This window comes from Sus scrofa, chromosome 5 (assembly GCF_054392235.1).
Source record: "Sus scrofa isolate SSC_HxYL_T2T_F1_AM1 chromosome 5, Sscrofa_HxYL_maternal_Yorkshire_Landrace_v2.0, whole genome shotgun sequence".
NCBI classification, from domain to species: domain Eukaryota; kingdom Metazoa; phylum Chordata; class Mammalia; order Artiodactyla; family Suidae; genus Sus; species Sus scrofa.
The window spans coordinates 20,429,030-20,496,187 of NC_139387.1; the positions used below are offsets into that span (position 1 = coordinate 20,429,030).

The following is a 67,158-nucleotide window of genomic DNA, read 5'->3' on the forward strand; positions in this document are numbered from 1 at the left end:
CTGAATCTCATTCCCATTCTCTTTCTACTGCTTCCTTTTGAGACCTGACAGGACTGGAAACTGCAATGCTGCCTGCTAACCAAGTTCATCACATCCTATGACGCCCCCAGGACTGTAGCGGGTGTGTGGTGATATTAAAAAGCAAATGTGGGAGAAAGATGTTAGCCACACACCATCATTCCTGGCTTATTTGTGTTCCCTGCATTCATGAAAATAAAGACAAAATGAAAGCAGAAGAAGGCACTAACATCAGCAGGGACAAACCACGTGTTAGGAGCTACAGTTCATTTCAACATCACAGAAAGCCCACATGGGGGTAGCCATCAGCCCCATTTTAAAGAAAAGACAACTGAGGCTTGTAAATATATTCCCAAGGTCCCCCAGGTAGCAACGGACAAGCTCAGCTCATCAAACTCAAGGACATGCTTGCCTTGGTGCAGGTCTGGCTCCTCCACCTGCGGCACCTGCAGCTTTCCTGACCACCTTCCCCTGAAGCCTCAACCTTGACCTTTCCACTTGCACACTTTGCCCAGGCCATCAAATCTCTTCTTCCATTTCTCTCTGTTCCACTCCATCTTCCAAGCCCGCTTCTACTCTTCTCTGAAAGGCCTTCCAGTTGCCCTGGCCACTCTCTTCACATTCCTACTTATAGTCAAGCTCTGAAGCATGTAAGATCTCAATTCTTGAACATTTGGCCCTGAAGGCAAATACTTGCATCTCTTCTGCTCTAACAGACAGTGGACAGGCCCACTCCTCCAGGAGGTGCTCTTTGATTAATCCCATCAGCCGCTCCATTGGTTGTCTTTCCTAAGCTCAGTTGCTTCCAGATTCAAGAGCATATTGATGTACTGATTGGCTCACTTGTGTGTGTGCATGTGCATGCAGGTGTGTGTGTGTGTGTGTGTGTGTGTTTGCTGGTCTCTCAATTGCTCTGTAAGACTTCTGAAAGTAAGACTAAATCCTCTGTCCTTCGGTGCCCTCCCAGGTCCCCTCTTTCCCCGGCCTCCCACAGGGTTTCCTGCCCCTGGGAGACCCCATCAGTGCCAGATAACAGAGAGCCCCAACACCTCCAATGCTGAGGATCCTCACATACACACCAGAACTGGTCACCGAGGTGAGGCAGCCATAGGCAGACTGTGGGGAGAGGCAGGGGCAGGTGTGGTGTTATTTTGAGAGGTTTTTGAGGGATGGGACCGAGAAAAGAGTCAAAGAGAGACATGCAATGACAAGCCACCCAGCCCTGCGGGACTCCACCAGGGACATGGGAGAAGCAAATTTCAGGACAGTGGAGAGAGCTGAAGCCTGGAAGGTGTAAAGGAGAAGCACAGACAATGGGGAGGCGGGGTGAGATGTCGAAAGCTGGCAGCTGGCAGAGGAGGGGCTGAGGCTTCTTATATAGGAGGAAGAGATGCAGAGCTAGGGGTATCCTGTTCCCAGACAGACAGCAAAGGAGGCCGCAGGGTCACTCATCAGCAATGCTGGAGCAGAGTAGAGGCCAGGAAGGAGGAAGCCAAAGATGAGCACATAAAAGAAGGGAGGTGAGAGTGCCCATTGTGGCTCAGCTGTAACAAACCCAACTAGTATCCAAGAAGACAGAGGTTTGATCCCTGGCCTCACTCAGTGGGTTAAGGATCTGGCATTGCTGTGAGCTGTGGTGTAGGTCCCAGATGCAGCTCAAATCCTATGTGGTCGTGGTGTAGACCAGCAGCTGCAACTCCAATTCGACCCCTAACCTGGGAATTTCTATATGCTACAAGTACAGCCCTAAAAGAAAGAGAGAGAGAGAGAGGGAGAGAGAAGAGGGGTGCTGGAGGTTCTTACTTAGAGGCATGGAGTCAGCCAAACTGAGTCCCACTCCTGACCAAATTTCTAGCTGTGTGACCCTAGACAGGTCACTTACCCTCTCTGAGTCTGACTTCCTCGTCTTTGAAACAGGGACTCTATCTACCTTAAGGGAAACTGAAGTGTAGTAAATGATGGAGACGGGCAGGAGGGATTCTCTTTCACCTTTGCACTTGGAAGGACCCAGAAGATGATATAACAATCAAGAAAAGCTATGGAACAGGCCCCTGTTTCACTGGAAACAGTGAAAAGACTTGGAAAGGAAGTTTAAGTTCTTGAAATGAGGCCATCATCTGAGAGGAAGCCTTAGGGAGTGGTGGGGTCCATCCATCTGTAATTGGAAGCCCATCACTACAGAAAGGAATGCTGAATGCCCCTGAGCTGAAGGCAATTTGACTAGTCTGGGAATTATTCCCACTCTGGGGTGCCTGCTCTGCAGGGTGGAAGTGATCCCCAGGGACAGACGTGGAAGGCAGGCCTCGAAATCAGAGGGCCTCCCCGCTCCCCGCTGCCCAACAAGAAGCCTTACAGGTGCTTCACTGGGATGTTGAAGACCAATAGTTCAAGCTCGGGAACCTCCCAACATCCCAAGTTCTCAGGTCAGCCTTGCAACACAGCCTTGATCAATCTGAAGACAGGCAATTTCCTGGACTGATCGGAAAGCTGATAAAACCAGGGCAGCATATTCAAAAAATAGGTGGGAGTTTACACTGAGCTTAAGGAGAAACCATCAGAGTAGCTGGCTCATAACTTGCAGAGCATCCTAGACCAAAGGGCTGGTAATTGAGGGTGAGGCAACCTTCTTGAGAGACTTCCTTACACCCAAGACCTTCCCAGCCCAGAAAGGTACACCTTGTCCAAGGTCAGACAGAGTTAGAATTGTATTGAGCCATGGTTGCTCCTCCTGTTCACCATGTCTCAAGATCAAAATCTATGGAGATGAGAAGCTAGTGGGATTAAATTTAGATTCCAAGTGTTCCCCGCCCTGCCACGGCCTCTCTGAGGGAGGGGCAGCTGGCAAACTTTCCTTGGGAGTCTCACTGCCCTGAGCGCCCAGCTCCCTCCTGGCCATCCCTCTGCTAATTAGTGGGTGGGCTCTCCCTCTAAGTATCTGCCTTGCGAGAATAGCATGGACCAGAACAGGGATGGAGTGTCCTTTCCAGGGACCACATATGGTCTCCCCAGCCCTCTCCCAGGGCCAGTGAGATCATCTGAGATTTTGTACGTAGTAAAGGGCTATGGATCTTACCACTCCCCCCACCTTTTTTTACAGGGATGAGCAGCATTTGCTCCTGATGGAATCTTTCATTGCCTCTAACAGGAATGTTATTTATACCAGGAAACCTCCTCCAGGGTCTTTTAGGGCTCAGCCACAGAATATCACATTGCAAATTCTCTAAGATCCCCCCTTCACTCACTCCTTTTCCCTTATCCTTCATTTCTCATGCTCTTGCATTGTGGAATCTCTGTTCCCATCATCCTAGGATTCGGGCACATGGTTCTCTCCTTTGGTCCCCCAGGCTTCCGTGATTAAGATGGTCAAGGCTTCTGAAGAGAAAAGGTAGGGTCATGTTTTCTATACCAGTTCCTGCCCAGAAGAAAGATGGGAAAGGTGGTCTCTGACTGACCTTGCACTTGTCTTTTTTTTTTCTTCCCCAGAGCCAGTCTGGATTCCCTCAGAGCATCATACGCACCTGCATGACCCCAGGGATAAGCAGATTCACACCCTGGAATAGTCTGGCAGTGCCAGAAAACTTGGGTTCATTTTACAATCCTGACTGGGGCCCTTGGCCACTCCATGACTTGATGTTCCCTTGGCATCTGACCTCAATTTTCCCAAATATAAAAGAGAGTACGCGGAGTTCTCATCGTGGCACATCGGAAATGAATCCAACTAGGAACCATGAGGTTGCGGGTCCAATCCCTGGCTTTGCTCAGTGGGTTAAGGATCTGGTGTTGCTGTGGCTGTGGTATAGGCCGGAGGCCACAGTTCCAATTGGACCCCTAGCCTGGGAACCTCCATATGCCACAAGCGCGACCCTAAAAAGACCAAAAAAAAGGGGGGGGAGTGCAGAGTTCCTGTTTTCTCATGCTCCATCAGATGATCTCTTAGGGCAGCAAAGACATGAAATGTTGCCATATACACAACCCCACCCATCTTTCCCTCCCTCTTTCAACCTCCTGCCAGATGATTAGCCAACCTCTGCTTAAAATGTGCCATCTCCACGCAGCCTCTCCCACATCAGGATCAATAGAAAGATGCCTCTTCTATTGAGCCAGATCTGCTGCATTCCCACCGGTCCATCTGGATCAGCGGCAAACCCCTGTTTGCTGGAGAAGCTCTTCACATCTTTGCAGTTAGCTCTCACGTCTCCCCCAAGGTCTTCTCTCCTCCAGAGCCTCCCATAACTCCTCAAGTGGCCGGGCTTCTGACTCACCACCAAGTCCTGGCCGCTGTCCTCTGAATAGGCTCCTATTCAGTAATAACCTCGGCATGGTCTGGCTACCGAAGAGCCAAAGCAGGCTCTACACACTACACTCTTGCTGGTCCCCCTGCCTGTCCCAGGGGCCACTCCGCCCTATTCCCTCTGGTGTTGAACGAATGAATATTTTAAATCGTGTTTATACCCTCTGATGTTGAGCTCTGTCTTCCTGTTCCGGTCCTCGTGCTCTTGGTCTTTGAGTTTAAGGGCAGAAATTGCATCGGTCTGCTCCCTCTCTCCTCCTCTTGCAGGTGGCCCCTCTGCCCACCGTCTGCTTTCCCAGCTGGTTCCCCCACAGGTCTGCCGCCTTTCAGAGAGAAGGCAGGGCTGTGCGTGGGAACAGAACATGTTATCAATATGAGTTGCAGTCCTGCTTGAATGAACCCCACATCCAAATTCCATCTGTATCCCTTGAGGGAATGAGAAAGTAGGTCATATCTTTTACGTGATTCCTTTACACAGACTCAGAAATATCACATGGGATGAGGCGATGGCTTAAAGTGCCCCATCCTTGAATTCCTGCATCTCTGCCGCCCTCAGGGGCATCAATTAAAACACCCCTGCCTCTGAACCCCACTGGGTGAAGGACCTCAGCCTCTTGTCTCCCTAGCTCAGTTGCTCCTGTGTGGCTGCCCCTTCTCATTCACACACATCCACCCGCTCTTATCTTTGAGTCTCTGAGCTTGAGTTCCCCTACCTGGAGGGCCCTTCCCTGATTCCTCGCCCACACCTGCCCCAGCTTGCTCCACTTCCCAGCCCTTCCAGAACCCATTGGAACCAAATTTTCCTGCCCTAGCATTTACACCTCCTGAGGCCCTGCTACTCCTTCTCAGTGGGTCTGCCTGTAGCCTTGAAATAGCCTTGTTTCTATCCGGCTGGGAGGTCCCTGGGGGCCCCCCACTCTGATTTTCTGTGACTCTGAACTTTCCCCCTGCCCATGACATATCATTTGGGTTGTGAGTGCCTTCAAATTCAGAAATGTGTTCATTTGGCATCACGCTCCCAGAGTCTGGAGAAAAATAAATTCTCCCTGAACAAATGTGTAACTGAATTTTGAATGATCAGCCACTTTAAGTATTATATTATGTGTGCAAGTATGATTATGTGTGCAAAGTTTATCTCATTTTTAAAGGTTTATTGAAGTATGGTTGACTTATAAGTTTGTAATAATTTCTGCTGTACAACAAAGTGATTGAGTTATACATGGACATAGTTCACATCCATTCTCTTTCAGATTCTTTTCCCACATAGATGATCACAGAATATTGGGTAGAGTTCCCTGTGCAATACAGCAGGTTCCCACTGGCCAATCGTTCCACATACCTCAGGGTGCCTATGCCAATCCCAAACCCTCAGTCCATTCCTCCCTCCACCACTTGTCGGCTTTGGTGACCATAAATTTTTCAAACCTGCGAGTCTGTTTCTGTTCTGCAAAATCCTTTTTTTAGATGCCACATATAAGGGATATCATATGTTGTTTGTCTTTCACTGTCTAACTTCACTTAGTAGGATTATCTCTGGGTTCATCCATGTTGCTGCAAATGGTCTTTGACTTTACGTGCAAGGTTTTTGAAGATTGAGTATTACCCGTACCATAAATAATAGTAACAGCAAACTTTACTTTCCAACTATGAATCATTTCAGAGGCCTGCAGAAAGTAAAAAAGAATAACTTATATGACCAAACAACAGTTTGAGATCACAGAAAATTTATTGCAGAGAGACACCAGAAATGTCAAGCCCTTCAAGGTACAACCTTCAACCAGGAGAGGATGCGGTCACAGTACTTTCTGGGGGACCCACCCTGAGCCTAGCAGATGTCCCAAAAGAATTGTGGACTTGGACGTTGCGCTAGGACTCAGCAAGCAAGTGGAGGTCCCTGAAGATCTTAGCAGCAAATCCACCTTCCCTCTCTCAAGGCCCACAGGGCCCCCTCGGTTGGCCAATATCTTCCCCATCCTGTCCCCTCTGAAGCATCTTATGTGAGAGGGCAAATAAAGAGTCAGAACCTCACAAGGGGCTCAGACTCACAGAGAACAGGACACAAATGGGATTTGGCAGTCTGGGAAAGAGGATGAAGCTACCTTGCAAACAACAGGCAGCTCGCAGACTGGTTCAGGGTTGAGCCCTGGCAAGAGCCAAGTCTGATTCTCAAAATCCTCAGGACCTGGGCACCTAGACAGAATAGTCCAGCATCTTGGACAAGTCGCATGGGTGCCACTACGGAGCAGAGTCCTGGAGGGGCCACACTTCCAAAGAATGGAGCTGTCAGGAGGGACAGGACAGAAAAGCAGGATTGCTGTCCATCGACTCCTCCACTCATTGCTAATTACTTTCCTCCCTGTGGACAAGGACTCCTGCTCTCTGAATATCCCTTTCCCAGGGAATAATGCTTCCTGAGATGGAGATTCAGAATCAGGACCAGAGAGAACTTACAGGTGTCCGATGTGGGCAGCAAATCCACTCCCTATCAACAGCAAAGGAGGAGGCTACAAACCAAGAGGCAGGACTCAGTCCCTGACACAGAAGGTCCCCTTACCAAGCTAGCTTGCCATCTCATCACCTGCTCTCCCCAAACCCTCTCTTTGTGGGTCCCCCTAAGAGACGGATTATTGTTCATAGGGAGGGCGTGGGAAAGGGCACAGGAGAGGGCCCTGCCTTGTGGGGTGTGTGAGCCACAAGGCGTGGCAGAATCCTTGCCCTCTACTCCAGGATTCGCCTATGGGAGGTGTTGGTTGATGTCTGGATGATTTGCACACGGGAGGAGCCGCCGCCCCCGGACTTGCTGCTGCCTTTGCTGCTCCCTCTGTAGCTCCCGCCGCTGCCGCTGCCGCTCCTGCTCCCAAAGTAACCACCTCCACTGCCCCCTCGGGAGCCCCCTCCATAGCCGCCTGAGCCCCCGGGGGAGCTGCCACCGCCATAGCCCCCGCTGCTGTAATCTCCGCTGCCGCCTCCGTAACCTCCAGAGCCTGGGCCACCTCCACCTCCGGCCCCGCTGACAGTCACCTGGCTGCTCTGCACAGCTGTGGGAGAAGGGGAAGGAGGCCCACACAGGCATCAGAAGGATTAAGCAGGGGGACCCACCTGCACCCATCCTCTGGACAGCCCCCTACATCTTTCATCACTGGCAGCATCTGACTTGCAAAAAGGTACACTGGATGACAGTATTCCTGTTTCAAAGGGATGTCAGGGCACGTTTTCATTATTGCTACACCCTAAAGAATCCCAAGGCACTGCTGGTTATTAAGCATCATAAAAATCAAGATAAAGAGCTAAAATCATAACAATTTATTTCAACCAGTTTCTCCGGGCTTTGCAGCTGTGCATGCTGACTTGGGTTTTGCATAGGACTGGACACAAAAACACCGACTTGCCAGGTCCCTGCCAGCCAATCTTCCTGGGCCCTCCCTCCCCCATCACCAACCAGCCCCTCCCCTGGGCTCTGCTACTTACAGATGCTCACATGGCTCTGCAGCTCCCCTGACATTCTGTAAAACCAAAGCCCACACATTAGACAGACACGCAAAGCCAGAGGAAAGCAGGCAGCAGCCTGGAAATGTCAAAAGCAGGTGAGGTATATGCAGGGCAGGGAGGTTAAGGGGGCCGGGGGGGGCGCTATTGGGACCAAAGAGGATTTGAAGCATTTCATGAGAACTTTTAGCACTGGCGGGGGTGGGGGGAGGTCACTGGCTGCAATGGCTAAGGTTGGGGGATAGGCATATCGTGCTTGGAGGCAGGACGGTGATGGCAATGACGCTGCCAGGTCACACACCCTCTGCTTCTGACCTGACCATGTCTGCCCACCCTAGGCTACCAATCTTCCCAGAAAATCTGGGATTGTCTTTTCTCTAGTCAGTCCCTTATACTGTAATAAAAATTAAAATTAAAATAAATAAAATGAAATAAAATAAAATGAAGTATCCATCCCACCACTCCGGGGGTGCAACCTGCCCTTCAGCCTGGAAACATAGCCCACCTGCACTCCTCGCCCTCCAGCAGCTTGCGGTAGGTGGCGATCTCCACGTCCAAGGACAGCTTGGTTCCCAGCAGCTCCTGGTAGTCGCGCAGCAGCCGGGCCATGTCCTCTTTGGCCTGCTGCAGGGCGTCCTCCATGTCCTGCAGCTTCTGCTGTGCGTCCTTCAGGGCCCGGTCTCCTCTCTCCTCCGCATCAGAAATGGCCGTGTACATCTGGTCTATCTGCTCAAAAGATGATCAAGGAGAAGAACCATGTGAAGGGTGAGTTTCAAGAGCCTCACGAGGCAGGGCATTATGGGAGGCAGCCACGCTGAGGACCCAGCTCACCTGCTTCCTGACATTGCTGATCTCTGCCTGCAGCCTCTGGATGGTGATATTGAGCTCAGAGATCTCCATCTTGCTGGTCTTCAGCTCATCTCCATGTCTTCCGGCTGTGATCTGGAGCTCCTGGTACTGAGAGTCAAGGGCAGCATCACAGCCAGCCTGCTACTCATCACAAGCTGCTCCAGAAAGAAGTGAGTCTGCCTTCCTAGACCCTGCCCAAGGCTGCTGTCCTCCAGGGAAGGTCCCAAAGTAAGCCTCCCTAGAGCTGTGACTCCACACACACTTGCATCTGTGCCAAAGTGCCCTCATCTGAGCTGTGACACCACACACACACACACACACACACACACACACACACCTATATCTCGAGACCTCTGTCAGAATCAGGACCAGATAGGACTTGCAGGTGTCTGATGTGGGCAGCCAATCCACATTCTCCATCAACATCAAAATAAGAGCCTCTCTTATTCCCACCAGCCTCTAGACCAGACCCACATCCCCAACAGACGACCCTGCTTCTTGGTATCCTTTTAACCTCCTTTCTCCCCATGGCTACGCTTTTCCCACACTGGGACCCTTTCCCCTTTTCCATCCTACATAGTCCTTCCCAACCTCTTCCAGAATCATTTCTCTAATAGTCAGAACCTCATTTCCTCAGGAGTTTTCAGCATGTTCCAACCTTTATTCACATTTCCCTCTCTATCTCTCTTTTTGTATCTATGTGGCCCCATCAATAGGAAATACTAGCCACAGGCCGTCTGTAAACCCAAGTCCTCAACCACTATAATGAAGGAAGCAAAGGGGAGGGTTGGCTCAAGTGCGTCTCTGCCTTCTGAGGTTTTCACTCTTGACCATCTACCTTCCCAGTCTGATGCCAAAAATCCATGCCATTCATAACACCTGCCTGCAGGACAGTGGGACAGAGGTCACCTGGGATTGGAGTTGGCCACAGGTAATCCACAAGGCAAATCTCAAGTGCCAGGGGTTCAGGATTTAGTGGCTGGCCTGTGACTTAACTGCAGAGTCTTCACCCTCCAGAAAGGCCCGATCTATTTATGTTAAACAGGTAACCGACCATGTGCCCCAAGACTTAGCTACCAAGACATGTACCTGATAATTGAGGGCATATCCTTACCATGGAATATCATGCTGCTGTTAAAAGGATGTAGACTATTTGATGTCACAAAAAGGCATTCATAAGTGAAAGTGAAAGAGAAAAGTACAAAACTATATTTTAAAAGATCGATGAAAAATAAGGGGGAAAAAACGTGATGGTGGTTGAGAGCATAGATTTGCAGGTGGCACACTTGAGTTTCATTAAATTCTGCTTCTGCCACTTCCCAGCCATAAGACCCAAGAGAATTTAGGTAGCCTCATACTCTATCATCTGTAAAGTAGGAGAAATGAGATATTTACCTCATAGGGTTGTTGTAAGGAGTAAATGAGATAATATATGTAAAGCACTCACTGCAGAGCCTGGTACATGTGAGTTTTCCATAAACATTAGCTACAAAGAACTGGTGGAAAATAAGCTGACATACTAATAGCGGTAGTGAGATATGAGTAATCTTCATCTGTAAATCTCAACATTTTCTATAGCAAGTGTGGCTTACTTTAGACATGAGAGAAAGGCAATACACATTCTGGGAGGTGAGTCTGGTTTAGGGTACTGTGTCTGGGCTGGGGGTGGAGGAGCTCACCTTGGTCTGGTACAGCGCCTCAGCCTCTTCCTTGCTCTTTTGTGCGATCAGCTCATACTGGGTCCGCACCGCATCGATGATGCTGTCGAGATCCAGGGAGCGGTTATTGTCCATGGACAGGATGACATTGGTGTCTGTGATGTTGGTCTGCATCTGAGACAGCTCCTGCAAGGCGTGGAGCACAGGCTGACTCCTTCCACTCGCCTCCTGGGGACCTCAGTTTCCCTCTGCCGCCCCCTCAAGGCTCCCTGGGGAAGCCAGAAGCCTGGGTCAGACAGGAGTCCTAAGTTCTTGAATTATTGTTATGCACCATTGGGCACCTTCACTGAAGGTAAAGGCACCAGACCTTAGCCTCCAGGGAGAGGAAAGGAGTCTGAATCCAGAGACCATCACATCTCTCCTGGACCCTCCATCCCTACCTTGCTCTGGCTTGGCTGCCATCTTAAGCTGGACCCCTGCCAGACAGATTTGCCCCCTTGAAACCTTGTGAGCTCTCGGAAGCAGTAGAAAGGACTCCAGGTGGGCAGACCCTCAGATCCGCTTTCGAGTCTGGGCTCTACCATTAACCAGATGGGTGACTGAGCAAGTATCTGAATCTCTCAGTGCCTCGGTTCTCCCACCTGTAGCCTGGAGATACCCAAGCACAGTAACACTCCCAGCACAGCACCCAGCCCAGCGCAAGTGACCCCAAGCTGGAGCCTGGTGATAAACAGGACCAGGTGGGAGCAACGCTCTGTCCTCACCTCTGCAGTCTTCGTCCATCTCTGTTCCCTTTAAGATCCACAGTGTCCTCTCCCACAGAGGTCCCTGAGAGCCCCACTGACTCCCCAGCGCCGATGAAGGTGTCTGGTTGGTTTTGCCCCTGTGTCCCAGGTGTGGACCTCATTTTCCAGACAGAAGCAGAGTCTGCTCCCCCTTCTGCAGACTCCCATCTCCACCCCACCCCGGAATCCTGAGCTATGGGGGTTGAGAGGATGGCTGACTCCAGGCCCACAGAGCTGAGGTGACTGAAGAGTCCCTAGAGAGTAATGTTGGGTGACCCGCCCCGTCTTATATCCCATATGCCGTGTCAGATATAGAAAAGAGAAGGGTTTCTTAGGAGGATTGAACTCACCATCGCATATAAATAGTTGAGATAGTCACTCACCAATTGAAATAAACATTTCAGGAACTCAACCTCCTCAAACAGAATGTCTGCCTTAGACTGCAGGTCCACTTTGCTCATATAAGAAGCATCCACATCCTGAACAGCAAGCAAAGACAAGTAGTCTGACTTTATTGCCCAGGTGTCTCCTGCCACCAGCTGCATGGAGTTTCCCCAGGCAAGTGGCAAAGCCTCCCTGGGTTTATTTCCTTGCCTGCAAATTTCCTCACTTCACTCCAATAAGGGACCAGAAAACCTAGGCTTTCAAGGCCCGAAAGAAGTGTTCCTGATCCCAGTCAGTCATGCAAAACACTCTAGGTCCCTTCCCAGGCCCTAAGGCCTCATATGACTGACACTTAAAGGCTGCCTGTTAATTTATTTATTTATTTTTTCTTTTTACTGCCACACCCGAGGCATATGGAAGTTCCCAGGCAAGGGGGTGAATCAGAGCTGCAGCTGGAAGCTACACCACAGCTCACAGCAACGCTAGATCCTTAACCCACTGAGTGAGGCCAGGGATCAAACCCACATCCTCATGGATATTAGTCAGGTTCTTAACTCACTGAGCCATGACAGGAACTCCTAAAAGCGTCTTGATAACTTAATTCCACTATCAGGACCCTGGGGTGATTAAAAACTCAAGGATGCCTAAAGATTCACATTAGCAGCACTTTCGAACTTACACTTCAGTATCAGGCCCCAGCATCCGGGAAACATGCTCAACAAGCTGGCCCCCAAGATCACCTGTCCACCTCTCAGTCACACAGCATCCCACAGGAATCCCTCCTTCTGCTCAGCCTCCTGGACCCACAGGCCATCCCTCACCTTCTTCAGGATGACAAAGTCATTCTCACAGCTGGTCCTCCGGTTGATTTCTTCCTCATACCTGTTGGGGGAAAGGCAGAAACACAGACAGGCTGCAGGGGCTGACCGTGGCTCCCGGAGATGTCTCCTTGAAGTGGGAGGCTCAGAATTCTCTGAAGGTTTCCTGTTCGGACCTTGGGCTGTCCCCTGCCAGGGCCTGCTGCTCTTGCTGACAAGCAGCTAGAGCCACCTCTTGGCTCTCCAGGTCAACAGAAGGGACAACATCCCTAAGTGGAAAACTCAGAGCCACACAGAATGCCCCCAAACTGTGCTTTTAATTTTGATGTTTTACTTTTGTAAAGGTGTCAAGCCCAATCATTTTTTTTTTAATTAAAACATAAAGTAACAATCTCTTTCACTAAACTTTTTTAAAGAGAAAAAATTTTCACTTGCCGCTCTGCCCCCATCACCTTCAACGTATGTTTCATTTCTCCCTTGTTGATGCACACGCACACAAAGCTCTATTGGCCCAACTCAGCAAGTGCATCCAAGCAATGTTAAGAGAAGCACCCTGGGGGTTCCCATCGTGGCTCAGTGGTTAACAACCCAACTAGCATCCATGAGGACATAGGCTCGATCCTTGGCCTCGCTCAGTGAATTAAGGATCCACATTGCCAAGAACTGTAGTGTAGTTCGCAGACGAGGCTCAGTCCCATGTTGCTGTGGCTGGGGCATAGGCCAGCAGCTGCAGCTCCAATTCAGCCTGGGAACTTCCATATGCTGCAGGTGTGGCCCTAAAGAGACAAAATAAAAGCACACCCTGTACCCCCACACCAGTACGGGGTGGGGCGAGGGTTGGGCAGAGGCTACTCTGTTGCCTATACAGAAGCAACTGACTTGGAATTAAGCAAGTCCTGTCACCCCAGCCATTATTATTAATAATAGCTGGTGCTCATTGAGTAGCTTTGTATGTGCAGAAACAGCCTAACGTAATAATAATTTCGTCTAAACCAATGATTCTCCATGTTGGTCTCAGTCCACCAGCATCAGCATCACTTGGAAGCATGTTAGAAACACAGACACTCTGTGCCCATCCCAGACCTGCTCCATCAATCTGATCTTAACTAGCCAATGCATGCTACAGTTGGAGAGCCATGGATCTACCCCTCACAACAATCCAACAAGGAAGAGACTTACTATCCCCACTTTGCTAATGTGAAAACTGAAGGATTGGAAAGACGTCCTTGCAGGCAGCCAGAAAGTGGCAGAGCCCACACAGGAAAACTCAGGCCCATCTGGCTCCAACATCCATGAAGCTACTCTGCTTCCCCTCCTCACCCACTACGGTTGAGAGCTGACTGGTACCATATGCAAAATGGCGACTGTGCAGTGCAGAGCCTGCCAGGCTGTCACTGGTGGCCCGGGTCCCCGAACCCCTTACTCGTTAACACTAAGCAGAATGCCTTGCCACTTGAGCCAGCCCCCTGACTTGCTTCTCCCAACTGTCCTCGCTCTTTCTGGAGCCTCACTTATTCTTGTAGTCCTCCACGACATCCTGCATGCTTCTGATCTCCGAGCTCTGGCGCATCTGCTCCGCATTGAGAAAATCCACCTGCTTCTGAAGCTTGCTGATATAGCTCTCCAAGATGGGCTCCAGGTTGTTGGTCCAAGTCGACGTGTTTATCTGCTGCAGCAGCTCCCATTTTGTTTGTAGCACCTGGTTCTGCTGCTCCAGGAATCTCACCTAAGAGCAAGAGACCTCCAAGGTCACCCCAGACCGTGGATCCAAGAAGCCCTCCCACAGGTAGGAGAACGTGCAGCCCCATGGCATGTCCAGACCTCAGAGAATCAGGACGGCCCCTCTAGGAATCAGAGGGCTTGCTGTTTCTGGGACCGGGGCACACGAATGTAGTGCGGGTTTCTGATGGTTGACCAATGGCTGTAAGGTCACCTTGCCTCAGTTAACAGGAAGCTAACTCTGCTGTTGAAGGCAAGTCCCCCCCAGTCGAGTGCCCTGTTTCCTTTCACTCCACTCCCTATGCTAGAGCTGTGCCTCCCCACCCTTAGCTGCTTGTGCCAATGTCATGAAGTGGTGATCAGAGCATCTGAAATACTGACACATTCAAGGCTCACTTCTCACCATGCCTGAAACACTCCATGTGACTGAGGAGAGGAGAAAATAAGAGGTGAGGGACAACCTGGCTTAGAGTATTAAACTGTTTCCTGAGCAAACCTGCCTGGGTGTCCACTACGCTTCAGGCTCCCCAACCTCTGCTGCTGGCTAGTATGTTTTTCAGGAAGGTCACCTGATTTAAACATTTCCGTAACCCAGACAGAATCTTAAATATAGATTTTTGTTGTTGTTGTTGTTGTTGTTAAGTTGTGTGATGCATTCTAGAGCCCCCACAGTAAGGACTTGGGGGTTGTTTGGAGTTTGGGAAATGCTCGTATCGCTGTTTCCTTCATTAGCACGAAGGATAGAGAGTGGACATTAGCCTATATTCTCACTACCTCTTCCTCCAAAACTGTGCTCACCAAAGTCAAATACAGGGTCCAAAGAGCTGACTGGCTGTGCAGATCAAGTGCCTGGACTGACCGTCACATGATGATCAGCTCTCACCTTACCTCTGCCAGCAGCTCACCCTGTCCTGACTTGGGTGAGGACAGTGGATGCCCCCGTGCTTAGCTCAGGTGTGTACACACAGACACACAGACACACACACACACACACACACACACACACACACACACACACACTCCAGAATCCGCCCAGGAGCTGTGGGGATGGGGTGGAGGAGTAAACACACTGTTTCGTGCAGTCAGTCCCTTACAATGTGGCACTGAGGAGGGGGGGCCCAGAATCCCTGGGTCTTGAGACTGTCCATCTGAGGGGCCAGCCCTTGTTAACTCCCTTTGGGTTTTACCTCTAGGCTGGAAGGTATGTGCAGAGAACGCTGTTTCCCACGACTCATTGCTGTCAGCTTTATCAGCCAGAGATAAGGCAGCCAGCCCTCCTGGGTTTGTCGACATGACTTGTGACACCTCCGTGAGAAACCTCTGCCACCTGGCCTATCTTCACCCCAGCGGTACTCCAGGGAGGGCAGAAACTGGACACTCATGCACAGTCCCGTGCTATGTGGTCGGACCAGAGGAAAGACTCACGGTCCCATGGGGAAGCTCCCTGTCAAACAATGAGGGGGCAGTGGGATGACTCTGGGGGCTCTGGGTTTAGCCTGACCCCTCCCCCCATCAAAGAAAAGGTGGTTCTCATTAGGCCAGCCACAGGGCAGAGGCTGGCTGGCTCCAGGGAGTACCAGGCCATTTTCATGAGATTTCACCATTAGAAAAAGCACTGCAAACCATTGCCATTTTTCCCCACGTCGTCTCAAACTTTCATGGGCTGTGTCCTAACAACAACATCAGGGGAAGCTCAGGTAACACAGGTAAAACTTAGCATCCCGCTGAGCTGACCTTCTTCCCGGTTGAAGCACAGCCAGCCCAACCTCTCTGACCTGCTCATGGCACTTCAAGCACAGCAAGCTTTAGTGCCTCCAGCAGCCCCAATCTCCCCAGTCTTTGCCTGGCTAACTCCTAGTCTCCTTTAGATCTTAACTAGGGCATGTCATCCCCTTGCCGTCTCCCCTTCATAACCCCCTATTCTTTTCCCTCGTGGCATCCACCATGATTTCAGTCTTTTGTTGTTGGGGTTTGTGTTTGTTATATTTTGGGGGGATTTGGGGGCCATGCCTGCAGTGTGCAGAGGTTCTTAGGCCAGATATGGAAGACCTGTGTTCTTGTCACCCTGAAGTGTCTGGCATATAGTAGATGCTTAGTGAATGTTTGTGGTCTGGATGGATGGGTAGATGGACAGATGGATGGATGAGTGGGTAGATGGGTGGGTGAATGGACAGATGAATGGGTGAGTGCGTGGACGGATGAATGGAAAGTGAAAAATGATGAATGAGATCATTACATAATGTATCTTGTCTGTTGAGTGTTTTTACACCTCGTGTCTGCTTTCCTGGCAAAAGGACAAAAGAGGGATAAATCCCCTCAATAAGCCAAATTGAGGCCTAAGTGAAGTAAATGCTTTCTTAGGGTCCCAGGATACAGACATCTATAAGTGACTGTCACCACCTGAGACAGCACAGTGGGGTGAGAGGCAGCAGGGCACAAGGTCATTTGACCAAAGACCAGAGACTCTGCCTGCCCCTGGGACACTCACCTTGTCAATGAAGGAGGCAAACTTGTTGTTGAGAACCATGATCTGCTCCCGTTCTTGGGTCTTAATCCTCTGAATTTCAGGGTCCACCTCCAGGCAAAGTGGTTCTAAGAGGCTCTGGTTAATGGTCACTTCTTGGATGCCCCCCGGGGGACAAGAAAAAACAAAACCTCCAACCCCAAAATTGCTACCCCCAAACCCAGAACCCCCCAGACTACCTCCTCCATAGCCACCACCCCCAAAGCCACCACCCCCAAAGCTTCTGCCCCCTCCAAATCCTCCTCCCGCTCCCCTACCCTGGCAGAAACTGCTGGCACTTCTCCCCACTAGGCTGATGGAGATGCTTTTACTGCCACCCAGGTTGTAGAGGCTCCTGGAGCCAAACCTCCCTGCATGGCTCCCATACCCACCACCACCACCACACCTTCCCCGAGCCTGACACACAGATCCCACAGCCCGGCTCCCATCGCCAGAGCCTGCAGGGGAACCAACACTATAAACCCGACTGCTCCTGGAGCTAAACGCCGACCGGGAGCTAAACTGGCGGCTCATGATTCCTGGAGCATCCAGAAAAGTAGACAAGAGAAAAGACCCAGCGGGATGGAAGGGGGCAGAGAGTGAGGAGGAAAGGAGCTATGACTCCTTTGACGAGAGAGCTGGCTCAGTCCCTATATATACACACATTCGCTGGGCTGGGCACTTTCTGGAGCCTGGGAAGAGAGTAGGTATGTTTAATTTGCCTGACAGGAACATCTGTTTCAAACCTCACACCTATAAGTTGCAGAAATCACACTGCAGACAAACTTCCCCAACTTGATCATTTATCATTCATCTCCTGCCACTTAGAGATCAGAGCACAATTGTCTCTCACTTTGAGTTGCTGGAAACTCCTATAGAGTTTCCCCCCAATCATTAGTTGATATCTTCCTAAGGAACTCCACCGTAGAGTCGTTTGTTTTGGGGTGTGCCCAGGGAGAACTGGGGCAAAGCTAGGGGTTGTCTAGTTGCCTTGGGACCACAGCTAGGACAAGGGTGGAGACACCAGCTGCCACAGCATTAGTCTGGTGAGGCAAGAGTTTTGTTCTGACTACCCCCACACTCTGCTTCTGCTCCCACTGTTATCATCACACACCCCAAATTTTAATCACCCAGAAAAAACCAGGTATTGTGGTCATTGAGCGCAAGTGAAAGCAGAGGACTCTGCCTAAGACTGGCCCCATTTTCTGGGTGCATCATGTGCTTCTCCGTACACCTCAGGCCCCTCGAATGCAATGAGATGAGGGCCTGTAGCACTAAAAGTCTGTGGTTGTAGATGCATGGACCATATCTATCAGGACCTCACACTGTCTTCTAGATCAAGGGACAAACTATCATGAGATCTCTTTTTTTTCCCCTCCATTTCCAATCTATTGTAGACCAATGCTTTTGTAAAACAGGACAAAAATGAATTACCCTGAAAGGGAGATTTTTGCTAAAAGATGCAAAATATAAGCCTCCTTTTTTTAGTTTTTAGATTCAATAGACACATAACTATTCCGTTGCTAAAAGGAAAACAATATTTTTAGCTGCTGAATGATTATTTTCATATTTTGTATATATCTCCTCTCAAACCAGTAACAAAGTGCCCAGGACCAGAGCTGGCATGTGGGTCCATATTCTGGAAAGTACTATTCCAGATAGCAAGCATAAGAAGTTCATTCAATGAGCATCATTGTCAGCCACCTAAAAATGTGCCCTTTGCAACCAAACAGAAGATGACCTTCATCCAAAACTTAATAATAATAATAATACAATAATAATAATAATAATAGCAACTACTTGGAGGAAAAAACCTTAAACATCCAGACTTAGAAAAATGGCTAAATGATGGCTTTGCCCCCTTTGATAAAGTTTGTTTTTTTGTTTGTTTGGTTGGTTGATTTTTGCCATGCCTGCAGCACATGGAAGTTCCTGGGTCAGGGATCAAACCTGAGCCACAACAGCAACCCAAGTCACTGCAGCGATGATGCCAGATCCTTAACTTGCTGAGCCATGTAGGAACTCCTTAGACACAGTTATTTTAAAGGATCATGATGGAGACCATGTAGCAGCATTGGAGATGGCATGATACAGTGTTAAATGAAGGAAGCCAGATACACAAGGGTGCCTGTGCTGTGAACTCATAAATATTAAGAATGCAGAGAGGGCAGGTTTAAAAAGTAACACAGAGAGTGAATTGATTCATTAAGGGTTGTAGGCGGGTTTTTCCCTGTAGTATCCTTTTCCTTCATTTTTGTGCAATAAGTAAATATTTTTGCAAAAGTTGGGATCGAAATCCTGGCTGCCAACAGCAATAGTGGTGGGAAAGAGCAAGACAGGTGCTGGGGAGCAGAGGTGAGAAGCATCCTGAGGCTGAGAGAGGCTCTGTGGGCAACCTCCACGCCTCCATGCTTTCCTAACTGCCCAGTAACTATTTAGTGGACCATCTCCAGGAGACACTATGGGGTAGAAAGACAGTGAGCTTGAGATTTCGAGTCACAGGAGATGGTTTCAGCTCCCAGCCCCACTTCTACTGGCCTGTGATCTTAGACAAGTTGTACTGTAGAACCTCAGATACTTAAAGAAATCAAGAGTATCTGTTTCTCGGAGTCAATACTATAAAGCATAAAGAAAAGCACAGGGAGTTCCTGTCGTGGCTCAGTGGTTAACGAATCCGACTAGGAACCATGAGGTTGCGGGTTCAATCCCTGCCCTTGTTCAGTGGGTTAAAGGATCCGGTGTTGCCGTGAGCTGTGGTGTAGGTTGCAGATGCGGCTCGGGTCGCGTGTTGCTGTGGCTCTGGCGAAGGCTGGTGGCTATAGTTCCGATTCGACCCCTAGCCTGGGAACCTCCATATGCCGCAGGAACAGCTCAAGAAAAACACAAAAAGACAAAAAGAAAAAAGAAAAGAAAAGAAAAGCACAGAACACTGCAATACACTAAGCAAGCATAGGCGTAGCTACTCTCAGATGCGGCTAAGATGACCAAAGGTCCCACTTTACCTGGACTTTCAGTGCTTCAACCAGGACAATCCCAGGCAAGTCAGAGGTAGCCACCCTAGTCTGAGCACCTCAGGTCTGTGCAGCCTTTGTCCTGATCCTAACCCCCTTAGGGAGCTCTTGGTAAGAGGGGAAAACAAGCCTCAGCCCCCAGGCACAAGAGACACAAGGAAAAACACCAGTAGAGCCAGAGGAAGAAAAGGGAAGTGGATCCAGTGATTAGGACAGGTCAGTGTGAGAGACTGGGCTGGAGGCAAGGATTCCAAGGCAGAAAAAAGAAAGGATGTATGGAGAAGGGACAGTGGGACCCTGACAGCAAGCAGTAAGGGTGTGGGGAAGATCCTTGGGTTGAGCATCTCAAAACCTGGCTCTGAATCTGCCCCTGCCCCTTCCTGGCCCCATGGCTTGGACACTTAGCTCCTTGAGCCTCATTTTCCTGGCTTGTAAAATAGTGATAATCACACTAGCCTCATATGGGTGAATACAGTCAATATCTGAGGTCAAATATTGGAACTCCAAACAGTCATACAAGTGGCGTTCCCTCCCCCGCCACTTTCCCTGAAAGCTCTAGACCAAGTGAGCCAACCCCTCACTTGGAGCAATGCTTTCTGCATCACTCACTTGCAACTCTTGGGATGAAGAATGTCCACTATTAAACCTTTTGTGTGTCTCTTTACCACCAAGTAAAAAGGAAGCTCACCCAAGTTTATATTGACTCCCATGCTGAATATGAGGAATTCTTCAATTGTGATGAAATAAAAGAAGAAGCCCCAGACAACAGATGTTAGAAAAACCCTTTGGTCTCTGGCTGTGTCTAGCTTCCAGCATCCAGTGCCAATAGCCCAACTTAACTCCTGACAGCTGGATGGGCCCCAGGGAGCTACTGTCATTCTCTTGAAGGGCTGGGGCAAGAGGATGCCCAGAAATACTGCTAACTAAGCCTTTGGTGTAAGCTGATCACTATTCTTTCCTCCCTCAACACAAGAGAAAATTGGCTTAAAGTGAAGCAAGAGAGATTTTACTTGTCCCAAAGGAGACACTTAAACTCAGGTCAATGTTAGATGGTGGAAGAGGTTTCTAGGACAAATTTCTATTCTTAAAGAAAACCCTTCAATTGGTTAAATGGAACAGAGCAGTAGTTTCTAAACTTGCTACATGCTGGAATCACCTAGAGAGCCTCAAAAACCACTGGTGCCTGTACCCATCCCAAGAGACTGGGATTTCACTCAACTGGGGGTGGGGGGGGGAGGTAGTCTGGGCTTTGAAATTTTTTAAAGGTCCCAGGTGGTTTTAATGCAAGTCTGAAAACCATTGGCCTGGAGGAAGCGAAAGGATGAATGAAATAGCATCTTGAGATTTCATCCAGTTCTTAAGACCAAACAATGACACTGATCATAATACTAACATTAACCTGCTATCGAGAGCTTTCAATGGGCCATGCACTGTGCTAGTGGATGATGTCGTTAGATCTCAAAACCAACATTATAAGGAAGATATTCTTTTTCTCACCCTTACTCTACAGATGGGGAAGAGGAGACTTGGAGAGATCAAGGAACTTGTCCAAGAACTCACAGGTGAAAGTGGTGGAGCGGAGATTTGAACCCAGACACTCCCACTCGGGAACCCACATGTACTGCAGAAGAGGTGGGGTCTTTGGAGGTCCCGCCTGTCCACATCCCTTCCCACCTGCTTCCCTTAAAAGGAAAGTGAAAAGTCATTTGAGGGCTCCAGCTTGCCCTTCCTGTCTCCCAGGTACTGAAACCCAGGGCTGCCAAGAGGGCGAGGTCCAGGGCAGCTATCAGCCACCAGATCGCAGTCTCTGGCAGCAGCGGGAGGCAGAGAAGAGTTGCTAATATGACTGGCAGGGGCAGCCCCTGCACATCTGTTCCCCATCTCACCCCGTATCTCTCGGGTCTGGAGGTGGATACCACAGGGCAGCACAGAAGTGTGGCAGGGCATGGGGACAGAGACAGGACCCCTCGGGCAGAGAAAGAGAGGGAGAGAGAATTTCACTGCAGCTTCCACCTGGGGAGGAGGGGAGAGCTGCAGCCCTGATGTAGGTCTGGGGGCCTTCCATCCCCTTGAAACGGGAGCTTTTGGACTCCTGGGCCCAGAGGGAGGCAATGACGCGACAGGGATCAGAGAGCACTGATCCTGGGAGGGAATCAAAGCTCCTAGCTTGGGCTTCCCGCACCTTCAGACCACTAACCTCCCCACACACTGTCACACCTGGACAGGTGATGGAAGCCATCAACCCAGCACCTTCATTATATAAGAAGGAAATAGGTACAAAGAGGATAGGACTCGGTCAAGGTTAAAAGGCAAAGTGGATGGAGCAGCTGGAAAAAGCATTCAAATATCCTCCTTCCCAATCCGAAAAAGAACAGGAGGCCTCTGAGGAATTCCCAGAAGCCTCTGTGCTCCCAGAGCCTAGGAGACATGGGCACGGGGGCTGGGGGTGGGGAGGAGAGGGGCTGCTGCCTGCAGGGGTGGGAAGATGGTGCTGGGCAGGCAAGGACACCCACGGTGAATCCTTCTCCTGATCTCTGGGTTAGAGGGAGGGTTTAGGGCAACAACTAAGCCTTCAAACTCCTCTTCCGGCCCCAAACCAGCCAGGACCCCATCTCAAACATCCTTTAGACTAGAATCCCAGCCATTCTACCCCAAGCCCAGAAACTAAGAATCAGGCAGTGTCTCTCTTTCTCATCAAATTTAAGAAGTGCTCTTGGGCCAGGAGCCCTCACTAGGTCTCAGAGCAGCCCTGCACCTTCTCATGGTCAAGGTCCAGAGATAATACTGTTCCGGGCATATAAACTCCTCCATCCAACATGCTGGAAGCCATGGCTATTAATGCACCCATTTGTAAAGCTGGCAACCCTCTCTTGTTTCTGAGGTGAAGAGAGCAGCTGCACAGGTGTGGGCCTGAAGGAAAATAAGACTGCGGGTTAGACTTGGATTGAATTCCAAGAGAAACAGAGAGGTCCTGGCAGGGGACTGGGCAGAGGTGCCTCCTTATGTTGGAGCAAATTGGGAGACAAGGAGTTCACAAGTTGGCCCAGCGGTAATGAACCCAGCTAGTATTCATGAGGACGCAAGTTTGATCCCTGGCCCCACTCAGTGGGTTAAGGATTTTGCATTGCTGTGGCTGTGGTGTAGGCTGGCAGCCGCAGCTCTGATTCACCCCCTAGCCTGGGAAATTCCATATGCTGTGGGTGCAGCCTTAAAAAGACAAAAAAAAAAAAAATTTAATTGGGAGATAAGACAGACTCAAGGTCACAGGGCTGGTTAGTGGTGGAATGAAGACCAGAATCTCAAATCCATGGGAGGAAAATGAGAACTGTGGGAAATTTCCAGGTCAGGTCTCATCTGGCCTTTGGTGGTCTAGATCAGAGTCCTATATGAACATAAGGAATTAACAATTTATAATAACTCCCTCCTTTAAAAAATAAGTGATTTCAGGAGTTCCCGTCGTGGCTCAGTGGTTAACAAATCCGACTAGGAACCATGAGGTTGCGGGTTCGATCCCAGGCCTCGCTCAGTGGGTTAAGAATCCGGCATTGTCATGAGCTGTGGTGTAGGTCGCAGACACGGCTTGGATCTGGCATTGCTGTGGCTCTGGAGTAGGCCAGCAGCTACAGCTAGGATTAGACCCCTAGCCTGGTAACCTCCATATGCCGCAGGTGCAGCCCTGAAAATAAATAAATAAATAAGTGGTTTCCAGAAATGTTGGCCATGATTAGTAATGGCCCTTTATTGAGCTCTTTTTACATATGCCAGGAGATGAATAGATGGCATCACTCAACACACACAATCTCATTTTACTACTGAGATGGGGGATGTTGGGCAGCTTGCCTGAGACTTTGAACTTAGGCTGCTGGCATTTGAATCCCAGCTCCCCTACTTACCTAGTCGGAGGACCCTAGATAATTTCAGTCATCTTTCTTGCCTCAGTTTCTTCATTTGTAAAGTGTAGGGAAGAATCCTACCTACCTCCGTGGAAATGAAGTTGATTCTTTAAAAGCTGTTAGCAGAATGCCAGGCAACAAGAGAGCCTCCATTTTAGTGATTATGATAGTGCTGCTTGAGACTCATGAATGTCTGTTAACCAAATTGTATTTTCCATCCAGCTTCCTTTAGCAGATCCTTCCTTTATCAAGTCATTGCAAGCAGGAAAACATGGGTCTGTGACAGATTGTTCAGTGTACAAAAGATGCAGGAGAGGTTTTCTTTAATCATGGGCTTAAAGGAACCTGGCGAGTTCTTAATCTGTTTGAAACAAGTCAAAAGCATCTCTTCTGTCATGAGGCTAAAGGCACCTCTCTCTACATTGCATTTACCGCCTGGAGGGATGTGTAGCCAGTGCTGGGTTCGCTTTTTGTTTTTTGGGTTTTTTTGGTTTGTGTGTGTGTGTCTTTTGGGGGCTGCAGGTGCAGCATATGCAAGTTCTCAGGCTAGGAGTTGAATTGGAGGTGCAGCTACCAGCCTATACCACAACCACAGCCACACCAGATCTGAGCCTCACCTGCGACCTATGCAACAGCTCACGGCAATGCTGGATGCTTAGCCCACTGAGGAATGCCAGGGATCAAACCCTTGTCCTGATGAATATGAGTCGGGTTCATTACCACTGAGCCACAACGGGAACTCCAGGGGGTTCTCTTTTGAGAGGTGAGTTTACACCCCCTTTGAGCCCAGGCTGCGGTGGGCAGCTGCCAGGTCTTCCTCTCTCTGAATCATACTATCCCAGGTAAGCTTAGAGCCAGAACATTCTCTGTCAAAGCCATGGTTGTATGTTGTGTTTTTCTAGGCTGTGAATATTTGGCAGCTGTGTGTTTACTCAGCTAAGAGTTTCTGTGTTCACCAGCAGGCGTGTCCTTTCTTTCTGCTTATCATTGTCAGTCATGAGGACCACACTTTAAAGAGCAGGTATTCTCCCGTGGGCCCACCTTTTATTTTGCTTCTCCCACCTGTATATCCCTGGTTTGAGAGGGGCCTCCTGGGTTCTGCACTGAGCCCACATTCTGTCCAAGTCCTGGATCTGCCTGATTCTGTGCTGTGTCTGGGGTAGGGGTCAGGAGTGACCTGTCCCAAGGCCATTCAAGTTCTCTGTCGGCTCTCATAACTCTTCGTATTTGAAGGCTCCACTCCACATCATGTCAAACATGTTGAAATACATCCTCCATATACATAATTTGGGGTTATATAACATTTGAATTTTTTTAATTGCTTTTAAAAACATTTGACTATCAGCAACTCACTTGAGTATGATTGGCTGTAATTCCTGGACAATTTCAGACATTTGGGGGAGTATTCAAGAGCAAGGAAATTTCACCTACAACCTTTTTCAAGTGCAATGACAATTTCAGAAATTGTAAACCTGATCAGTTAAGGAAGTCGATCCACGTCATGCGCAGTGTTCAGTGGATCAAAAGCCTGGCCCCTCCGCCCTGGGAACTCTCAGAACTCTCTCCCTAAGGTTTTCCTTCAGGCTCAGGCCAGAGCTGTGTGTGTGTGAAAAGGGCTCCCCCAAGCCACCGGTGGTGATTAGACCCAGTGACCTTGGAATCCGGAAGGAAAAGTCCACCACTGTGTTTGAAACAATGCAGTTTACTGAAGATACAGAACAGAGAATTCTTATCTTGGTACCAGCTCAAGGGAAATCAAAGCACCAGCGCCGGATGGGGTGGGGAGTGGGGGTGGTTTGCCCCTGGCTAAAAGGAGGGGGAGCCGGGTGTGCATAGGGCTGGCTGGAGCTTTCTTGCAAGGCAGTGGGACAGGCGGCTGGGGTGGGGTCCTCTGCTCGGGGGAGGTGGTGATACGGTCCAGCTCCTGGGCACTGCCCTGCCACTCAGCCTTATGGACGTAGATGTATTTTTCAACGAGATTACCCTCCGAGCAAATTTCAGGCTGCAACGCCAGCCGTCTGGGCAGGAGGTGTTCCTGGGTGCACAGATCTAAAGCTACGTTGGGAAATGGTCCCCCAGGGGTGTGAAGGGGCGCACAGAGCTGGGGCGTGCTGGCAGGTAAAGGAAGCTGGGGGATTTGGGGACACCTTGGGCATCCCGTTCAGAATTTGTGGTGGGACCGCTGGCTCTGGGAGGAGCTTTGAGAGATCTGGACAGAGCTGCGGCTGCTGCTGCTGCTGCTGCCCCCACTAACGATGCCACCGGAAGTGGAGAGGCCTCCGCGCCCCGCGGAGCTCCCGCTGGAAACCGCACCAGAGCCGAGGCCCCCGCGGCTGACCCCACAGCTTTGGTCCCCACTGCCCAGACCCCCGCCACTGCGGCCCCCGCTGCCCAGGCCTCCACGGCCCAGACCCCCGCTGCTCAGACCCCCGTTGCCCAGACCCCCGCTGCCCAGGCCTCCGCGGCCCCCAGCTCCTCCGCGACCCCCAGCTCCTCCTCCCAGGGCGCCGCTGCCGCCACCGCTGCTGCTGCTGCTGCTGGTGTTGTGAACCATTTCTGCAAAGAGCATTAAGGGTCAGGGAGCTTCTGGAAGCTTCCGCCCGGCACGCCCACCCCTCAGGAGCTACTCCCATCTGCCCACCTGCCCTCCGCAGCTACCGACCGCCCACTGAGATTTGGCAGCTCAGCGCCAAGAGGAAGATCTCACACCAGCGCAGGACCACAGTCCCCACGGTTTGAGAAATATTGTCCCAAGGCGTCCAGCCCCTTTCCAGAGAAGGAACCCGGTACTCACCGATGCTCACAGCACTCTGGCACTCCCCAGACATCCTGTTGGGGAAGAGCAGACCTGGGTTTTAATCATCTGCATCAGACCCTCGGTTCCCAAAGAGTCAACAGCGATGAAAGCCTTGGCCCCCCGCCCCCACTCCTTCCTGATCGAGGCTGACAATCAAAAATAGGCTGGGTGGGGCCTCAAAAAATTAGGATCATTAGAAAATTGACAGAACGCTGTAAACCAACGATAGTGGAAAAAATAAAAATCATTTAAAAAAATTATGATCTTCACTCCTGTTGGGTAAAGTCAGACTTAATTGGTTACCTTTTGTGCTCACATTTCCCCAGAGAGAAACAGAGCAGAGGCTCATTCCTGTGCCCACCCATCCTCTCCCCTGACTCCTCAGGATCCTGTATAATAAATGGTATTTGAACTGACAAAGGCCAGCCTACAGGAACCCACTCTTCAGAAACCTACGATTAAAGCACTGATAAATAACCTAGAAATAATATGTATACCTATGAATCCTTCTCTTTGCCGATATGTGTTTTATAGCTAAAAGGTGAGACATGAAGGATGGGGAAATCCATCCAAGGTTAAGTTTCTGGTGGTGTCACTACTGCACAGAGCACACCGTTCTCCTGGAGGACTGGCCACATCTTGAAGCCCTTTGAAGGAGGAAGCTGGGCCTGCCGAGGGCTGCTGCCACCTCCGACAGTGTGCGCCTGTCTACACACTGCACCTGGCAGCAGGCTCAGGCAGGAAAGCCACCAGGTCTCTGGGACTGGGGCGAACCAGATGGGCTCCAACTCACCTGCACTCCTCGCCTTCCAGGAGGGTCCTGTAGGTGGCGATCTCAACGTCCAGGGCCAGCTTGACATTCATCAACTCCTGGTACTCCTTCAGCAGCCGGGCCAGGTCCTCCTTGGCTTGCTGCAGGGCAACCTTGAGCTCCTGAAGCTTGGTGTCAGCATCCTTGAGAGCCACCTCCCCCCGCTGCTCTGCATCAGCGACGGCCGTCTGCAGGTTGGTATTCTGGGTGCGGGGGACCAGGAGTCCAATTCAGGTTCAAGTGGATTCACTGAGGCCCTACCTGTGTGCCTGGTGCTTGCACATGGATCTCCCCATGTTTGGGGGAGGAAGAAACGACAGCCCGAGAGGGTAAAGCCTGGGCCTCAGTCAAGATCCTAGCACGTCAAGGAGTGGGACTACCAGCATCGGGCTTCAAGGACCTAGCCCACTGGGCTCCTCCTAGACCTCACTCTTCTCAAGATAAGAGACTGAGCCTCTTCTGAAAACCCTCCTCCTCCAGGAAGTTTTCCTGAATTATCTGAGAAACTGCCTCCCTGCCCTTGCCCATCTAGATCTGAACAGCCTTGAACTCCCAGTTTGGTCTTCACACAATCAGCTTCTTTCCCCCACCTCCTTAATCATGTCTGAACCCAGCAGGTCTGGCCCACATCAACCTCCAGTCTCCAGGCAGGACCTGGGTCCAGATGACATGGCCCAGAACTGTGCTGGTCAGTCTTAGCCCATGTGAGGCTGGGGTATGATTTCACTGCAGTAAGTCCCAAGCCCCAAGTTTATGGTCCATGTATCAGTCCGCAGCCTCCAGCAGGTGCCCCCTTCTCCGTCCCACCTGCTTCTTGATGCTCTCGATCTCAGCCTGCAGCCTCTGGATCAGCCGGTTGAGCTCCGAGATCTCACTCCTGGTGCTCTTCAGATCATCTCCATGCCTGCCGGCCGTGGTCTCCAGCTCACCCAACTGTGTCCAAAAGGAGTCACATGTTCAGAAAGACTGTGGGGGCTTACAGGTCCCCTGATCCAACCCCTTCAGTGTCACAAACAAGAAAAAAAAAAAAAAAAAACAGCCTGTGGCCTGTGTGGGGTCACCCAGATGGAGGAACCAGGTGCTCTGTTCCTGCATCAGGGACACATCTTCCGGCACAGCCACTGCTGTTTTTTGACCATCCACTTTGCCCCAGGCCCTGTGTTTTACGTCATCGAAGCTCACGTCCCTGGAGAGGAAGGCATTACTACCACATCTTATGAATGGAAAAACTGAGACACAGATTGCTTGAGTACCATGACTAAATTCATCTAGCTATTGAGAGGACTGGAGCCCAAATACAGACACTGCAGATGCTGGAGCTGCCCCTTACCCAGCAGGCTGTACTTCTTTGGGCATAAAAGGCAGAGTCTGATGTTTAAGGGCTGGTTTGTGCCGCATTCAGCTTTGGGGGTGAGAGAAAGATGTACAGAATTCTTTGCACCTGTCCTCTAACTTTGCTCAATCTTCCCCCTCCCCCGCTTCCTTCCAGACACCAGCTTCCACCCTTCAGTGTGATCGAGTCAGAAGCACGCACGACAAGGCCCAGATCGGTGGAAGAGAAATGGAAGTGTCTCCAACGACATAGGAAATGCAGTCAGAGGGATTTAGGTTAAGGATTTTTCAACTTTGGTACTATGGACATATTGAGCAGGATAATATTTTGTTTAGTGGAGAGGACGGTGTCTCATGCATTGCAGGATGTTGAGCAGCACCCCTGGCCTCTACCCCCTAGATTCTCGAAGCACCCCACCCCACAATCCTAGGGGTGACAACCAGAACTGTCTACACACATGGCCAAAAGTCTCCTGGGGTAAAAGCCTACCTTCCCCTCCAGTTGAGAAGCACCAAGTTAGAGCAAAGTCAGAGCCCTCTGATTCGGAAGGGAGATGTCTGTTAGCAAGGCCAGCCCAGGGGGGAGAAGCAGGGAGCTGCCATATTGGAGGTGAGGAGAAGAATGACTCGGAGGCAGGCGCTTCCCTCCTGGTTGGTCTGTCCAGCTAGGTCTGTGGCGGAGACAGGCTACACCATGATGTCACCCACCTTGGTCTGGTACAGCGCCTCAGCCTCGGCCTTGCTCCTCTGGGCAATGGCCTCATACTGAGCGCGGACCTCAGCGATGATGCTGTCCAGGTCCAGGTCCCGGTTGTTGTCCATGGACAGGACTACGGACGTATCGCTGGTGTCTGACTGCAACTGGGACAGCTCCTGTAGAGACAGGCCCACGCCTGAGCTCCCCAGAGGATGGGCGCGGGAGCCACCGGCTCGCAGGGGGGCGGGGGTGCTTGGGACTGACTGAGGGACGGCCAGGTGGGAAGGCGTCGCTTTTGTCGGAAGGACAGACACGACTCGCACGCCCACAGGTGAACCTTTCTGTCTACGCGATGGGAGGCAGGTGGGGCGTGAGGCCTGGGGATGAAGAGTAGGCTTACAGCATCGTAGAGGGCCTTCAGGAAGTTGATCTCATCAGTCACACTGTCCACCTTGGCCTCCAACTCCACTTTAGTCATATAGGCAGCATCAATGTCCTGGGAAAGAATTCAGTCACAGTCTCTACCCGTCCTGGGCACCGAGGGAAGGAACAGGAAGAAGGGACCATCGCCCCCTCCCCACCCCCACCCAGGAGCTCCCGCTCAGGGGAAATGAGAAACCCATTCAGGCACCAGCACACCTGTCCTAACGTTACCAAAGAGGCTGTTTTGCAGGCTTGGCTGGTGAATACCCCTCCAAAAATAGCAGAAGAGGGTACGAGGGTGAGGGGAAGAACGCAATGGGGGCCAGAGCCATTACACTGAGATGGGGCGAGGAGAATTTGTGAGGAGGGTCTGAGAGAGAATCTAAGTTTGCTGCCCTCAGAGGCTCTCTTTAAATTGCTCCAGGGAGGAGTTCCCACTGTGGCTCAGTGGGTTAAGAGCCAGACTGGTATCCCTGAGGACACGGGTTCAATCCCTGGCCTCGCTCAATTGCTTAAGGATCCAGTGTTGCTGTGAGCAGCCGTGTAGGTGCTGTGGCTATGGCTGTGTCCTAGGCTGGCAGCTGCAGCTGCAATCTGACCCCTAGCCTGGGAATTTGCATACACTGAGTGCAACCCTAAAAGAAAAAAAAAAACCTATTTCTTCTCTTTGCCCACTTTCTAGTCACAGCTCAGGCCTAATCAAGTCCATAAACCCGCATGCCCATCAGGGAGCAGCATGGCAAAGTCGCGTGGACCCTTCAGCCCCTCCTCCCAAAAGGGGAGCCTCTGGGCCCTGAAAAGCCAGGCCTGCCTGCCCCTCCCAACCCTGCTGGTGGGGAGGGGGTTCCCTCCCTGATCTCCCTCCTCCACATGGCCTGAAGGAGTCCCTCCAAGTAGCAGGACTGGACTTGCCCTCCCCTCAGCTCAAGGCACTCCCTTGGGCGGGGCTCCGGGTGGGCAGTGGGGGAAAGGACCGTCACCTTTTTCAAGACGACGAAGTCGTTCTCTGCCGCTGTGCGCTTGTTGATCTCCTCCTCGTACCTGTGAGAAGAGTCACTTTCTGGCTTACCTTCCCCAGGATGTCACTGTGGCCCGAGTAAGTAATGCAGCAGACTCGGTGCTTCTTGTCCTGCTGTTTCGTTCAAGGCCTGTGTCCTTGCAAGGTGCCACCTCCCAGGCTCAGGTGAGACCCGGTTCTTCTGCAGACTGCATGGAGCACTGACTGTGTGCCTCAGGGGGACCGGCCTGGGGCCTTCAAGTACAGTAGCCCCATGGGCTCTCAGTAGATACTTCTTGAATTAATGAGAACCAAGAATGGATCCCTTAGAATGGGCCAGGTCCTGCTCTGTGAATGATGCTTGTATCAACTCACTGGATCCTCACTACAATCAATAGAGTAAATACTATCACTGTCTCCATCTTGCAGATGAGGAGATGGAGGCACAGAGAAGCTAGGGAACTTGTCCAAGATCACAGAGCTGATAAGTGGCAGAATGGGCCTTGATCTAAGCTCTAGGACCCCAGAGACTGTACTCTTAACTCTAAAGTAAGTTGCTTCTCATTTAGAAGCCTATTGAAGGGAAATAAAGCTCAGGTTTGGAGGGGAACTTGGAGATGATCTAATCCAGGGAGGAGAGAGGGTGTTACCCAAGTCTATACAATTTGTGAATGAACTTCAGGGTGTCTTGAAATCCTCCCCCGACCAAACTTACATGTACTCTTCCATTAAATTCCCGAAAGGGTTTCCACCCCCAAACAAACCAGGAGCCACTATGGTAAAGATTGGGATATTGAAAATCGGAGAGGCTAAGAGTACATTGCCATCAGCTTGCAGCCAGCTGGCACAGAGCTGTCCCCTCCCACCCCCGGGGACTGGATGACACGCACTTCTTCTTGAAGTCCTCCACCATCTCCTCCATGCTCCTCAGTTCCTCCTGCAGCTTGTCCTTCTCAATGTGCAGCCCGTCCAGAAAGGCCTTGAGGCTGCTGATGTAGTTCTCAAAAAAAGACTCCAGGTTGCGGTTGTTGGTGTTAGAGCCAGAGCCCTGCTCCTGCAGGAGGCTCCACTTGGTCTCCAGGACTTTGTTCTGCTGCTCCAGGAACCGCACCTGCCGCCCAATAGGAACGGAGCGTCAAGGAGCTGTCTGCAGCCAGCTGCCATCTTGGATGACTTCCCCAGAAACAAAGTCCAAGGGGTCTTCCCGTCTCTCCTGCGGGGCTGCATTTTACACGCTGCGATAGTTCTGTGCTAACAACGTGTGGACAAGCAGCATCGGTGTCACGCAGGGCAGGTGACACTGAAGCCCAGAGATAACCAAGATCACACCACCAGTTAGTGACAAAGCAGAGCTAAGGCTTCCTAATATCTAGACTGGATGGCTTTCCACGTATCACTCATGCATTCATTCATTCCTCAGTCATTTACTATTCAACAAATAGCAGGAAATCTGACATCCTACAGCAGATGTAGTCTCCGGGAAGAGGTTTACAGCAGATCTCAATGCCCTGCACTAAGGCAGGAAATATGGAAAACCATAGAGAAATGGCTCTTGGGAAGCCCTTGTCCCAAGAACAAGGGTCCAGAGGCACCTAAGATGGGCCCTCTGCCAAGCCTTGTTAAACATTAACAAGCTGTATTTAAATTGCACTACTGACTAAAGATGTCTCAAACTTTCATCCACTACAAAGCATTACTGTACACAAGCTCCAGGTCAACTGCATAAACAAGCGGAGTAAATGTCAATCAATTGGTAATTCAGCAAATGTTTGCCGAGCACCAAGCGTGTGCCAGGGCTTACGCTGGTCACTTGGGACCCCAAGACCTGAGAATTTCCCTTTAAGGATGATGAGAGCCTCTGCTGAGAAGAGCTTGGGCAGCAAAACCCACTTCTGTGGAAAGCAGCATTTTCATATCACTTCTACCTTTCTGTGAATAATTTATCTGGACACCCAAGTGTCTAGCAGATCCCTAGACTTTCAAGAGCTTCACCTCTACTGAGTCTGCTATTCCAAAGTTAAGACCAACTTCTCCTCTTTTGACTTTGCCCAGGGCATTTGTGTGTGATGAGGGGAGCCACAAAGCGTCCTTGCAAACCTTTCCTTTAAGACCTGATTTTATTCCATGGTCACAAAGAGATTTCCACACACTGTACTCAACAGTGCTGAACAAGCCTAAATACCCTCTAGTCACCATAACAGTTGTCATCGTGTTCCTTGCTTGGAATATCCAGAGCACAGAAATCCCTGCAAAACATCACTTTAGCCTCACTCACTAAGTGTCAGTGGCATGCATGTGTATACAAATGTCAATGGCATTCACAACTCTTCAGGCCAAAATCTTCCTAAGAGTACCACCCAGGAGGAAGTAACTGTCATCCCTACCCCATCCCAACCCCCCTCCCACCTCTCTTCATCCCTCTCCTTAGGTTGACAGCAGATTAGCTCATCACTCAGGTAAATATCCAGCTTTGACAGAGCCGGCCTCTCTTTCAAAGGGGAGCAGCTCTCAGTTCCCCATAGAGAAGGCATTCTGTGTTTGGGCTTCAGAGGGCGACAGTGAGGGGACACTCATGATGGCAGCCTGCAATCCTGGCAATGCTTCTGATAAGAGGTAGTGATGGGGCACACGGAGGGGGCAGTCACTCCATCCAGAGTGACATCTTTTCATCATCTGCCACCCAAGGCAGGTCCACCACCTGCTGATGTGCTCCAGAGCACTGGAGGTAGAGGATGAACCCATAGGTCCTTTCTCAGAGGCAAAAGGAGAGGAGGAAAAAGGGGCCAACCCAATTAGGCCAGATTTTCTCACTGTCTAGCTGTGCCAAGGTGGGCTCACCTTATCAATGAAGGAGGCGAACTTGTCGTTGAGGGTCTTGATCTGCTCCCGCTCCTGGGCCTTCACTTGCCCAATCTGGGGGTCAATCTCCACATTGAGGGGCTGCAGGAGGCTCTGGTTGACAGTCACTTCCTGGATTCCCCCAGGGAAGCCACCTGGACCACTAGGACCACCAAAGCCACCAGGGCCACCAAAGCCTCCAACTCCTCCACCAAAGCCCCCAGCTCCTCCTCCGAAGCCTCCAGCTCCTCCTCCAAAACCGCCAGCTCCCCCTCTAAAGCCCCCAGCTCTTCCACCAAAGCCCCCGCCCATCCCTCGTCCACCACCTCCAAAACCACTGCCTCTTAAATATCCTCCACTGGCACCCCCAAACCCGCCAGCCCGGGTGCTGCCTCCAGCCACGCTGATGGAGATCTTCTTATTCCCCCCTAGACTGTAAAGACTCCTGCTGCCAAAGCCTCCACCCATCATGGCACAGGCAGCCGAGCCACCGCCACCCCCACCTGAGCGGGAGGCCAAGGAGGACTTGGTGGAGCTGATCCGGCTTTGACTCGACACAATAGCTGAGTGCCCACTGAAGCCCTGGCGGTGGCCCCCACCAGAAGACCTGCAGGATTGTTGGCTGTAGCTGGCCTGGCGACTCATGGCGGACAGCAAGGTATTCCAAAGGAAGGGTGGAGAAAGCTGGAGGAAACTCAGACAACTTCTCAAGCTATGGGCCGCAGATGGCTCTTATATAGGGCTGGGGAGCTTGGCTGGCTGAGCACCAGCCAACTAATTGAGGTATTATGAGCTTTGGTTTGCCTGGCAGCAAGAGGTCAAGTCCAAAAACTTGAAACACACCTCGGTAATCACCCCAAATTTCCAAATAGCTTTGTCTTCCTGGGGTTAATCACCTGAAATAAGCTTAAATTGGGAGAGGGGCCATGCTACAGGGCTGGACACAGCCCTACTCCCCAAGAGACTTATGCTCCCATCCCAGGAGTGACAGGTCAGCATTTCTCTACCTCTCCTGCATCCCCACGGCCACTCTGCCAGCCCAGCCAACCTCAGGAGATTATGGGATGGGTACAGAGCCCAAGTGAGGACCTGGGGGGAAGGGAGAATAAGGGGGAAGGTTGGGAAGGAGAAAGACAGATGAGGAGATGGAAGATGCAAGAGTGAGAGAAGGTGTAGCATCCTTCTGAGGCTCTTGCCATCCAGGCAGAAGGTACACATCTGAGTCACTCAACAGGACATGTTCTCAACCACAAGGACTCAGACAGAGTGCTAGGGGCAGGGGTGGGGGAGGGGGTCCATCTCAGGAGGAGAAGGCTGTGTGGTGGACTGAGAGGAAGTATAGACCACAGCCAAGGACTTTGAGGAAGGGAGAAGACAGAGGAGAGCCTGTAGGAAAGGGAAAGCTGGAGGAAGGCCAGTCCAGGCAGGAAGAAGGTGCAGACCACCTCGTCTAAGCCAGAGAAACCACCAGCCTTTCCTCTTCCAAGCTCACAGTAAGAAAATGAAGCCAGGATTTCTAAGCTCTCCTCCTCTCAACATCCCTAACAAACACCATCTACACCGTCTAGGAAGCTTGGATCATTGGAATATTTAACATTTAAGAAGAAAGATGGCTATGAAAAACCTGGGGAAGTGGCCATTTAACTTGCCTCAGGCCATAGGCAAGTGAAGGCTCCTTTCATCATGAGTTTTCTAAAACGTATTTTTATTTCTTATCACGATGTATACAGTAGGGCTAATTACTTCCAACCACATCATGATCTAGGAATAGTTTGGGTTTTTTTCCTAAAATTCTTTGCATTGCTCTTTATTCCATATTGGAAACAAAAGTTTCAGATATTTTTTGACTCAGTGTTCCAAATTACATCAGTATTTCCCACTATCCTGTTGTATTCTTGCCTCTCACCTCTGACTCTTATTCTAGAACATGTTGTTAACTGAAATCCCTAAATTTTACAGAAGCTCCATTAAATCTGCTAATTTTCTCTTTCTTGTCACTGTCTAAAGTTTTTTTAAAAAGGAACGAGGATGTATATGTATGAGTATATATGTGTATGTGTATATATATGTATATATGTGTATGTATTATGATGGGTCACTTTTCTGTACAGCAGAAATTGGTACAACATTGTAAATCAACTATACTCTAAAAAAAAGAGGAAGGATGGCTCTTCTGAAGGTGGTCAAGAGGATGATTATGAGAAAAGCAAATTGTTGTGTCACTTATCATGTGTGTTGTGAATGTTTAATCACTTTTATAACACTTGTCTCCTGTTTCCTTTCTACAGCAAAGACCAGTCTTGATGACTTTGATCCTGACAGTGAAACCTCAGATGCTCTCCAGAAAAATCAGTCTTTACAAAGCCCATCCCCCTTTTAAATGAGCGTCCCTTTCTTCTTCCAGTTTGACCTCCTCTGTCCTCAGAGACCTGCTCCTCCAAAGCTCCTCCCTCGTTTATGTCACCCTTAGTTCACCACACTTTAAACCAGGGGTGCAGGGAAATTGCTCCCCTACAAGCTGAGTCAGGGGAGAGCCAATTTAAACTGGTGACCCATCAGACCTTAGAGCAGCTCCAGAAACTGTGCCCCTGTTCTCTTCCAGCACACAGTCACAAAGGCCCTCAGGTAAGGGGGCTAGGAAAGTGTCACCAGATGGAGGTTCTGCCTGATGCAGCTCTCCCTGACCCAAAATTCAGTGTTCTCAGACTACCAGACTTTCTACACACACAGAGAGAGAGAAAGATGCAAACATAACACATAATACAGTGCATTCACAGTAAGCACACATACAGATACACAACTCACACAATTACACACACACACACAGAGGAGCAAACACAACATGTATACTATGCACTCATAGTTACCACACATCCACGTATACATACTCACAAAACTATAAACACACACAAGACGCAGACACACATTCTCATCACTCTTCCCCATGAAGCCCTGTGTGTCATAGATGGGCATTGCCCTCCTTACCTTCAAAACCTAGCTGCCTGCCTCATTCCCCTCTGGCCCCAATTCTTGCCCAAAGCATCGCACTAATCTGAGAAATCAACTTACAGCAACTGAGTCCAAATAGGGGCACAGGCTAAGAGGAGACATCCAGGTTCCGTCCTGACTCAGCCACCACCCGAGACTTCTCTTTGCTGCTCAGCTTCCTCCTCTACACAAGGTGACACACCTGGGCAGGGGGTTCAAGCCAGGCCTCCTGAAGCCTGGGGTTCAAAGGGGTGGTGGGGGCGGGAGGAAGGGGCAACAGTGGGCAGTGTCCTAGTGTCCTCGCCACTGTTGTACCAGCCTGCTGACACTCATGAGACTGAGGATGGTCAGCCTGGACAAAGTGAACGGATGGAGCCTTGGTGCCTGGGGCTGAGGCTGGCGCTGGGGCTTTAACAACACAAGACAGAAAGCTGCTCTCTTTACCCAGATGTAAGACTAATCCTGACTCCAGAATCCAAAAAGAGTGGAATCCAAGTGTGGCTGATGCCTTCATCAACAAAGACCCTGGGGACAGACGAGGGAATGTCTCTCACTGTCCTCCTGCCCCCACTTGCCATTCTTTTTTCAATCCGTGCTATTAAGGGGAAACACGAGAATAATTGCCCGGTTTCCACCCCTTGGCAGCTGCCAATGCCCTGGCCCAGTTTGAATATGCTGAGAAGTCAGTTTGCATTTTCAATGTCAAGAGCAAAGTCTAAAGGGATTGGGGTGGAAGTTTGGGACTCTAATGAGGGCCCATCCCAAATCCCTTCTTCCGGGCAAAGCCCACTGCTAATCCTCCACACGCAGACTACAAAGCCCAGCTGCTCTCCTCTGCTGCCTCTTACTGACAGAAACAGAGTGTGCCGCTGGCCAGGGAGTCGCCACCATCAGAATTAGCCCCGATGGGCCTTTTCGGGAGGTGAGGGTACAGGGACCCCAGAGGAGACGCAAGCCCCTGCACCCCCTCCTCTCCATGGCCATGGCTGTGCCTTCCCCAGGCTGGCACCATGACAAGGCTACCTCCTCTCTGGGAAGCTGGGCCCTCACTGGGGCAACTACAGAGGCAGAGGAGCAATTTCTTCCTCCCCCCGCCCCCCGCAGGCAGCCCTGGCTTCTCTGGGGACTAGGGCACTCGAATGGGCACGCTCAGGGCTTCAGACAGGCTGCCAACACAGGGCACAGCCGCTGGCACATGCCGCCAGGCCAGGGTCAGCAGGTGGGAAAGAGCCACAGAGGGAGAAGCATGTGGGGCTGTGTCAGGATCAGGGGCGCTGGGCCAGGAGGCCTTGGCAGGGAGGGCAGGGCTCAGCTCCCATGTCCTGGTCAGAGTCCGCCCTGAGTCGACCTTCGCAGGGAGCACGGCTCTGTGAGGAACCGAAGGGGCCAGCCCTGGGGCATCTGGAACTCAGGAATGAAGATCTTGAGCACAGCAGCTGCAGTCTTGAACTTGGCTCAGCCCTGAAGGAGAGGGCCCTCAGGGACAGATCGGCCTCCTCAAAGTGCCCAGACCCTCCTACCCAGGAGCCGTGAGAGTGGAGCCCCAGAGAGCCCCCTGGCCAGAGAAAAAGACCCTGGTCCCAGATCCCTCTGGGCCTCCATTTAGTTGGTCATAAACAGCTGACAACCTCTGTTCTGCCTCTTGCGTAGAGAGGATGGGAGGCGAGTTAAGTTTTGCAAAGGGCTTTATAAACGGAAGGGCAAAACACTGTGTTAACTGAGGGATTATAATCGCAGCAAAAAAGCGAGTCATGGGGCGCTGGCTGGGGCACGGGCTCTATAGTTAACATTTTACAGGAGTTCCTCTTATAGCTCAACGGGTTAAGGACCCAACATAGTCTCTGTGCGGATGCGGGCTTGATCCCTGGCCTTGCTCAGTGTCGCAAGTTATGGCATAGGTCACAGAGGCAGCTCAGACCCCGTGTTGCTGTGGCTGTGGTTTTGGCTGGCAGCTGCAGCTCTCATTCGACTCCTAGCCTGGGAACTTCCATATGCCACAAGGGTAGCCATTAAAAAAAATACGAAAATTTAAAAAATAAAATTAACCTCTGCCAGCTTGACCCTCACAGCAACTCTGCAAGGAAGGTTCATGGCTCCGTTTTACAAATGAGGAAAACTGGAACTTGGAAGTTAAATCACTTGTATAAGACCAAAAGTAACAGAACCAGGCCTCCGACTCAGTTCTGTCCCAATCTGGAGCCCATGTTGATGGCCCCACAGGGCGTTCTGTGTCTGTTCCTATCCAGACAGAGCTCAGCGCATGGAGCAAGCCCTAACTCTGAACAGTTGACTTGGTTTTGATCATGTTTGGGAAAGGTCAGGTGAAAACAAAGTGTGGAATAGAAGAAAAAGAACAAACAGGGTCCTTGTTTGCTCGAACACTTGTCCAAACCTGGCTCCCAGGAGGGCATCTTGGGTTATTTCCCAGCAGAGGGATATTTGCTGCTGCGCCATCTCCCTCCTTCCTGCTCAGGACCACAGACGTGATTTTGCAAGCTTGGTGGGCCATTGTCTGGAGCCATGGACCACTGTGACACTGAGCACTTGACACCTGGTGACTTTTGCCTCCCCCAGCCTCTAAATGAGGCCCCAGGGTGAGGCTCCTCTGCCCTTTCCCTACTCCACTCCCCAGCACCTCTCTGTGCGGAGCTCTGCCCTGACCTCTCCTGCATGGATCTCCCTATGTCCTAGGGATCACAAAAGGTCCTTGGACTTAAAACACTCCTCCCCCTTCCCTTTATACCCCAAACTGACCCATCATTTAGGAACCAGCAGCAGCCCAGCCTCACCATGATGCCTTATGTGACCAGCCTGGCCCTTTGGCTTCTCCTGTCCTATAGCATCCTTTGCCCCTACCATGCCCATAAGTCAATTGAGAACATCTTCCCCCCATTTCAAACAGTGCGGAAGTCCTTGGAGGACAAGCCTCATACATGGGACAGTCCCCTAGCCACCACCCCAGCACCCAGCCAGCTTTGTTCAACCCAGGAAGTTCTTGGTTTTCCCCAAAAGCCAAGCCACAACCTGACAAGCATACATGCTGACACAATAATATCTGACATTTGTGGAAAGTCTTCAACTTTTTAAAACCTTTTCACTTATCTGACCCGACAGACAAATGGGCAAACATACCACCCATGGACACACACCCTTTTGTGACTCACAGGCAATATACTTTCATACAACCTGTGATCCCAGATGGAAATGGCAAAAGCCTGAAGCACAAACTAGGTTTGAAAACTGATTGAGTCAGAAGGTAGATGCTGTCCCAACCTATCCACTGACTCTTCTTTCTGCTGAAAGGCATGAACTAGAGCAGGAAGCAAGGGTCAGGCACAGTGTTCAGAGGACCCAGCAGGAGTATCCAGCCCCTGTTTCCTCAGGACTTCATGCTCTCCAGAGAATCCAATATGAACCACTCTCCATTTGAACATCTCTCCAAACATCCATTCATTCTTTCAACAATCATCTGCTAAGTCCATCCTTATGGCAGGCACCAGGCTACCCAATAGGAACATGATGATGCACAAGACAGGGCCCCTGGTCTAGAGAAGCTCACTATTGAAAGACGGGTCAGTCATGTAAACAATTCCTGACAGTACTTTGAGGTCTATTTTGTGACAGCAAATCAAACAAATTACTATGAACATAAGAAGAAGGAAGGCTATGGAAGGCATCAGAGAGAAGGTAATTTTGAGTGGGGTATTGTGGGACGAATAGGAGTGGACACAGTGGGAGGAGAGTAGGAGAAAAGCGTCCTCATTGGAAAGGAAAACATTTCAAATATGGGTGAGGGTGAGGGTGATTGTGGGTGAGTGATCCCACATGCTTGCAGAATAGTGGCCATGGAGGAGGAAGACAGGTGATAAGAAGGAAAGGAAGGTGTAGGTTGAAACGGATAATAATGGTCACGCCATGCTGTGCTGCACAATTGGGACCTTGTGGACAGTGTCTCTCAGTGCTAAGAGCACATAAGACCACTGGACTGCTTTTTAAAAAATCCAGATCTTCAATCACCATTCCTGACCTCTGAAATCAGAATCTTGGGATGGAAATCCTATGAAACTGGATTGTTATGATAATTATACAACTACAGATGTGATAAATTCATTTGAGTAATAAAAAAATTAAAAATAAATAACTAAAATCAGAATCTTAGGGAATGTGGCCCCTTGTATTTTTTTTAAAGTTCCAGTTTGCTTTAATTCTAGTGGACTAACTTTTATAATGTAAGGAACGTTATTAAAGGAGGAAAATTGCACATTTTTATGAAAGGCTGGGGAACAATAAGAATGTGTCACTTGTCCTGTCTTCAGACCAGATGCAGAGTTTCATCTAGTCTAAGAGGCTGGGCCAACCATTCTCTGCCTTTAGATGCAGAGGCAGATGCTGATGATAATGAAGCCCCACCACCAGAGCAACTGAAACGGGGCAGGGAGCTTAGAAACCCATGGCTGAGAACAAAAAGAGGCAAACCAGAGCCCAGAGCAAAATACTCACAATACGTCTGTCTGATGGATTTTAAAAACATCCTGATAAAAGAAAGGAGCCAGCTATGAAAAGAATATGTTCTGCCTGATTCCATTTGCAGGAAATTCTAGAAGAGGCAAAACTAACCTATAGTGACAGAAAGCAAGCCCCGCCTGGGCCTGAGGGCTGGTGGGCAATGACTGCAAAGAGGCAGGAATGCATTTTGGAAGATGTCCTAGATTTTGACTGTGGTTGTAGTTACACAGGTGTATACATTTGTCGAAACTCATTGAAATGTCCTCTGCAAATGAGTGCATCATTACTGAATGTGAATTATACTTCAACAAAGTTGATTTTATTTTTTTATTATTTTTTAAGTTGTATTGAAGTATAGTTGATTTACAATATTGCAATCATTTCTATCGCACAACAAAGTGAATCAGTTACAAGGGGGACAGGAAGAGGGGGCAGGAAGGATAGAATATTCATGTTGAAGATAACATGTGCTCTAGGCTGTTCTTTGGAAGAGCTATTCCAAGAAATTTACCATATTGTCTTGTCCCTATTTATACCAGACTGTGGCTGGTATAAATAGGGACAAGTGGCTTAAGGGAACAGCCATGGTATATGTGACTGTGGCTTAAGGGAACAGCCATGGTATATGTATCTCTGTAGCCAGCACTCTCATAGTGTAAGAGCCAAACTGGGCTCCATGAAATTTAAATAAATATATGAATAAAAGAAAGTTAGCAAACTCACTCAGGAAGACTACCTAATATGAAAAGAACAGCAGATCAAAGAAAGAACCCAGGGGAACATCAGTGCTTAAATATTTTTCATTTTCCATTTAATTATAAAATATAAAAAATAAAAAAATTTAAAAATAAAAATAATTATAAAATATTTCAATCATAAGAAAACAATTTGGCCAACACTTGTATGCTCACCACCAAGCTTACTCAGATGGCCATCTCCCTTTTAATCATTAAAGTGATATCAAACCGCCAAATTGATGACCATGAGGGGCAAAAAATGTATGCAAAAGTCAACTGCAAATCTGAATGTGAATGGTAAAACAGTAAACCTTTTAGAAGATCCCAGAGACCATCCATGACCTTAGCGTATAGAGCTGAGTACAGGACACAAAAATCACCACACAAAAGAATAATAGAATGAATTAATGAAATAGGAGTTCCTGTCGTGGCTCAGCGGTTAACGAATCCGACTAGGAACCATGAGGTTGCGGGTTCGATCCCTGGCCTTGCTCGGTGGGTTAAAAGATCTGGCGTTGCCGTGAGCTGTGGTGTAGGTTGCAGACACGGCTCGGATCCCGCGTTGCTGTGGCTCTGGTGTAGGCCGGTGGCTAGAGCTCCGATTCGACCCCTACCCTGGGAACCTCCATATGCCGCGGGAATGGCCCAAGAAACGGCAAAAAGACAAAAAAAAAAAAAAGAATTAATGAAATAAAGTAACATTCTATTGTCAAAAACTCCATTAAAGAGTGAAAAGGGCAGTTCCCTGGTAGCCTAGCAGTAGGACTCGGCATTGTCACTGCCATGGCTCAGGTTGGATCCCTGGCCCAGGAACATTTGCATGTCATGGCCCATCCAAAAAAGGGGGGGGGGAGAATTCCCATTGTGACTCACCTTCTCAAACTTGGCAGCATATTACAATCATTTAGTGAACTTTAAAGATATTGGTGGAATTCCCATTGTGGCACAGTGGAAACAAATCCAACTAGTAACCATGAGGTGTGGGTTTGTTCCCTGGCCTCACTCAGTGGGTTAAGGATCCAGGGTTGCCGTGAGCTGTGGAGTAGGTCGCAGATGCAGCTTGGATCCCACGTTGCTGTGGCTGTGGCATAGGCCAGCAGCTCTAGCTCAGATTTGACCCCTAGTCTGGGAACCTCCTCCATAGGGTGCAGCCCTAAAAAGCAGAAAAAAAAGTTATTGATGCCAGATCCCACCCCCTTGATTTCTTGATTTAATGAGACTAAGCCTGACATCAGAAATTTTGAAAGCACCTCAAGCGCTTCTTGTTATTAATTTAAGTTGGAAACTAGGTTGTTCAAAAGTTAGAGGAAGTGAAATTGCTATTGGGCGGTTGGGGACAGGGGCTGGAGAGGCTGAAGAAAGGGAAAGACTGTAGCTGTGGCTCATCCACTCATTTCTAAATCCAAGGCAGATGACTTCAAAGGCCCAGCATGCTCATTAGGCTTGAGTGGAAGTTGGGATACCCAGCTCTTGAACTTAAACCCATCAGATGAAGCAAGTCTTATGGCCCAGGGCAGGACAAGGTCCAGTGTGACAAACTCTGGTCAGAGGGCAAGACAAGGGTGCCAGGCTCAAGGGGGACCACAGAGGTTGTGAAAATGCTCACAGGACAGAGGATACCGAAACTTGTAACCTTGAAGTAGGGATGTGGGGGGAGGGGAGGTAGGAGGGAGAAGCTTGTAAGGCCAAGAGCACTTCGTCAAGCTGTTATCTTGGAAAAGATGACATTAAATGAGGGAGATTAAAGCCACAGCTATTCTAGATGTGCCTATGTGCAAGTTTGAGAAAGGTGTTCCCCTCCTAATACATAGCCCCAGGAATGCAGGACTTGGTTAGCAGAGGATGGGCTGAGTCTCTGCCCATCCCCATCTCACTCCCTCAGCTGGAAATCTTCACAATAAAGCTCAGAAACATTTGCTATAGCTCTCACAGAAACTGGTAAGAATACTTGAGTAGTGGCATCATTTGTTCGTTGTAGAAGATTCATCATAACCAGGTAGACTCTAACTTCCAACTCTGCACCAGCCACAAGGATCTGACATTAAGTTTGCTAGGCAGACTGCTACTCAGTACTGGTGTCGCATTTCCTGGGGACAAGGTTGTGTTGCTTTGTGACGCAAAAAGGAATTTCGTCTCATCCTTTCCAATCAGTTCGGTATTGATTAGAGGAAGAAGGTGGTGAAGAAGACGCAGAAGGTGACCTTCAACCTCTCTTCATAGAGAACACCCCATCTGACCAGGGGAACAGGGGGCAAACCAAGGACATTGAAAGACACAGAGACCTGGAGCCCAGGAAGAGCTGGGAGCTTCAGGATACATGGTTAAAACAAATTTGGGGAGATACACACACACACACACACACACACAGTGAGACCTCAGGAGCTGGCAAGGCTTTACTAAGGAAACATTGTGACAAATTAACTATCTCACTTTCAATAGAGGCAGCCTGCCAGGTAGGCTAGAGGACATTGCAGAGGTAGGGAAACAGAGTCCCCACAGATGCCAACTGGGCTGCTCATGAGACTGATGGAGAACCACCTGTAGGAAGCATAACACTATGAGACACACCCATGCTGGCTGAATCTCTTACTCTGAGCTGGACAGCATCCTCTGACACGATGCTCTGTCCTCAGCCCTCAGTCAGTCTGCATTTATCTAGTTTCTTCTCTGGGCCCAGAACTACCAGGCACTAGAATCACAAAGACAAAGAAGAGCCGGTGCCTGCTCTCGAGGAGGTCATAGGCTAGCAGGGGAGACAGACATGTCAACACAAGAATATCATGCACGCACATCCACACAATGGAATACTCTCAGCAATAAAAAGGAGCAAACCGTTGATACACACAACCACTTGGCTGAATCACAAAGACATTATGCTGAGTGAAAGAAGTCAATCTCAAAAGGTTACTACTTCATGATTCTTTTATATAAGATTTTCAAAAAGACAGAACTATAGTGAGAGTTTAAAAAAAAAACGGAAGTTCCCATCGTGGCACAGTGGTTAACGAATCCAACTAGGAACCATGAGGTTGCGGGTTCGGTCCCTGCTCTTGCTCAGTGGGTTAAGGATCCGGCGTTGCTGTGAGCTGTAGTGTAGGTTGCAGACCCGGCTTGGATCCCGAGTTGCTATGGCTCTGGCGTAGGCTGGCAGCTACAGCTCCGATTAGACCCCTAGCCTGTGAACCTCCCATATGCCGCGGGAGCGGCCCAAGAAATGGCAAAAAGACAAAAAAAAAAAAATTTAAATTAAAAAAAAAAAACACTGCTTGACCATGGCTAGAGGTGGTTGGAGTGTGTGACTATAAAAGAATAACAAGAGGGAGTTCGGGAGGGTAGTAACGGAACCGTTCTGTACCCCAATTGTGCTGGTGGCCTCATGAATCTATACATGTATAACCATGTTAAAATGTACAGCATGGTACATCCAAAAGGTCCACTTTACGGTAATTAAAAGTATAGGCAAAGAAAAGAGGAACATTTGGGGGGTTTTGTTTGTTTGTTTGCTTTTTAGGGCCACACCCATGGCATATGGACCTTCCCAGGCTAGGGGTCCAATCGGAGCTATAGCCACCGGCCTACACCACAGCCACAGCAGCACGGGATCAGAGCCACGTCTGTGACCTACACCACAGTTCATGGCAACGCCAGATCCTTAACCCACTGAGTGAGGTCGGGGATCGAATCCACAACCTCATGGTTCCTAGTAGGATTCGTTTCCACGGCACCACAATGGGAACTCCAAGAGGAATGTTTTGAATGACATTCCCGTCCAGGGAAGCAGGGAGGACTCTAACTTAGTAAGACACTAATTCTGTAAAACACATGACCAAGTTTATTCAGGTGTACAGCTAAGTGATTCAGCTATACATACATATATATCTATTTTTTCCAATTTTTCCCCTTACAGGTTATTATAAAATACTGAGTATATTTCCCTGTGCCATGTTGATTATCTATTTTATATATAGTAGTGTGCATATGTTAATCCCAAACTCCTAATTTATTCTGCCCCCCCATTCCCTTTTGGTAACCATAAGTTTTTTTTCTATGTCTTTAGTTCTATTCCTGTTTTGAAAATAAGTTCATTTGCATCTTTTTTAGATTCCACATATCAGTGATATCATATGGTGCTTGTCTTTCTCTGCCTGGCTTATTTCACCTAGTATGATAATTTCTAGGATCCATGTTGCTGAAAATGGCATCACTTCATTCTTTCTAACATTCCATTGAATAAATATATCACATCTTCTTTCCATTCATCTGTCAACAGATATTTAGGTTGCAGCAGGTTTTGCTTTAAATAGCAGTTTTTCTTTCCAGTAAACCCAAATCAGGACCTCTTTGCATATAATTCAAATTTATAACTGGCCTGAACCTTGTCAGAGTAACAAGAACTTTGAGTGGCAGGATCAGAATCCAAAAATAATTTGACAATTTGGAGCTTGAGCCAAATCTAATAAGAAAGATTGAACAGAGATTAATGTAAATCAAAACCTTACATGTACAAGCTGTACTGTTGGTCATGGGGAGGCATAGATTCACAATGGCAAGTATAAAATGCACTAGCTCAGGATGACTCAGCGGTGGAAAGGGGCTGCCAGACTCACCTGCAAGGTTGGAGGATGCACAAAGGATGCCCTGTGCCCACACTTTTCCTGAGCTAGTCAAGCCTTACCTGGAGGGATGGATTGGGGTCCAGATATTCAAAATATGTCTATGGGAGAGCACACAGGATGTCAGGGAGCATGCCAAAGCAAAGAAGGAAATGGAAGTAGTCAACTTGGAGAAAGAATCTGATAAAAGGACAATCATCCTCAGACATTTGGAGATTCTCATGCACAAGGGGACTTAGAGTTGCTCCCTGTGGCCACTTGGGAACAACTTGGACCAATGAGTGGAATTTACAAGGTCGGACAAAACTTAGCATCCTCCATGTGAGAGAGGAAGTACCCTCAACAGGAGGGTGGACTGCCAATTATTGAACCATGCTTTATAGAGGACTCCAGTATCGAGATGGGGGCTCCTCTTCAAGGCCTCTAAGTCATTTCTAGCCTTAAGACTCTAATTCTTTAGAAATCAATAAACAAGGGTAGCCCTAGAAATAATGAGGGTGATATCTTTCACTTATTGAGCATTTATCTTGCTCTGGGAGCTGTACTAAAATCTATCATGCATTAAATCATTTAATCAGTCCACCAGTCAATAAGTGCTATAGAGTACACATATTCTGCCCAGTATCATGGAACACACTAACAATGAAAGACATAGTCCCTCTCCTCAAAGAGTTTACAATCTAGTTGCTAATCAAACTTTTGAGACCTATGGTACAATATGTCTATGAATATCTTTTACTTTATAAGGTGCTTTTCATATATACTATTTCATGTATTCCTTGAAACATCCCTGAGAGGTAGGTATTATTTTTATTACCATATGAATGAATACTAAGAACTAATATTTTTAATTTTTTTTTATTTTTTATTTTATTTGTCTTTTTATGGCCAAACCCAAAACATATGGAAGTTCCCAGGCTAGGGGTCAAATCAGAGCTGCAGCTGCCAGCCTACGCCACAGCCATAGCAACTCAGGATCCGAGCCATGCCTGCAAACTATACCATAGCTCCCAGCAACACATGATCCTTAACCCATTGAGTGAGGCCAGGGATGAAACCCACGTCCTAATGGTTGCCTGTCAGTTTCATCACTGCTGAGCCATAAGGGGAACTCCAGAGCTAATATTTTATATTGCTCTCTTTTTCTGTGAGTGCCCAGTTTCCAGTGTTGCTCAGTATGAGTCTACCTTCAACTGGGAGATTAGCCTTTAAATTTTATTTTTATATCGCTCTAATCTGATAATAAAAGAGCTCAAATAAAAATAACAATCCATGTTTTAAAAAGGAAGCAAGTATTCTAGTAACCCAATGATAAAATACTCCCCTACAGATGAAACCGACTAGCATCCATGAGGATGCAGGTTCGATGCCTGGCCTTGCTCAGTGGGTTAAGGATATGGCATTGATGTGAGCTGTGGGGTAGGTCACAGGCATGGCTCAGATCTCATGTTGCTGTGGCTGTGGCGGAGGCCAGCGGCTGCAGCTCTGATTCAACCCTTAGCCTGGGAACTTCCATATGCCACAGGTGTAACCCTAAAAAAAAAAAAAAAAAAAAAAAAAAAGACAAAAAAAAAATAGGTCCAGACCTTGTCCATTTTGTTTTGTTTCCTTTAAAACCAAGATCCCGCTCCCCCCAAAAAAACCCCTACACTACCCAAAACCACACCCTCAAAAAACTCTCATAGCATTTGTGGATAATAAAACTTAGGAAATTTAGCATATTTTATTTTTGTTTCAGACCTGTTCCCACTTGCTAATTGTGACCTTCATCACAGTGCCCCCTTTTCCTCTACGTAAAATGAGTATAATTATGTCTACTCTATAGGATCATTATGAGGTGTAAATGAGTTACATGCAAAATTCTCAAAACACTGTCTGGGTAGGTGGTAATTACTAAATAAAACCTTGTTTATTTGCTTTTCCACAACCTTGAAATCTCAGTTTTTGAGGGGGAAAGAGAGGTGGTGTGTTACAGACAAAGTCTGGCCAGGGGGAGGGGTGGCTGCTATTGAGTCACAAGGAATGAGGATATAGGGGCAGGTTTGACCATATTCTCCCAAAGACCGAAGGGGGCAGGTAAGGAAAGGCTGCCCCACAAGTGAGCCAGCCTGGGTACTGATGTTAGCCAGTTGGCTATTACTGAGCCCTTTGGAACTCTTGGCAAGGACCACTGAAGTCCGCACACAACACATGCCAGCCCCAGGGCGTAACCTGCCTTGGGATGAATCCAGAAAGAGTGAGCACTTCGGGGCAGTTGGGAAGATTGTAAAGTCTTATGCAGTTGGCTTAACCCCAGAGACTCCCTCAGCACCCCATTCTCTCATCTCTCACTCACTCTACACACAGCTCCTAAGATGACTCCCTGCAGGCCACATTTCCAGCATGCTGCCCTCTGACTCAGCAAACACCATGGGTCCCTGTTATTCTACCAAACTCATAGAGCCAAATGCAACATGACGTATTGCAGTTTAGTGAAGAAAAAAAAAAAAAAAGAGCTGAAGGGAAGCAAGGTAGAGTTCACGTGCAAGGGAACAAAAGGCACTAGTGAGATGTTGGGGTGGGCTCAGAAACAAACTCCTAACTTGATGATGTCTACCTGGGCCCTTTCTTGGCTGTAGTTTCCATGAGGAAGAGATTGTAGCATCACAGACCCTGGGGAAGAGGAGATGTTGCAGAGAGGTGTGGCTAAGGGCAGGGGGAGTTTCTGTTGTGTCATATGTCCCAGTCTTGATATTTGATGCAAGAATGCTGGTCACTGCTGGTGATGATCCCTACAATCCTAGGTTCTGGCCATCAGCCTCAGGATGACATTTGGAAATCCCACTCCTCAGAAAGGGTCGTCCAGCCTCACATCCCTGAGAAGGTGCCACCATATTCCCTTTCCTGTGCCATCTCCTCCCTACACAGCCCCTGAACACGACTCATTTTCTCAGAACCAGAAAGTCGTTCTCAGCCTCTGAGTACTTGGTACACTCACCCTCAGACCTACAAGGAAAGAGCGGCCGTGCTCAGAGGGCAGCTAGCCAAGGTATGTGCACATATGCCCAGGGAAAGCTGTTCCATGCCAGGAGGTGGGCAATAATTATGGAAAGCTGATAAAACTGTTAGAAATGCCTCAAGCTCTAGGTCACTGTTGATAATTCCTCTGGCACATAGCCGACATCCCAGGAGAAGACAGAAGGAAATAACCTAAAATCTAAAAACACATCTTGTATTGTGCTAAGTGAAGTCAGTCAGATAGTGAGACACCAACACCACAGGCTATCACTTACATGTGGAATCTAAAAAAAGGACACAATGAACTTCTTTGCAGAACAGAGAACTGACTCACAGACTTGGAAAAACGCATGGTTTCCAAAAGAGACAGGTTGGGGGGTGGGGGGATGCGCTGGGGGTTTGGGATGGAAATGCTATAAAATTGGGTTGTGATGATCCTTGTACAACTATAAATGTAATAAAAATCCATTGAGTAACTAAAAAGCAAAAATAATAACAATAATACAACACATCTTGGTTTCTGTAACTCAAGAGATGAGTCAACAAGCTCTTAGAAGAGTAAGGTGCTGTTTTGAGCACATTTTCCAATTGAGGCATGAAGGGATAGGCAGAGAGGAAAGGATGGGAATGGGGGTGTGGTGGGGAGACAGAGGTTGGGTCTTCTGTGTTGTCACAGGAGGATGGACCCCTCCACGCCCAAGGAAGAGAGAGGTGGAGCAAAGCAGAACCAGCAAAGGAAATACTTGATCATGGACCCATGGCCCCAAATCCAGGTTGAGGGTCTGGTACACAAGTCAGCTGTAGTCAACAATTTCTGTGAGTTCTCCTGTGTGCAAAACAACAGGCCTTAGAACATGGGAAATGGAATGGACAACACAGCACCAACTGGCTGCCTACTCAAAGAATGCAACTTCAGGAGTTCCCGTCGTGGCGCAGTGGTTAACGAATCCGACTAGGAACCATGAGGTTGCGGGTTCGATCCCTGCCCTTGCTCAGTGGGTTAACGATCCGGCGTTGCCGTGAGCTGTGGTGTAGGTTGCAGACGCGGCTCGGATCCCGCGTTGCTGTGGCTCTGGCGTAGGCTGGTGGCTACAGCTCCGATTCGACCCCTAGCCTGGGAACCTCCATATGCCTTGGGAGCGGCCCAAGAAATAGCAACAACAACAACAACAACAAAAAAGACAAAAAAAAAAAAGAATGCAACTTCAAGTACAAGCAAGCCCAAGGCCGGGGACTTAAGAGCAAAATCAACATAGAACGCCACAGAGAAGAGGTGTCAGTTATGCTGAGATGAAAGGAAGAGGAGGAGCCCTCAGCAGCAGGTGAAGGTCCCTGGAGGTGCTGTCAGTCTGTATTAGAAGTGGTCAGGGCCAGGCTGAGAATATCCAGATTAACTCCCTCGGTCTCAGGTCCTGGCACCAAGCTCACCTGCCTGGCCATTCCTCCGGGACAGTGACACAGCTGAGAAGTGACACACACTCTCCATGGTGACATTCCTCCTGAACGGCCCTTGAGGACTCCCTCCTTTGATGGGTAACAAGGACCTACTGAATAGCACAGGCTAATCTACTCAAGGCTGTGTAATAACCTGCGCAGGAAAAGACTCTGAACAGGAACGGGTATACGTATCTGGGTAACTGATTTACTTTGCTGTACACCTGAAACTACCACAACTTTCTAAGTCAATTATACTCCAGTAAAATTTATTTTCTTTTTTGTTTGTTTGTTTGTTTTTCTGGTCTTTTTAAGGCCACACCTGTGACATATGGAAGTTCCCAGGCTAGGGGTCAAATTAGAGCTGTCGCCACCAGCCTACACCACAGCCACAGCAACGCCAGATCCAAGCCGCATCTGCGGCCTACACCACAGCTCGTGGCAATGCCAGATCCTTTAACCCACTGAGCAAGACCAGGGATCAAACCTGCATCCTCATGGATACTAGTTTGATTCTTAACCCACTGAGCCACAATGGGAACTCTCAAAAATTTATTTTTTTTTAAAAGGAATGTAAGTTCCATGGAAAAAAGAAAGAAAGAAGCTGCATGGACCCCCCCTGCTGCTAGGTAGTAGGGGTCTCCTCTAAACACCCTCCCCCAGGATGAACAAGGGCCTGTGGGTATAAGTTAGTCCAGGGAGGAATAGCAAAGGCAAGAAGCCACTGTCTGAATAGGAGCCTTGAGACCAGTGGACAGTGTCCCAAGGAAAACTGGGCCCCATCCAGGTTTCCCTTGGAGCCCATTTAGAGTCCCCTTGACCTCTAAGATGGAAGTATTCTGGAACGCTTGGCAGGCTCTATAGCCTGGCTCACTGTCCCTCTCCCTAATTCTGAATGTTGGGCTTCCTGGGAGCTCACCTGGGCCCTCTTCCCTCCCCTCTCTCTTAGGTTCCCATGGCATTAGAGACCATTCTAACCAGCCCTCTGCTGACGCTGTCCACATGCGGGGTCTCCAGCCCTGACAGGCCTCACTCTGAATCCACACTCACGTCTCCAGCTGTAATCTGGAAATCTCCCCTGGCTGTTCTGTGAGCAACTCACACTTATCTAAAGCTGAGCTCCTGCAGTCCTTCCTCAGACCCATCCTGCCCCACTCCCCACTCCACCTCAGTGCAGGGCATCAGCAGCCACCCAGATGCTCAGGCTGGGAAACTGGGCATCGTGGTTGAATCTGCTCTCTCCCTAACCACACGTCCAATCCGTTCACAAGTCCTCTTATTTCTCCAGCTCAGCATCCAGTTTCTTCTCTTCATACTCTTAACCACAGCTTATTTTTTTAATTTGTTTTTTTGTTTCTTAGGCTGCACCTGCAGCAAATGGAAGTTCTCAGGCCAGGGGTTGAATCAGAGCTGCAGCTGCCAGCCTACAGCTGAGGTCCGGGGTCCGAACTTTATCTATGACCTACACCATAGCTCACGGCAATGCCGGATCCTTAACCCACTGATCAAGACTAGAGCTCAAACCCACATCCTCATGGATACTAGTTGGGTTTGTAACCGCTGAACCATAAAGGGACTCCGATTTCTTTATTTGTTTGTTTGTTACTTTTTAGTTGTCGTTGTTGAGCTCCTCTATGAAAATGAGAAATGATATTTGCTCACCAATGCATCTGTAACATTTAGCCGGGACCAGAGAAGAAACACTTAGTGAACATGGATTTAAAGAAGGAAGGAAAGCATCCTTTAATGACTTCATCCAGGGGTGAAGCACCTGCCCCATAATTAACCTGGAGCCATTCCCACAGGGCCAGCCCTCTGAGCCGGGACAGGCTTTGAGTCTCTGCATCTACCTGTCCTTCCCCTACCCCCCACCCCCGCCTGGTACCAACCAGAAAAGGTAACTTCCTGCCCCCAAAGCCCCAAACGAAACAACAACTTCTAAATTCCACCCCATTCACAGAGCCCTCCTGGGGGATTCAAGGAGAACTGACCACTGCCTGACTTCCCTGAGCCTGGGCATGCGCTCTCCATATGAATTCTTCAAGCTCCAGTAGCTGTATTTTTCTTTATTAACTGTCATTTCCCTTCTCCGAAAGAAATTCAGCTTTGGCCCAAGAAAGAAATATTACTTCCCTGGCCTGGCCTGACGAACTATTCCACTCCATCATCCATGTGTTCTCTGGGTTCCCAGGCAGCCAGGGGTGGCTGGAGGGGAGCAGCTGCAGCCTCAGAGGCAGTGTGGGGACATGGAGGAGCTCCGGATGGGGGAACTCCAAGGGTGTGCTCCCCGCTCAGCCCCTCGGATGTTCTGTGGCCCTAAGCAGGCCACTCCACCTCTCTGAGTTCATTGTTCTCCTTTGCAAATGAAGTTCTTGGACTCCTTGCCCCTGAGTCCCTTCCAGCCATAACCTTCCATACGGCACTCCCAAGGCCAACGAACCCTTTTGTCAGGGCTTCGTGGCGCAGGGCAGATGCTAGGAGCTTCTGCTGCCACAAATGCTCGAGGGCTCAGAGTCCAAGGAGACAGGGCTCAGGAGCAGGACATTTTCTGAGAGGTGGTAATAGTTGTTTACCAGGAAGGTGAGGCCTCTGTGGAGAATTCCAGGTTATAGATAACTAACAGGTATTTTCTCCTACGAGACTTCTCCGAACCTCCAATATGTGCTTCAAAGATGGAAGATTTTTTAAAAAGTAAAGAGGGAAGACTTAATGGACATGGAACCCTCTGGGGGGCAGGGGCAGGGAAGGGGCTTGTGGGCCAGACTTTGAGATAGATGGCTCTCCGGAAATCCCTGCAGCCCTGGGCTTCGAGCAGCTCCAGAAGCTGCTGGTGCCCCCTGATGCAGGAAAAGCTTCCAGGATGTCAGCTGGAGTGGGGACCAGCTCCAAGGAAAAGATGCTCTGGCCCCAGGCGCTGGAGAACCTCAAGCCTTCTTAGGTTCCCCCAAACGAGAGAAGGCAAGGAGAGGGATGTCTGTGCGGTCCTACCTTCCCCCAAGAACTTCCCCCCACACTCCTGGAGTGTACCCCCACCCTCCCCCAGGGCTCAGAGAATAAATCAACCACCAGATCCTGCCCATTTAGATCCCATATATAATGGACAGCAGGGAGTAACTGCCTGGGTTTCAGAGGACTGGTACCCAGCTCTCCTGTGGACCACACAGCCCAAGTGGGACAGGATGAAAGAAGTCAGTCCAGCCGGGAGAAAGGCACCCAGAGAGACTCAGAGGCCTGATGTGAAACACAATGCATTTTATTGGCGACAGAATGGATGGGCAGAGGGGCCTGGTTGTTATATACATCAAAATCGTGTTGACCATTCCGCCCAGGGAAGGAGCCCCAAGGGCAGCAGAAGGTGGTAGCTGAGGCCACACGTGGACAATCACAGGCACAGGCTGGAGCCACAGCACGAGATTCTCATGGCTGTGCTTGGTCGGGGATTTGGATGGAGGAACAAGAGGTCCTGGTCTTCGGGCCCCAAAGAGCGGGTCCCCGGGGCGGGGGTGGGGAAGGGCGCCAAGGGTGCTGCTGATGTCGGAGTGGAGGAGCAGATGGGGACGCGAGGCGCTGGGCTGGCTGCGGTGGCCCTGCGCGGTATTTATCTGGACGAGCGCTGGGAGGACTGAGAGAACTTGACGCTGCCGCCGCGACTGCTGCTGCCCGAGCTGAAGCCTCCGCCGCTGACCCCGCAGCGCCCAGCGGAGCCAGAGCCGAAGCCGCCGCTGCCACCGAATCCGCTGCCGCCGCCGAAGCCACTGCCACCTCCGAAGCCGCTGCCGCCGCCAAGGCCACTGCCGCCGCCGAAACCGCTGCCGCCCCCCAGTCCGCTGCCGCCCGCCCCGCCAAAGCCGCCGCCTGCGCCGCCTCCTACGCCGATGCCACCGCCGAATCCGCCTCCATAACCACCTGCCGAGGCCGACGTCGTGCTGCTGCTGCTGACCACGGCTGCAGGGGAGAGGACAGTACAGCGATCAGCTCCGGGCACCCACCTCCCTCCATGATCGCTAATGATCCCTTGGGGCGCAGGATGATCAGGAGGCCATCAAGGCGGCTTTGGACCTAATGATCTTTGTGATACACTGATGTGTTCACCTCCCACAGGGTTAAGTCACGAATTTTCCAATGGTTCTTTCTACATACGGTCAACTCCAGATGACCCCTTGGAGATTATTCAGGACTTCTCCCATTAACGGGCTCCTATTAGATAGTCCGGATTGGCCAGAGCAACCTACTAATAGTGCCCTGAGCCCAGAACGATTATAAAAACATATCTGCTACCCCTTCTAACCCCAGAAGACCCCTCTGACCACTAAAGAATTTTTTTTTTTTTGTCTTTTTAGGGCCGCACCTGAGACATATGGAGGTTCCCAGGCTAGGGGTCCAGCCATAGCCGCTGGCCTACCCCAAAGCAATGCCAGATCCAAGCCAAGTCTGCAAACTACACAACAGCTCACAGCAATGCCAGATCCTTAACCCACTGAGCAAGGCCGGGGATCAAGCCTGTATCCTCATGGATACTAGTAAGATTCCTTTCCAATGAGCCACAACGGGAACTCCCCAGAAATATTTTTAAATTGTCTTTTACCACCCTTTATTAGTACAGATATTTCAGAATCAATTCTCACGGTCATGATTTCTTTGGCTACTTACAGATGCTGACAGCACTCTGGCACTCTCCAGACATCCTGTATGAGAAAGCAAGAGAAAGCTCCATCGCAAAACAAATTTCCCACAAGTCCTCGGATGAAAGTGACAAATAGCAACTGGAACGGAACTCAGAAGCCTGGCGGGTCAGTACCCTTTCTCCACCCTTCCAGGGGCCATAACACAGCCCCTGCACACCTTGGTTACACATGCACTTGGCCACCTGTGGAGGAAGTGAACTGGCGAAGTCAAGGGCTTCCTTGCAAGGCCTTTGCTAGGTGGGGGCCTCTCTCATACAGCAGAGTCTTCACCCCATTGACTTGGTCCACTTATCTGGCCCTCAGCAGGTGACTTGGGTTGGGGGAGGTGAGGGGATGGAAGTGGAGGCCCACCTGCACTCCTCGCCCTCCAGGAGCTTGCGGTAGGTGGCGATCTCCACATCCAGGGCCAGCTTGACATTCATCAGCTCCTGGTAGTCACGCAGCAGCCGGGCAAGGTCATCCTTGGCCTGCTGTAGGGCAGCCCGCAGCTCTTGGAGCTTGGCATTGGCATCCTTGAGGGCCATCTCCCCACGCTGCTCAGCATCAGCAACGGCAGTCTGCAGTTTAGCGCTCTGGAGCAGGGGGAGGAAGGAGAAGGGATGAGCCCAGGAGGGAGGTCCCAGGCTCTCTGAGTCTTCGAATGGATACCCCATAGCAAGCCAGGCAACCTCACCCACTCCCTGGCACCTCTGTCTGTCTTTATATGTCCCCTGGGTATCACCAGCCATCTAGACTGGCTTGGTCTTTGAACTTCCTGGAGCCTAGTGCTCGCTGAGAGGACCCCCAAGAGTCCCCTCCAGACCAGGAGTCCTGAGATCCTAGCCCCCACCCCTCACCCATCAGCCTAGGCACCAGCATCCATGGCCAGCCCACCTGCTTCTTGACATTCTCGATCTCGGCCCGCAGCCTCTGGATCAACCGGTTGAGCTCTGAGATCTCACTCTTGGTGCTCTTCAGGTCATCCCCGTGCCTGCCGGCCGTGGTCTGCAGCTCACCCAACTGGAGAACAGAAGGGAAGGGAAGGAATTCATGCAGCTTTGCTTGACCTGTTTCTCCATCCTTAGCATCACCCACCCGACTTCGAGGTGCTGAGAAAGCACTTGTTTAAATGACACTGAATTCTGCATCTGCAGGCACACCTTGGAGGCAGCATGGAAAAGAACATGTGGGCTGTCATAGAAGATTTTCACCCTGCAGTCCCTGAGCAAGCTGGAGTCAGTCCCATGTGGCTTGGCAGGGCACCGTGGAACCCCCTCCCCCCAGGGGGCACCCCCTCCCCCCAGGGGGCACCCCTTTCTGCAGCTGAACAACCATAAGAAGGATGTCTCCAAAGAGGAGAGCCAAGAGGGGCCACCCAATGACCACCACCCAGCCAACCCATAGGCCACAGCCTCCCCAAGACCCTCGGTGGGTCCTCAGAGAGGTGGCTAACCCCCACCTTGGTCTGGTACAGGGCTTCTGCCTCAGCCTTGCTCCTCTGGGCAATCTCCTCGTACTGGGCCTTGACCTCGGCAATGATGCTATCCAGGTCCAGGAAGCGATTGTTGTCCATGGAGAGAACGACGGATGTGTCACTGACATGGCTCTGCATCTGGGACAGCTCCTGCCAACACAGAGGGGCCTTTTCAGTCTCGGGGCCTTTGCAACAAGCACACAGAGGCCGGGAGAGACTCCTGATCAAGAGACCCATCCAGTGACTCAGGCTGAATATGCATCTGCCCTGCCTGCCCCCCCAGCCCCACAGAGAACCCCCTTGTTGTAGCCCCTCCCCCAGGCCCCAACAAGAGGCTTTCTCTCTAGGCTCAGACTTTCTGGGCCCTCCCTATCAAATCTGAAAACATCTCCCCCTCCCTCCTTCCCCCTCTTAATAGGAAACATCCTCACCATTTCGTAGAGAGTGGTCAAGAAATTAATCTCATCCCTTAAGGCATCCACCTTGGCCTGAAGCTCCACCTTGTTCATATAGGCAGCGTCGACGTCCTAAGAAAGAAACATAAAGGCCTTATTCCTCCAAAGAAGGGACAGCAAACTGCAGCTGCAGCAAGAGTCAGGAGGACCAGGGCTGTGGCTGATCGGTCCTTCTTCCAAGGTGGGTCTCCACATAAAGGGATGATTCACATCCCTGGGATGATAGAAGTTCAGTCCTACTCAAAAGCTAAAAATGAATGGACTTCTTTGGGGATCTCTCCAGACTAAGATGCCCCTGGCTTCTGGCATTTTGTTCCAACTGCTTGTACTTGGCAGCTCTGTGGCAGTGAAGGAAGGCGATTTCTTCAACCCAGCTGGAAGCCTGTGCCTACAAGCCCCAGGAATCTCAGGCACAGCCCTTACCTTCTTCAGGGTCACAAATTCATTCTCAGCAGCCGTGCGCTTATTGATTTCATCCTCATATCTGGAAAAGTGAAAAAGAAACGCTGGGTTTGGGGTTTGAGGTAGTCATAAACACCACTGTTCTCTGAAACTCTGAAGGTGCCTCTCTTTCCTCCTCTGTCCTCCTCCCCCGTCTTAGATGAACACCCTCTCACTAGCTCCCTGTTAATTAGGAGGACCAACCATTCCCATTCGTTCAGGCAGACTTCCGGTTTTAGCACCAGACATCCCAAGTCCTGGGCAGACCGAGGTCCCTGGTCACTGTCTCATGAGGTGGTCCAGCATCCTTCAGCTCCTGCAGCCAGATCGTCCCCCAACCTGACTTATGAGGAAGGTGCATCCCTAACGCTAACCTCTTAATTCTATCCACAAAGGACTATCCTTCGGAAAGGAGGGGGAAGGTGAACCCAATGAACCAAGCTGTCCTCCATGAAGATAAAGAGAGCAGGCTAAGTGGTAGTACTGCCTGGAGGGCAGGGGACTGCAGTGAGGGCTGGGACTCTGCGACAGGGTAGCCCGCAGCATCTCCCCCCTTCCCTGTGCCTCTGTCACTCACTTCTTCTTGAAGTCCTCCACCAGGTCTTGCATGTTCCTCAGCTCTGAGTCCAGGCGGCCTTTCTCCCCCAGGATGCTGTCCAGGTAGCTCCTCTGGGAGTTGATGTAGTTCTCAAAAAGGGGCTCGAGGTTGTTGGTGCCTGTGATGGAATTTGTGCCCTGCTGCTGGAGCAGATTCCACTTGGTCTCTAGGACCTTGTTCTGCTGCTCCAGGAACCGCACCTGCAATGCGTTGTAGGAAGCAACATCAGGCAACGCTTGGATCGGAGGAGCAGAGGGGCCTTGGCTCAGGCAGGACTGGGCTTCTGTGTTGCCCCATCCCCCAGCACAAAGACCGAGGATGCTCCTACTGTAGCTGGAGAAGATACTGTCAGACAGTCACATTAGTCAGGCCACTGAAGATGCAGCATGGCTTGGAAAGTTACAGAAGGAGGAGAGACAGGCAGGGAAACTGGAAGTAGCCCCTGCCTAAAAGCAGAAGAATTGTACAAAATGACCCCATGGTATTCCTGGGGACTCCAAGACTCTACCCCAACTTCCAAAAATACAGTACATGCTGCAAAAAGGTGCTTAAACCTCAACAGCATCGTTTCCATCTAAGGCACCACTGACACTCCAGCCCTTCAAAGGCTGTGAATCCCTGAGAACTGATACTGTTGAAATGCTGTCATCATCGGGAAGGGAAAGAGGCCACCAAGTGCCCTCCTCTTTCTGATGAGGTTGATTGGGGTGCAGACTGAGTGGCCAGTGTCTCCGCCACTCCCTAGGACTCAGGTTCCACGTGAGCCTCTTTAATCCCTTCTCCAGGGCACCCACCTCCGTTGCCTGGCACAATGACAGGGAGGGAACCCACCTCCTGGAAAGTCCCAAAGGACAGCTCATGTTTGAAAAGCCCCCAGTCCTGGGTCAGAACCTTTCCTGCCAGAGATCCTGGCTTTTGCCCCACTCTGCCGGCACGCCCTGCCCAGACTCATAAGGCAACAGGTGGGAGACTGAAGCCGAGAGGCCCACAAGCAGGACCTGGGGGTGTCCAGGTCCAAATAGGGGAGTGTTGTCTTTCTTGCTCACATGACCACGTGGACAAGCTCCATCTTCACAGAGCCCAGAATGCTGCCTTAGCCCTCTCCCTCCAACCTGGCCCCCTCGGGATTGATCCTAACCACTATATAAATCTCAAACCCAAAGTTCCCAGCCTAGAAATGGAGGCCGGGTCAAAGCTTCCTCACCTTATCAATGAAGGAGGCGAACTTGTTGTTGAGGGTCTTGATCTGCTCCCGCTCCTGGGCCTTCACTTGCCCAATCTGGGGGTCAATCTCCACATTGAGGGGCTGCAGGAGGCTCTGATTGACCGTCACTTCCTGGATTCCCCCAGGGAAGCCACCTGGGCCAAAGCCACCAGGCCCACCAAAGCCACCAGGCCCACCGAAGCCACCAGGCCCGCCGAAGCCACCAGCTCCACCGAAACCACCAGCTCCACCAAAACCACCAGCTCCACCGAAACCACCAGCTCCACCAAAACCACCTACTCCTCCAAAACCACCAGCCCCTCCAAAACCACCTCCCATTCCTCTGCCACCACCAAAGCCACCACCAAAGCCACCTCCATAGCCACCCCCAAAGCCACTGATACAGCTGCTGCGTCCTCCCCCAAAGCCACCAGCCCGGGAGCCTCCAGCCACACTGATGGAGATGCTCTTGTTGCCACCCAGGTTGTAGAGGCTGCGACTGCCGAAGCCGCCTGCTCCACTCTGGAACCCGCAGGCCCCTCCACCAGCTCCCCTGGTACGGGCCACACAGCTCATCCTGCTGCTGCCGGAGATCACGGCCGAGTGGCCAGAGAAGCCCTGGCTCCTGCCGCCAGATGTCTTGCAGACTTGTCTGCTCATGGTGAGACGACTCGTTGAAGGGAAAGTGCGAGAGTTAAGCAGGGCCACTGAGAGCCAGAGGAAGAGAGGAGGGAACTGAAGACCGGTGTGGAATAAATCCCTTTATATACATCTAGGAGGCTGCTGGGCTCCAACGAAGGAGCGATAATTAATTTCAAGTAATCATGGGTTGGGTTTGCCTTCAAGGCAATAAGTTTGTTCCAGGCTACTAAACACACCTTAAAAATAATCTGAATTGGTAAAAGTGCTAAGGTGGCAGGCTTACTCGGCAGGGGGTGGTGCCTGGCATGGCCCATGCTTGGGCACGGCCACCTCCTAGCTTTGACTGGCAGGACCCAGGAGGCATGTTCTTCTGTCCGCCTGGCTGCTGCCCCCAGACCTGCCAGCACTGGACTCCGCTCTGGAAAGGATGGAGTGGAGGTGGGTTGGGGAGGTGCTGGTTGCCTGGGTGATGGAGACAGTGAAGGCCACCCCAGGACTCAGGAGAAGTGTCAGGTAGGAGGGAACACTCTGTGCCCAGCTCTGTGTTGGGTTTGAGGATGTGATAAGGACCGCTGTCCCTCCCTTCCTGGAAACAACACTCAGAACCATCACAAAGCTGCCTCCTGGAGTCCCCCTCTCTCTCATGCTGTAGTTCTGGAGGCTGCAGCATTTGTGACCATCTTCTGAGAAAAAAGAGGAGTGACCACCAAGGGCTTTGATGAGATGTGGGCGATACTCAACATTCCGGATTTTTGTTTGTTTTGAAAACTTCCCAGAGAAACCATGCACTATTCCCTATTATTGAGACATCTCGAAAGCTTCCTTTCTTGCTCCCGACATTTTCGGCCCCTCCCTGCTTTCATCCCAAGTCCCAGGGAACTGAGAATTCAAACACCAATTCTAGCACCAATTCAAGAAATATTTACACATCACCTCACTCACGCCAGGCACTGGGAAGCACCGGAGTCGGGCATGAAGCAGACACAGGGGATCCTGTGGGACTGTTCTCCGGTGGGGGCAGGGGCTCCTGGGAGGTCTGTGGCCTCAGTGTCACCCCTCCAGCCTCAGGAGGCCACACCTGGCAGGGCCAGCTGCACCGCCATACGTGTCTGACTCTGAAAGCCTGAGAATCTGCCAGGCTGATGTTTTTCAGAGGCTTAGGGACTGGGCTTGGCTGGTCCAAGAGAAAAGCTTTCCTGCTCAGCTCTGGGGCCTGCCAAGTCAGCCACTTATCTCTTCAGGACAGGGCTTCTCTGTCTGTGGCACTGCAGGCCCTGCCATGGGTATGGCCTGTGTGGCCTGGGCAGGAGCTTCCTCAGAATAGGGGGCAAAGAGGGAAGGGTGGCAGGTTCTTTGGAGCACACGGGGCAGGGCTGGGAATGGCCCAAGCACAGAGGAAGAGGAGTTTTCTCCAGGGGCCTGGTTCTCCCATTGGGTCCCCTCCTGCCTTTGTGACCCCCAGGCTCTGCAGCATCATGGCTCCTCCCCAAGAATGAAGCCGTAAACTTTCCAAGAGCTTAGAGTGCTGTTGGTATACCGGACCCCTTGGTCTGTAGCACAGTGCTTTGCCAGGAATAGCTGCTCGGAAAAGTGAGTGGGTTAACAAAATGATGAATCAATTGAAAAAGTAATGAATGAATGAAGCCTTTTTGCTGGATTGCAACCAAATAAAACTAGGCAAATTTCATTGAAATCTCTTTATGTAAGGTAGTCCAAGCTCATTGAGACTATCTCAGTGTAAGGAATCCAGACCTCTTAAGTTTGCTGTTCAGATTTTTTTTTTTTCTTTAATGTACATGCAAAATAAGCACCATCGCCTCTGCAGTGGAAAAAACGTTGCAGAATCACAGTATCAAGAGTCAATCTGAATTCCCATTGTGGTTCAGCGGGTTAAGAACCCAACTAGGATCCATGACGAGGTGGGTTCGATCCCTGGCCTCTCTCAGTGGGTTAAGAATCCAGCGGTGGGGAGTTCCCGTCATGGCGCAGTGGTTAATGAATCTGATTAGGAACCATGAGGTTGCAGGTTCGATCCCTGGCCTTGCTCAGTGGGTTAAGGATCTGGCATTGCCGGTGAGCTGTGATGTAGGCCAGTGGCTACAGCTCCAATTAAACTCCTAGCCTGGGAACCTCCACATGCCTTGGGTGCCGCCCTATAAAAGGCAAAAAGACAAAAAAATAAAATAAAATAAAATAGAATCCAGCGGTGCCATGAGCTGGGGTGCACGGCTCAGATCCCATGTTGCTCTGGCTGTGGTGTAGGCTGGCAGCTACAGCTCCAATTCAACCCCTAGCCTGGGAACCTCCGTATGCTGTGGGTGGGGCCCTAAAAAGACAGAAAAAAAAAAAATCAATCAGAGTCAGCTTGAAATGGACTGGGCACTTGAGGTCACATAATCTGCCCAGCTCCACCCCCCAATACAGGGATTCTCCCTCTAGCACGTCTGGCTTAACCCATGATCTTCCACAACTGCTACCCAAGGATTAATGGCAGGTGGAATTAGCCCAAGGCCAGAGGGTGGCTACATACAGACACCTTCCTCATCTTTGCTCCTGCAGAGTTCAAAAGACAAACTAAATGCAGAGCTGGACCGGCCCCTCCCCGTGACTAACCATGACCAAGGCTATTTGATTCCCGGTGTTTCAGCATCATTAACCCTTTAAGGTGGTCCGTCCTCTCTGCCTCTCTGGTTCTCAGAGGAGCATACCTGGAGGAGTGAAATCTCTGTCAAGTGTTTCAAGAAACATACCACAAAAATTAGGCCCTATTTTTTTCTCTTAGTGTTTAGCTGTATGCACTTGGGAATGAACGAGCTTTTAAATCTCAGCTTTGTCTCTGTGTGACCAGGAGGAAGTTCTTTAACCTCTCTGTGCCTCCGTTTCCTCATCGGCAATACTAAGTTCCTAAAAGTACCTCTCCTTGGAGTTCCCATCATGGCTCAGTGGTTAATGAATCCTACTAGGGACCATAAGGTTGTGGGTTCGATCCCTGGCCTTGCTCAGTGGGTTAAGGATCTGGCATTGCCGTGAGCTGTGGTGTAGGTCGCAGACGCAGCTCAGATCCCGAGTTGCTGTGGCTGTGGTGTAGGCCGGTGACTACAGCTCCAATTAGACCCCTAGCCTGGGAACCTCCATGTGCCACGGGAGCGGCCCTAGGAAAGGCAAAAAGACCAAAAAAAAAAAAAAAAAAAAAAACCTCTCCTAGAATCGTTGTCATACCTCGAACATACACAGCACAGTGTAGCACTCACTACCATTTTTTAACTATTTCTGTTTACAAACCACATGGAGAATTTCAGCTTTCAAACCTGTCAAGAGAAATGAGCCAATCAAGGGATTCCATTAGCAAATGAGCACAGCAAGTGGGGCAAGATAAATGGAAATCATAGCAACTCCATGACTTGGGGTGGGGGGGGAGCAGACCTCGGCTTCAACCCCAACAAAGAGAAATCCATGAGCAAACGAATATGAGAAGTGTTTACCGATTGTGGACTCTCTGGGTCGCTGTGCGGTAGAGAATGGTTTTCTTCTTCTCTTTTTACGGCTGCACCTGTGACATATGGACGTTCTTAGGCCAGGGATTGAATCAGAGCTACAGCCACCGGCCTGCACCACAGCCACAGCAACACTAGATCTGAGCCGTATCTGTGACCTATGCTGTTGCTCACGGCAATGCCAGAGGCTTAACCCACTGAGCGAGGCCAGGGATCAAACCCACCCTCATGGGTACTAGCCAGGTTCTTAACCCACTGAGGCACAACGGGAGCTCTGAGAATGGTTTTCAAAGAGCTCACAGTACAGACAAGCCAAACAGTACAAGACTGGGTAAAACTAAGTGCTTTCTTAGAGGTGCTGTGAAAGCTGAGAATCAGAAAGGCAATGAGGAAGGGCAATCATGGAAATTTTCAAGAAGGATAGAATTGATCTAGCCCGCTTGGTGGGCCATGGGCCGAGACTCAGCGTGAAAACAGGCCCGGCTGGATCCAGGATGTGGAGACCGGGGTAGACTGCTGTCACCCATGGCTGCACAACATCTTTGAGCACGTTTCCTTCACTCTAGTGGTTTCCCTCATTGTGATACCCACCTTCCTAGGGTCAAATCCACGTTCCCAGACTCTTTTACAGTCAGAAGCCAGGACCGTGGCCTAGACTCTTCCAGGAAGCGAGACTCTCGTGAGACCTGATGTCTGAGGGAGACCAAGCAAGGAGACAGCCACCGAGAGACCAATGGCACTTTCTGGAGAGTGCAATGATGGAGACATCTGGGTCTTGACAGGCAGAGGTGGCATTTTGTCATTTTGCCCTCAGCATCACAGGGACAGCAGCAATGGTCACAGTGTGTGCCCCAGAGCAGCCCCCGGGGGTAGCTGGGCATGGTTCCAGGCTGCAAAGCTGCCAAAGATGCCATGAGCAACAGTGCATTTTAATAGTTTATTTTGTTTACATCAGGCAGAATGGACGTTCATATTTGCAAGTATGAGCGCCAGTCAATACAGGGATAGGAAAGGCCTGGCTAGACCGGAAGGGGACAGTAGGAGAAGATGCTGGGGACATGAATGAGAATGGGACGGGAGGCCTGCCTTCAGAAGGAGCCTGAAGCATGGCCAGGTGTAGGGCCTGAAGTCCAGGGCCGTGGGTCCCTAGGAATTCTTAAACCCATTGTAAAAGTGAGGTACCTTTCTGCCCTGCATTGGAGCAGATTCCAGCCATTGCCAGAGCCCGCTGATCCTGAGCCAAAATGTCATTCCTTTAGAGGCAATTAACTTGGAGAGGAATCTTCAAGAAGCAGAGTTACAACCACTATTATCATCTGCTAGTCCTAGATCTGGACCTCCCCAGCAGGTGGTGGAAGGAGTGGTGGGAAAAGAACTTAATCTATTCTTAACTCTGCAGCCAGGATTGCAGAGAAGACATTGTCCACTAGGGGATGGGAAGCAAAGTAAGGATTACATTAGCAGAACTAGATGTTGATTCTGATTGGACAGTCCTGAGGTATGCAAATGATGGAAGAGGAGGAAGCAATGGGTGAGCCGAAATTCTTGACGATTGCGCCCAGCCCTCCAGGTTTGGGGACCCAATAAACATTTCGAGGAGTTCCTGTCGTGGCTCAGTCAGTAACGAACCTGACTAATATCCACAAGGATGCGAGTTTGATCCCTGGCCTTGCTCAGTGGGTTAAGGATCCAGCGTTGCCGTGAGCTGTGGTGTAAGTCACAGGCATGGCTCAGATCTGGCATTGCTATGACTGTGGCTTAGGCCACTAAGCTGTAGCTCGGATTTGACCCCTTGCCCGGGAGCCTCCATATGCCATGGGTGTGGCCTTAAATAGACAAAAAAAAAAAAAAAAAACTGAGAAAACGGAGTTTGCTTACACTCACTTTCAACACCTGGATTATTTGAAGCTTAACTAAGTAACCTTAGAGAAAAGAGTGAGTCACTATGTTGCAATGTATAAAATCAGAGCCTCATATGGCACTGCAGCCAAGAGGCTAGCCAGTCCACCCCTCTACCTCAAGGCAGCCATGCACACACAACCACACACATAAACACACGCAGATGGGATGTGTGTGGAAGTAACCTAAGGAGATTTACAAACAGCAAATCACAGGCAGGTACTCGGCAAATATTAAAGGAATGACTATCACGGGGGGGGAAGATGATCCTGCCAGGTGACAAAGACAGGAGCACTAAGAACATTTCTTCCTGGTGAAACAAGAACTTCCGGGAAAGGAGGCAGAACCTCGCACAGCTTCGCGTGACAGCCATGTGGAAGCCTTGTGAGGTGCAAGTGTTCCCAGACAGGAATCCAAAGCACATCGTGGGCCTGAGGGCCCCTCCCTGAAGGCAGGTCGCCCAGAGTCCCCTCTCCCTCTCTTTCACACCTGTTCTCTCAGACACACCTCGTTCTGAGCTTGCCTAGTCTTGGAACCCAAAGCCCAAGCCCCACACAGAGCAGATGATGGGCCGACCCCCGGTCCTCCTGCACCTGGCCCGAGGAGGTGCCTCCCTCCCACCACTCCCTGTTCTTAACCCAGCGTGATGCCAAGCTGTGTGGGTTCCTACACACAGTGCACGGCACCACGCTACCCTGTCTGCTCCAGTATTCTTTTTTTTTTTTTTATTTTTAAGTATAGTTGATTTACAATGTTCTGCCAGTTGCTGCTGTCCAGCAAAGTGACCCAGTCATACATATATACATACATGTCTCTTATATTTTCTTCCCTCTTGGTCTATCCCAAGAGACTAGATTACTCGGATATTCTTGCTGCCTAGAGCACCCTTCTCCCCTGTGCCCACTGCCCCAACCCCCAGTCCATACCCTTTCACCTGGCTGACTCCTTCTCAGGCTTCAAGCGTTATCTCAGGGGACACCTCCTCCAGGAAGCCTTCCTTGGATCCTTTGGCAAAAAGGAATGCTTCTCCCCTGTATCTCGGTGTTTACATCTACCATGGCTCTAACCACTCTCCTGAAAGTATGGGAAATCCATATTTAATACGCCTTCCCGACAATCCCCCTAGTCATACACACACACATTCACATGAAACTCTGTCCTCAAAGGAGAGGACCTCGCTGTGACACCTGTCCAGCGGAAGCTCCCAGCCCATGGATGGGCAGGCAGCGGAGCTCCCTGCCCAACGAGGAAAAGGCCACAGCCCCCGGATGCTCCCCATGGAAGAGTGTGATCAGGATGAGGCCCGAGGGGGCCTAGGGGAGACCAGCAGCAGGACGAGCCAGGAGGGTGGAGCCACTCCAGGAGACTTCCTAGAAAAAGAGATTTCCTCTTAGAGGAGATGAGAGCCCTGCCCTCTCTCAGATCCCCAACTTACCCCTCTCCGTCCCCCTCCAGGGGATAAAGAAATGACTATTCAGTCCCCATCTTCCGCACAGCAAAAAGATGGAGCAGGTGCCAAGGCGGCTTCTTCCCTTAGCCTGCCCTTCCCTTTGTCCTGGGCCGGCCGCCCTTATGGTGCTTTGAGAGGTCACAAAGGGGGGCTCCCTGCTCCCTCAGTTACTTCCCCGAGCAGCTGTCTCACTAAACCTTGACCATCTGCCCAAGACCCAGTAGTGGACGTTCCTGGTTCTGGGGTCCTCTG

At 50.1% G+C, this 67,158-nt stretch overlaps 3 protein-coding genes across 13 annotated transcripts; all 3 read right to left on the bottom strand.

The window, feature by feature from the left end:
- Positions 1–6,016: 6,016 nt before the first annotated feature.
- On the bottom strand, positions 6,017–17,139 carry KRT77 (keratin 77). 2 transcript variants are annotated; one of them, XM_084955786.1, is made up of 10 exons: positions 16,497–17,139; positions 15,196–15,452; positions 13,801–14,015; positions 12,293–12,353; positions 11,471–11,566; positions 10,324–10,488; positions 8,627–8,752; positions 8,301–8,521; positions 7,778–7,812; positions 6,017–7,347 (listed from the first exon to the last, which is right to left on the bottom strand). In XM_084955786.1, the coding sequence occupies exons 2-10, from the start codon at positions 15,388–15,390 to the stop codon at positions 7,028–7,030; spliced, it is 1,434 nt and encodes a 477-aa protein (XP_084811912.1). In that variant the 5' UTR covers positions 15,391–15,452; positions 16,497–17,139; the 3' UTR covers positions 6,017–7,027. The 2 variants fall into 2 exon arrangements, with proteins under 2 accessions (XP_084811912.1, XP_084811911.1); XM_084955785.1 differs by lacking the exon at positions 15,196–15,452.
- An 8,023-nt stretch (positions 17,140–25,162) lies between these two features.
- On the bottom strand, positions 25,163–33,955 carry LOC100155249 (keratin, type II cytoskeletal 2 oral-like). The gene is made up of 10 exons (XM_084957833.1): positions 33,670–33,955; positions 33,311–33,558; positions 31,363–31,583; positions 30,456–30,516; positions 29,453–29,548; positions 29,064–29,228; positions 27,831–27,956; positions 27,006–27,226; positions 26,210–26,244; positions 25,163–25,971 (listed from the first exon to the last, which is right to left on the bottom strand). The coding sequence occupies exons 1-10, from the start codon at positions 33,953–33,955 to the stop codon at positions 25,577–25,579; spliced, it is 1,854 nt and encodes a 617-aa protein (XP_084813959.1). The 3' UTR covers positions 25,163–25,576.
- Positions 33,956–53,864: 19,909 nt separating this feature from the next.
- On the bottom strand, positions 53,865–60,081 carry KRT3 (keratin 3). Of its 10 annotated transcripts, none has more exons than XM_084955794.1 (11): positions 59,967–60,081; positions 59,826–59,936; positions 59,422–59,648; positions 58,197–58,417; positions 57,602–57,662; positions 57,155–57,250; positions 56,709–56,873; positions 56,144–56,269; positions 55,622–55,842; positions 55,236–55,270; positions 53,865–54,530 (listed from the first exon to the last, which is right to left on the bottom strand). In XM_084955794.1, the coding sequence occupies exons 1-11, from the start codon at positions 60,079–60,081 to the stop codon at positions 54,184–54,186; spliced, it is 1,725 nt and encodes a 574-aa protein (XP_084811920.1). In that variant the 3' UTR covers positions 53,865–54,183. The 10 variants fall into 10 exon arrangements, with proteins under 10 accessions (XP_084811920.1, XP_084811921.1, XP_020948766.1 ...); XM_084955795.1 differs by having other exon boundaries at positions 53,865–54,394; positions 54,506–54,530; positions 59,832–60,081; XM_021093107.2 differs by having other exon boundaries at positions 59,422–59,717; positions 59,772–60,081.
- Positions 60,082–67,158: the final 7,077 nt, after the last annotated feature.

What these genes read in the sequence shown, in the direction of transcription:
- LOC100155249 (XM_084957833.1), bottom strand. Translation starts at nt 33,955, where the DNA reads ATGAGTCGCCAGGCCAGCTACAGCCAACAATCCTGCAGGTCTTCTGGT. An exon ending in TCGAGAGCATCAAGAAGCAG is followed by an intron (nt 27,227 to 27,830) that starts GTGGGACGGAGA and finishes CCCCGCACCCAG; the next exon opens with AATACCAACCTGCAGACGGC. An exon ending in CTGGAAGGCGAGGAGTGCAG is followed by an intron (nt 26,245 to 27,005) that starts GTGAGTTGGAGC and finishes CTTCCCCAACAG; the next exon opens with GATGTCTGGGGAGTGCCAGA.
- KRT3 (XM_001929280.8), bottom strand. Translation starts at nt 60,081, where the DNA reads ATGAGCAGACAAGTCTGCAAGACATCTGGCGGCAGGAGCCAGGGCTTC. An exon ending in TCGCCTCCTTCATTGATAAG is followed by an intron (nt 58,418 to 59,421) that starts GTGAGGAAGCTT and finishes AACGCATTGCAG; the next exon opens with GTGCGGTTCCTGGAGCAGCA. An exon ending in AATTTGTGACCCTGAAGAAG is followed by an intron (nt 57,251 to 57,601) that starts GTAAGGGCTGTG and finishes TTTCTTTCTTAG; the next exon opens with GACGTCGACGCTGCCTATAT.
- KRT77 (XM_084955785.1), bottom strand. Translation starts at nt 17,045, where the DNA reads ATGAGCCGCCAGTTTAGCTCCCGGTCGGCGTTTAGCTCCAGGAGCAGT. An exon ending in TTGCCTCCTTCATTGACAAG is followed by an intron (nt 14,016 to 16,496) that starts GTGAGTGTCCCA and finishes TCTTGCTCTTAG; the next exon opens with GTGAGATTCCTGGAGCAGCA. An exon ending in CTGGAGGGCGAGGAGTGCAG is followed by an intron (nt 7,813 to 8,300) that starts GTGGGCTATGTT and finishes TTGGTTTTACAG; the next exon opens with AATGTCAGGGGAGCTGCAGA.